This window comes from Nuphar pumila, chromosome 15 (assembly GCF_984573655.1).
Source record: "Nuphar pumila chromosome 15, dmNupPumi1.hap1.1, whole genome shotgun sequence".
Classification (NCBI taxonomy): domain Eukaryota; kingdom Viridiplantae; phylum Streptophyta; class Magnoliopsida; order Nymphaeales; family Nymphaeaceae; genus Nuphar; species Nuphar pumila.
Window position 1 is genome coordinate 8579900 of NC_143263.1, and position 53390 is coordinate 8633289.

Consider the following 53390-nt stretch of genomic DNA (forward strand, 5'->3'; position numbering starts at 1 on the left):
TGCATCTGACAATTCTCACCAAGGAGGTCTCTTTGTTTACCACTTCCATTTCACCAGGGAACTTGGAGAAGGATTACTGCCATTATAAGAGTACAATATGTTAATGTTAAAAAGGAAATATTCTTTTAGTTGTGGTAGTAGTATGTAATTAGTGAAAAGTAGAGAGACTCTTTTTGTAACCCATTATTTTCTAATTCCTTCTTAAGGAGGGATTAGGGCCAAATAACAGGATCACGAGTTTTCTCTCCTCTCTCTTCTTATTTTCCTATTCTCTACTAGGGTTTCCTGCTGCCGTGTGTGTGTGGGTGTCATCTGGTCGCTAGATCTTGATCTAGCGACCAGGATCATCTCGCCTATTTCAACATGGTATCAGAGCCGCGTCCCCGCCTGGGATACAGTTTCTGATCGTGGGTCATGTAATGCTGCTGTGGCTGACCGTGGAAAACTGCAGCAAGCTGCATCAAGTGTCGTGAAACGTGGAAAGTGGTTGATCGTGGAAGCACTCAGATCGTGGGTCGTGTGATGCTGCTGATCTGATTTGATTCTCTGTGTTGTCGACACAGATTTTTACATGATAAAAATCTGATCGTTGCAATTGATTGGATGCTGCGGGCTTCAAAACAAATGATCTTTGACATGTGGATGGTGGAGAAGTTCAGATCGAGTGAAGATCTGATGCAGAGAAGTCGTGAAATCAAATCAAGTGGGGGGTCAGTTCTGTTGAAGGCTGTGAAGAATCAGATACAGCAGAGATCTGATCCATTGAACATTGTAAGGGATCTGTTCTGTGTGTGTCAGATGCTGATCTCGAATCAGATCTGACGTCTGAATCAGGGTGTGTTGGCGTTGGTGGAGCCAGGCCTATATCAGATCTGACGAGTCTCAAAGTCAGATCTAACGTGTTTTTTTTTGCTACTGTAGTGTTGCAGATTTGATTAGTCAGGTCTGGTAACTGTTTGTGATTCAGCCAAGATGACATCTCAGCTGTCAAAAGATGGTGATCAAGAAAGAGAACTGGTTGGAGAGTATAAAGCATTTGCGAACCCTTTCTTGTATGGGTCCTCTGTCAAGCTAGATGACTCGAACTACGCGAGGTGGTCCCAGACATTTATGATGTCCGTTTCTGGTCATCGAAAAAAACATGTCCTATTAGAATCAGAACCACCCGATACAACTGGAAAATACAGCACATGGGATGAAGATAACGACAACGTTATGTCATGGATGATGAACAATATATTGCCCCATATCGCCGATGGTCTCATTTATTACAACACTGCAAAAGAAATGTGGGACAACCTTCGAGATATATATTCTCACGAGACCAATGTAAGCTGCATCTTACAAGTCGAGCAAGAAATTTATCAACTGCAACAAGGAGATCAGTCGCTAGCCCAATATTATGCATCGGTAAAATCTGCGTTTGAAAGGCTGAATGCACATAGGCCCCTCTGTTGTACTACATAAAAGTTCCATCAGGAGCAAACCATGGTTGCAAGATTCCTGACTGGACTATCATCTGATTTCACAGTTGCAAATGTTTAGATGTTGACAGGATCAGATGTCCCAACTCTTGCCGAAGCCTACAATCGCTTGAGCAGACTAGCTATCACCCTTCCGCAGACTCACAAACAACTGCTCTTGTAGTCACCCCAGGTCAGGGTAAGGGAAATTTCTTCAATACACGTGGTAGAGGTAGAGGCAGAGGTACAGGAGGAAGGGGTAGATTTTAGTGTACCTACTGTGGCAAATTAGCGCATCTTGAGGACTAGTGTTGGGATAAAAATGGTAAACCCCCTACTTCTTCTCAGACATCAAGTGTGTCCAAGGCCCAAATTGCAAAGCTTAACATAGAGATTCTCTCTGGTCCCTCCAATGACTTTTTCACTCTTAGTCATGCAGAGTATGAAGAATTGGTGTCTCACTGCCCTTCTAGTTCGGACGCTGTTACTCCTATTGCTGATATTGCGTGCTCCGCATGTGAAGGATTAAATCACCAAGGTAGTAGATGGATTATTGATTCAGGTGCCTCTAGACACCTGTGTGGGTCTTCAAATTTTTTTTCCAAGCTAGACCCCATGGGTGAACATCATAAAGTTGTCCTTGCCGATGGGAGTACATCTCCCACTATGGGACAAGGAAATGCTTCCATCTCTCCTTCCCTTTAGTTGACAGATGTGCTTCATGCTCCTTTCTTTTCTCAAAATTTATTGTCGGTTAGTCGTATTGCAAAAGAATACAATTGTAGAGTGATTTTTGATCCTTTGTGTTGTATGTTTCAGGATTTACTAGCGGGGAAGAGGATTGGTGGAGGCTATGAAGAAGGAGGAGTCTACTATATTTATCAACCACTGGGAGTCGCGCATGCCGTGTCTGAGACATTCTCCAGTTCTTATCAATGGTACCTTCGTCTTGGTCATGTGCTATTGCCAAAACTTCGTCGAATTCTTCCTCAAATTTCTCCTTCTGCCTCATTCTAGTGTGAAGCATGTCAGTTGGGTAAACACCACAAGAGTTCTTTTCCTTCAAGTCAGAGTCCATCGAGCCAAAGATTATTTGAGCTTCTTCACGTTGATGTATGGGGACCTAGTAGAGTTCCTAGTAGGTCCCAATGTCGTTATTATTTGGTCATTGTCGATGATTTTTCCAGATTGTCATGGGTATTCCTAATAAAAGACAGATCGGAAGTTCCTTCTATCCTTATGTCTCTCATTATTGAAATAAAAACTCAGTTTGATTCTCTTGTCAAGATCATTCGCACTGACAATGCTCTCGAATTTAAAACCAATGAGTTACTACTGTTTTATAAGAATCGTGGCATTCAACCTCAAACTACTTGTGCCCATACCTCTGAATAAAATGGGGTAGTTGAAAGGAAGCATAGACATCTTTTAGATGTTTCTCACAGCCTTATGCTGCAATCATGTATGCCTCCTTCATATTGGGGAGATGCCATTCTTACAGTCTGCTACCTTATCAATCACATGCCTTCATCCTCGTTGGGAGAACAAATTCCTGTGAAAATCCTATATCCCAATGCACCTCTTTTCTCGATCTCTCCCAAGGTGTTTGGGTGTGAGTGTTTTGTTCATAAACTAGGGCCTCGACGAGACAAACTATCGGCTCAAGCCATAAAATGTATCTTTGTGGGCTATCCAAAAAATCAAAAGTGGTACAAGTGTTATGATCCCATTGCTCGTAGAGAGTATGTCAGTGCAAATGTCTCCTTCTTTGAGTCCATTCCTTTCTTTTCAAGTACTGCCTCCAGATTACTATATGATCAGGGTGATGCTATGCCATTACCTATCCCCCCTCTTCCTTTGGAGTCAATTCCTACGAGCTTTCCTACCCCTCACACTCAGTCACGGTATCATGATCCTCCTCTGGTATACTCTCGTAGATCTCTTCCGGAATCAGAACCTACACTACCTTCTTCCTCAGAAGTGAGTCCTCCAGCTCCCATGAGTGAAGCATCTATTGGGGATGATAATTTGCCCATCGCTATCAGGAAAGGTAAAAGGCAATGCACTTTACATCCCATTTCTAAGTTTGTTACAGATGCAAGACTTGGGAGTCACATGAAGCAGTTCATCATAGCTCTATCTGCTGAATCTCTACCTCTTAGTCACCATCAGACAGTCGTAGACCCCAAATGGAAAGCTGCTATGCAAGATGAGATGGAGGCCTTAATTACACAGAACACTTGGGAGTTGGTCACTCCTCCGGTTGACGCTGATATTGTTGGGTGTAAGTGGGTCTATACCATTAAGTACAAATCAGATGGCTCAATTGAATGGTACAAGGCCAGGTTGGTGGCAAAAGGGTACACCCAGACGTATGGAGTAGACTTCTTTGAAATGTTTTCTCCTGTGGCACGCCTTGGTAGTATTCGACTGGTAATATCAGTGGATGTACATAATGGATGGAGCTTATGCCAGTTGGATGTAAAGAATGCATTCTTGTATGGTGATTTGTCTGAGACAGTGTATATGCAGCAACCTCCAGGGTTTGAGGTTCAAGGAGAGTGCTATAAGGTATGCAAGTTAAAGAAAGCAATATATGGTCTAAAACAAAGTCCACGTGCGTGGTTTCAAAAGTTGTCTGAGAGCATGTCAGCGTTTGGTTTTAACAGGTCAGCATCAGACCACTCATTGTTTGTTAAGAAGACTCCCACGGGTGTTGTGGTTATGGTTGTGTACGTGGATGATATTATACTCACAGGAAGCAATCAAAAAGATATCTCAGAGACCAAAGATCATCTGCAGAAGCACTTTGTTACCAAAGTTCTTGGTCCTCTTATATATTTCCTGGGTATAGAGGTGGCTCGAAACCGTGAAGGGTTAGTTCTATTACAAAGGAAGTATGTACTTGATTTGTTACAAAAAACAGGAATGTTAGGAGCAAAACCTGCAAATATTCCAATGGATCCTAAGTTGCACATGTTTGAAGAAGCAGAACCTGTTGACAGTAGAAGTTTCAGATCTCTAGTTGGCAAACTCTTGTACGTTACAGTGACAAGACCAGATATCTCCCTGGCAGTAAGCAAGATTAGCCAGTTCATGGATAAACCAACCCAAATACATTGGCAGGCAGCAATGATGATTCTTAGGTACTTGAAGTCTTCTCCAGGTAAAGGACTACTATACAAACCAAGCTCATCTCTTGACATAGTTGTCTATTCTGACGCAGACTATGCAGGAGACATTAGTGATAGAAAGTCCACCATGGGGTTTTGTGTGTTTATAGGTGGAAATTTAATAAGCTAGAGAAGTAAAAAGCAGACCGTAGTGGCCCAATCGAGTGCTGAGTCAGAATACAAAGCCATGACTCAAACTGCAGCCGAAATGATATGGGTTAGATCTGTTCTAAGAGATCTACATGTACAAACCTTAATGCCAATGGTAATGAAGTGTGATAACAGAGCAACCACCTATATTGCAAATAATCTGGAGTTTCACGAGAGGACGAAACACATTGAAGTCGATTGTCACTATATAAGAGATCTAGTAGAGGCAGGACAAATCTCTACCTGTCATGTTACTTCAGAGGATCAAGTTGCTGATGTGTTTACTAAACCACTTGCTAGTGTGGGCTTTCTCAGATGTTGTGACAAGCTGAGCATGATAGACATATATGCTCCAGCTTGAGGGAGAGTGTTAAAAAGAAAATATTCTTTTAGTTGTGGTAGTAGTATGTAATTAGTGAAAAGTAGAGAGACTCTTTTTGTAACCCATTATTTTCTAATTCCTTCTTAAAGAGGGATTAGGGCCAAATAACAGGATCACGAGTTTTCTCTCTTCTCTCTTCTTATTTTCCTCTCTTCTCTACTAGGGTTTCCTGCTGCCGTGTGTGTGTGGGTGTCATCTGGTCGCTAGATCTTGATCTCGCCTATTTCAACCGTTAACAACCACCAACATATACAACTTTGCAGAACACATAGAGCTTCATCAGTAATCTCTCCCAGCCACAACCTAAAAACCTTTAGTAGTCAAGGAACATTTGATAGATCCACTTACATAATTCCAATATATCGCCTTGCATCTCAAAATGATATAGTCTTGCACTTCACAATTTCTGGTTAAGGGTGCTTAAGGAACTTACCATACAGTTAGCAAATAGCTAATGACCTTTTATGATGGAAATAATTTATAGTCAATAACTGCTGAGTTGAAAAAGTTAAATGGTCTTTCTTTCATATGGTGGCAAAAGGCTGCTCAATTACAAATGATGACCTATGGAGAAGGCTATCCTACAGTAAGTCATTGAATACATATTTTGATAGAGGGTTAGAATATTGCAAATCCCTTTTTTGCTTCTTGCCTATTCTTTTGTTTTACTTGGAATCTGCACATTCATTCTAACAACCAGTTTCTAATTTTGGATAGAAATAATGTTCTTGACCCAGTGGCATGTATTACCTTAATGAAACATCTGAAAAGAGAGTAGTTACCACATTTTCCATTCTTTCTCTCAAGATCTTCTACATCTCTGTGCATGTGAGGGGAAGTTCCTGATTAGCTGCTTTTGGTGCATAGCAATTCTCACAGGATTTAAAAGTGATGCGACGGCGAACTGCTTACCATCTCGTGTTTTATTTTCTGTTCCTTCACTAATGCTTCATCAATATCATGATGATCAATAATTTCCTTTAAAAAACTTTACTTCTTAAAAAAGTAAGGGAAACACGTGTAGCTGCAAGAAGTTGGACACAGTTTAATGCACATGAGGAACTGTGGAGTTCAATGAAAAAACCCAGTCTGACAGGTGAAGGGTGCGTTTGTGTGTCACGGAAAGTGGGTTGTTTTCCGCAGAAATGCATCGATGGGCGTGCATTTCCTTGGGGCCCACAGTGACAACACAAACAGCCGAAACCACTGTTTCCGTGGAAAACCCATGCTGGACATTGTTTTGCCAAAATACATACTGGCCGTGGGTTTTCGGTGGAAACGGTTCCCGTGGGAGGGGGAAAGGGTCTGATTCCATTTCCATGGCAGGCGTTTCCACGGAAGAGGATGCTGCGGCACCCCCTAAAAGTAACCTAGGAAAACACCCTAATTTTGGCCATATAGATCGAGGAGTTGTGCACTGAAGTAATGCCAATGCATCGTTTGACTGCATAAAGCAACATAAGGAGCCATGTCACAAATACAGTTTTCTAGACTATGAAGAGGTTGGTTAACTAGTGAAGCAACAAAAGATTACGCCACCACAGGAAATAATTACATTCACTCTATAAGTCAATAAAACATCCATGTATTGGCTCCACCATGCAGCCATATCTATGATATGCTCACCTAAAACCTAAAATGCAGCATTTGTCTCGCAGCCTAGATTTCAGAAATATGCACCTATCAAGAGAAACACAGATTTTATACTTAAGCATTTGCAAGAGATAAACCTCATTGTGTCCTTTTGTAGTGCACAATTTCAAGCAAACAAAAACGGAACCACACGTATAGAGAAGATGCTACAGAGAAACAAGGTCATTAGTCAACTAAGAGTCATCAAAGATTATTTGAATTTCATAGCTCAGCTCCCGAGTTTGTGGTTCTCTGCAAACTGGTGCTATGGTTTCTTCTAAGCACTACATTTCTAAGATTATTTTCAAGTATCTAGCAGAAAAAATGGACAACTAATCTGTGGATCCCATAAAAATTCATGGCTTTATTGCTATTACAGATAGTAGTGTATGCAGAAGTAGAATAAAAGATCCCTCACTGACCTTGTTAAGGTAATTCATTTGCATGAGGACACATGTAACAACTACTGTCATAAAGAACCATGTCTGAGGGTAAATCAACTGATTGGAGCCTTCAAAGGTTAGCTTCAAGGAAGTTCCTAGAGCTTTGACACTCATAACCTGCAGGCAGACATAAAGTAGCAAAAGATGCAGTAGATGCATGATTTTTGTAGGCACAACTTACTAAAATATAAAAGATGTTCGTGATGAAGCATAGACAATTTAAAACCATACCGAAAGAGAGCCCATAAGAGAACAAATCCCTGTGAAGACCAACACATTTGTATTTCCGCAACGAGGTGCAAAATGGAAGATTAGCACCAGAACAAACATAATGACTGATGCAACGTAAAGCAGAAAAGCTGAACCAAGAACAGGGAGTCAGATTTAATCTTTTCTTAAGCAAGCATGATTCCAGGAATCAATAAGGTCAGAAGATATTGCAAACCAGGCTGGGTCGCCATGATCCATATTTCCTGGACAGAAGTAATCGAGCTCTCTTGTGGCACATGAATGACAATTATCACGGAACCAGCAATGCACATTACACATCCCAGCATGCCTAATGGATGCAATCTCTCTTTCAGCATAAAGTGAGCCAACACAGCGCTACTCCATCATGATGGAGCCATTACAACCATTATGGCGTTTCATTAGCAAGGGGAATCAAAAGAAGACAATCTTAAAATTAAAAGGAAAAGAACTATAAATTACCTGACAATTATACTTAGTGCACCAAGTGGAGTAACTAAAACTGCAGGAGCAAAGGCATATGCAACAAAATTTGCCACCTCCCCGACAATCACTAGATCAATTCCATTGCCCAAAAAAAAAAAACTCAGCTACCGATAGCGATGTTTACAAGGCATCGAAATCATTAAGCTTCGAACTAAATGCACCACATGAAGCACAAATACAATCATATTAATGAAGATCCCATCATTCAGTTGGTAATATGATAGTTACAGTTTCGGTTCACATACAAAACCAACTAACCAAATAAGTGAAGGTGGCGATACCAACTAAACCATCAAGTTTAATCAACCATAAAAACAAACACTTAATATAAAGAAACATAACCAACAAAATGGGCAATAACCATAAAAAATTATACCAAGAGAAGGAGCATAATTTCTCAATAAACTCCAAGGAACCCGATTTTTATGAATTTTGAATCAGAATTTCTAACAAAATTACCAAGTAATGAAACAATATCAAGAAGAAAGAAAACAAGACCAAACAAAACCATTAAACCCATCTTTCTAGTCCAAACAAAACAATGAATAGACCAACCGGCAACCGCAACTTACTTGTAATCATGCCCGCCCACCATAGAGGCTCTAAAAGATAGGAATACCCACCAACACCTGCAACAACCATGCAGAAAAGGAGAAGTACCCAACTAAGAAAAACATCAAATTCAACCCGAATTCATGATTTCCTCTGCATCAAGACCCAATTCGATAGTACCCACCTGCCCGGACCCCAGAAGCAGCTGCCCGCCTGAGACCTTTCTTCTTGATGATGAAGCTCGCACCGATGAACCCACTTGAGAGAAGGGCTAAAGTGAAGCCTTTGATATTATCTGTAGACACAGACATGTCGATCCTCTCCTCTCCTCTCCTTCTGCACACCTTCATTCCCCTCAGAAACTCTTGCTCTGAGCCTCTCTCTCTCTCAATTTTTCCTTTTTTTTGTTTATTACTGTACCGTTTTAGAACCATATAAATTCCCTTGGATTCTTCTTCTCTGATCACGTTACTGTTCTGTGTTTTAGTGTAAGATAAATACCAAAATGAGGCCCTGAGTTTTGATATTCCTTCCTGAGGGCACTTTAGGAGGGTGGTGGGAGAGTTTTTCCCGTCTCTCGTGGGAAACAATCAGGAGCCGTTTGGATATGAAAAATCCAGTTTAGGCACTTTTAATACTATTTTTTTGGTTAAAAAGTGTTTGGCTATCATTGCAGTTAGAAAATCGTTTTCAAACGTTTGTTGTGAGACTGAAAAGAAATCGACGGAAAATGATAAGGCCCCCCCGCTTGGGAACTGATGACAGAACGCAGATAAAAAGTTGCCTTTTTCATCGCTGGTGGGAGGTTTTCCCTTTTCTCTTTTTCTTAAGAATATGCTTTAATTGGCCCGCCGTATAGCGGACTTCAAAAGAGCGGACTAGCCTCACCATATTGCTCCAAACCTGTACCTGTTTCACTCTTTATTAAAAAAAATCTGACGGCCTATCAGGGTTGAGAAACCACTACCAGACGAGCAACTCACCGTTAGGTTGGGGAAGCCAAGCTAGGAGCTAGCTAGTTTAGGTATCCGAGTGGAGTACAAACAGGGGAAGCCAGCCTCAGCTTGGCTTGTATGGGCTCCATTTGATATATTATATGTAAATATGTTATAAATATATTATACATATGTTATATATATATGAGATAACATTGGCCTACAGTCATGGGTAAGGAACACTCTAGTTGGTAGGAAGCTGTTTTGATCAAAGAATGTGTTCAACATGATCAAAATAGTAGGAATCGACTCTTGAATCATAATTTTTTGATATAAAAATAGAATTTTATGTGAGTTGATTTTTTTTTTTGAAAGGCAAGCTGGGGTTAGGCAGACCCACTTGATCCCATTTCCCAAATCGAAAGACTTCATCAACATTGCTGATTTTTGGCTTATATCCCTTTACAACATCCTCTTTAAGATAATATACAAGGCGATGGTTAATCGAATGAGACCTATTTTAGCTAGAATTATTACTTGCAACCAACATGCATTCTTGCAGGGGCCAAGCATACAACAAAGTATACTCTTAACCTATGAAATCGTCCATAGTAAGGAAACACGTAACCATTGCCAACCAGGGCAGGTTTTTTACCTTCATCCTTGATCCATTCTCCATTCTCCATTTTATATCCTTCATCATCGGTTCGAACAGGACGGGTTTGTACGGATTCCTGTTTTCTTCATATCCACTCTCATCCTTAGTTTTAGCTTAGCTCACTTGGTCTAGAGTTCAGATCCTTTCACTTGCATCTCTAAAACAATATTTTCTCTAGCAAGTGAGCTAGCTTGCACTCGGCTCATTTAGCTTGTGCTCTTGGTGAGCATGAACTTGAATTGAATCACCACAAAAATAAGTAGAGTTTGAACACCTCTTGTTTAGTCCGTATGGCTAGTTTACCAAAGTCAAGCTGGTCAGAGAACAATGAGCTCACTATACTTACCTACTTGCAATGAGATGCAGTGATTGAATAGAGTGATCATGTCATCCCTCGAGCAATTTGAAAGCGTAAGCCTAGCGAAGACAAAAAATACAATAGATACACTTCAACAAAATCAACCAATTAACCACTATGAATGCCATCAAGTTGACGGGACGTCACAATTTCGAAACCCATGGGTGGCATCCTTTACTCTAAGGTCGAAGCTGCGTGTACTCCCCAGTGGGCACGAGACATGTCAAGGGTTTTACTAACTGGAGACCCACCAATGTGCGGTCAGAGTGATGAGGAGGTTTTTCCCTTGAATAATCCATCAGAAAAAACAACACTATGGATGATTAATTCCAAGTATTTCAAAGCTTTGTTTTTGGGGAAGGCAAGTATTTCAAAGCTTTTGGTTTCATCATCAGGGCACATCTTTTACAGCCTCTTTTAAATGGTGACACTAGCCTGAAGGGATCTAAAACAAACCAACTTGTCAGCTATTAGCCTACTTTATCTGATACATATTTTGTGGAAGCAGCATATGTATTTATTAGTTTTTAATGAATCTTACTTGTCAGTTTATTTTATATTTTCTTGGTGTTTCCCCCTCTTTCGTATGGTGTCAGAATCCTGCAAGTGTGGAGCTAGATCATCAGGTGAGTAAAGAGCATGTGCACACTGCCATAAACCCAACAGGTATTTAATTATAGGAAAAAATTCTCATTCAGACCCTCACTTTACCTGATCTCTCGCGTGGTATCAACCATTTTTAAATCTTAGATCCAGACTTAAGTTAACCTCCCTCAAATGCAGTCATAAAAAATCTTTAAAGTTCGGCCAAGTTTCTATTTACCGTTACTGAAAACGCAGGATCGCCATTTTAAACGCATGATGAAACAATGGAGAAAAAGAAGGGATGAACTGTACTGTCAGCATTTTAGAGCATTTAATTCTTGTTGAATGATTGAGAGTAATAATGGCTCACACCAAGTTCCTATTTGACATTTGTCAAAAAAATCTCAAGGTCCTTTGGAAGACAAGGCTAGGGTTTGAAAACCTAGCTAGGTTAGGTTTTGCTTAAATACCATGTTTTCGCTAAACTTAGTTTTTGGCTATTTTGATAACCAAAAACTCAATTATCTAAATTTTGGGTTAAAAAACTCTTAAAAAAAAGAGCTTAACTATTTTCCAGTCACCCACCTGAAAAAAAAAAGGTTAGATGACACCAACTTTGCTCAATGGCGCCATCCAAGCCATTTTCTAATCGATGGGTAGCTGAAAAATGACTGGAATAAAAAAGTTCTATAAAAAAAAGTTTATTTATGCCATTTTCTGGCCACTCACTTTCTGCAAAATGGCCAAGATAGTCCAAACAAAGACGGTACCAACCGGTGCTTCGCTTGTCTGGTATGAGCAGCTAGTGGACGTCACCTTGTGTTGGAACGCTGCATGTTCAAAACCCAATGGTATAGTTGTATAACTGGTAGGGGTCTGCCTAACCCCAGCTTGCCTTTCAAAAAAAAAAATGATGGTACTAATCCGGCAAATAGAAGGAACAAAACAGTATCGGGTTGTAAGAGAAGGGGGCGGTCAAGTGGCCTAGAGAATCCTTGGAATGGGATGCTTCTAAAGCTAGTTGAAAAATCTACTTTTAATTTTTTCAAAACCAAGTTTTAGGAGGATCTGGTTGGGGTGTAGTCCAAACTACACACAACTGGTTTTTGAGTAGAAAATTGGTTAATTCTGAAAACCAGGTTTAAAACATGGCAAGGCAAAAGTTTGTATTAAGAAATTCAGAAAATAAAAAGTAGCTTTTTAAAATTATAGTCAAAAGACACGTCCCAAAATATATTACCATTGTCTATCGAATAAAAAATATATACTACTATTGACACATCATAATATAGCAAAGTTTACTATTTTGCATTATTATCAGCTATTTTGCATAATTGGGCAGGACCAAAAGCAGATGATGTTTGTTGGATTCCTAAATCTGCCCTTTACAGTTGGGGATCATCCCTCGAACTAGATTTTTTGCTTCGACGCTACTCACTGGAATATAATTACTTAGGATCACTTGCCTGATATTCTAATGCTGATTGAACCCATCTCATGCTTCAGACAACTCATCATTTGATTCTTAATGAATTCCTTTTTCTTCTCTTTCTCATTCTCTATAAAAAAAACAATTATTTTGCATTGTTCCCTACTTTGAATCAAGGGATCTCTTAACTGACCCCTTATGATATTCATCTTTCCAAGGTGCATTTTCTGTGTTATTCATTAGTTTTTTGTCCTTCGACCTTCAATGGCAAAACCTGTTAGGAAAGTTTTAAAATATTAATAATTACTACCAAAAGTGTTTTGAAAAAATTTAGTCTTATATTTAAGAGAGAAAAGTTTTTTAAGAGGTTTAAATAGAGAGTTTGTTATCTATTCTTTACTTTGGTAAGCCTTGATTCTTTAGGCGGATTGCGGACGTTGCTGCACGATGGACGCGCCGTTCGCGCACACACGCGCGTGTGTGCACAAGGGCGCTTGAGGCGCATCGTGCAACAATGGATGCGTCGTTCGTGCACACGCGCGCGTGTGCGTGCGCAAGGGCACTTGAGGCGCATCGTGCAGCAACGGACACGCCGTTCGCGCACATGCGCGCGCGTGCGTGCACAAGGGCGCTTGAGGCGCAATGTGGCGTTTTGATGGCGCACTTCGCACGCTCGCAGCGGTGCGAGGTGCAAATATTCGTTTTGACTTTTCGGTTTTGAGTTATCTGGCCGTTTGAAAAGCTTTATGTTGCATGCATATCAAGTTAATGTTGCATTGTGATTGTTGGGCGGTTTTGGAGGCCTTTGATTGACAGTCAAAGGTGGGTGACCGTTCAGGTACTTTTTCATCCTATTTTCAAACCGTCAGATTTATGACCATTAATCTCATTTATCGCAAAACGTTTTGGCTTCTCCAAAAGTTTATAAATATCTTCTATTTTCGTCTTTTAAGAGATAAGAATTTTCTGACTCTCCAAAATCTTCTTCTTCCTTCTTCTCGATTTGGCTTGCAGAGTTCAAGTGTGGTAGAGATCATCTGTCCTTGCGAAGCAGTGACTCTCTGGAGGTTCAAGCCTAATTGTATCCTGGAAACTCAGTCACATCAAACCCCTTTTCGCATCTTCGAACTTCCCGGAGTGGGGCGATTGAAGTTCTAAAGATAGCAATCTTAAGAACGTGCCTCTAGGCTTGAGATCTCTTTTTTGAAATCCATTTTCACAAGGTTGGAATAACAAAACCATCCATTGATTTGTTTCTCTAATAAATCTGCGAGCTAGGCTTTGATAGGCTCAGATGGATACTTGTGCTCATCATAAAAATCATAAAGTTTTTCTATGAGCTGGGTGGTCGTCACAGTAGGCGGGAAAATTAAGTGACCCAGTTGCTGGTGAGGGTTTTCCTTCGTCATTAAAAACAAAAAAAACTGATCCTTTATGTCACCAAGATAATCATATGACTGCATTTTCAGTGGAGCTCATAGAATGCTTAGCCATGTGATGGGGAGTAAAATAAAAAATTAACTGTAAATATGACAAAATGAAATGTGTTATGCAAAATTTTGACAAGTTAAATGTGACACAAACTCAGTTTCAATTTTTCCTTTTACAAATTTAGCGTGTAGAATCCATTTTACATTAATGATCCTGCAATTTTCTGTTTGCTTGGTGACAAACCTGTGCACCATAGCATCTAAGCTCAACCATCCAGGCATCCACAGTGAAGTGAATTGAACTCAACAAAGGAAAAAGAACTGGATACAGACCTGACCATAAATTTGTCTAGTGTCTAGGGCTGTCAACGGGTCCTGTTTGTATCGGTTACCTGACAGACCTGAACCCAAATTCTCGGGCATGGGCATGGAAGTGCCAATCCAAATAATAATCGGGTCGATCCAAACTTGACCCGAGTAATGTCCGGTCTGGATTTGGGTCATGATTTTTCCAGGTACCCAACCTGACCTGGCTTTTTTGTTGGGTACCTGATCGGACCCTGAGTATTATATATATATATATATATATATATATATATATATATATATATATATATATATATATATATATATATATATATATATATATATATATATATATATATATATATATATATATATATATATATATATATATATATAGTTCCAGGCTTGGAATCTATTTTTGTGACTCAACAAGACCTGAACCCGAACCCAAACTTGGTTATTAATTATATGGGCTGGTTCGGGTCAACCCTGACCCGACCTGTTGACAGTAGTGTCCAATGTCAAGCTAATGTTCTAAATGGAAAGTCACAAAGAAAGTATGATGCACCTGTTATTACCTAATTACTGTAGGAATGTCAATGGGTCAGGTTTGTGTGAGATAGCCAACCCAACCTAGTCATGAACATAAAGTTTTGAAATATAAAACTGTGACCGGGATTATTTGATTTGATTCAAACCCAACCAAAAGTAACATGCAGGTCAGATTTGAGTGAAGATTTTTGTTGGATATCCAACACAACCTGGCTTGACCCAGTCATTTTGCAAGTAGTTTTGAGCAAAAATGGATATATTAGTCATTCTTTAAATTATATGGGCCATGTTTGAGATTCCATTTTCTTGATATAATCAGAATCCAGCTATTTGTTATTTGGTCGGGTTAGGGTGCACCTTTAGGGTTCGGAGACCCAACCCCTTGACAGCCCTGTCTTCCTGGGAGAGGGTCATGGATTACAAGATGAAATGCTAAGTTTTGATGGACCTGATCTTAGATCCAAAAACACAGGATATGGCGAGATGTAAGGTCTAGATGAAAGCAAGTGGGATTTGAATTTCTCCCATTTACAATGCTAAGAGCATTTAGCTCTGTTTGGAAACTGGTAGTCGAAGGGAGTTTATGCAATTGAAAAAGTGCGCTAAGGGGTGGTAGTTACCAAATCCATTCCTTAGTGCAAATACAAAGGAGGGATGGTCCAAATGTATAAACTCCCGTCTCAGCTTCCAGTTTCCAAACATCCACCACCAAGGTAGTTTAAGTTTGTACCAAATGTATAAACTTTCATCTTAGCTACCAGTTTCCATCCAAACAGTGCCTTAGTTCCATGTCTAAACTCATTGAAAAAAGATCAGGTGCAATGTGATTGCACACTTTTAGCATGTCGCCCTCCATCATTTCTTGGGATCCCAATAAATGTTGGAGGGCTATCAGGTGCAACTAAAAGTGTGCAATCACATTGCACCTGATCCTCCCACAAACTCATACAAGTTCTTATTTGGTCATAAAAGATGTTGGGCAATGGTTATACTTGGGGCTGTCAATGTTACTAACTCATATAATATCTAATAGGACCTGGCTTTGGCCTCAATGTAATGGGTTTGACAACTAATAGGGTCTGACCCACAAGATTCCATTATTATATTAACTCAAACCTGGTTTGAGGGTTTATAAACTGGCTCTCAGATCGGACCTGAGAGCCCATTAAGATCCATGATTTAATTTTTTCTATGTAAAATATTGGAGACTTTACCGGGTTTAGTTCTTGAAGTGGCCCAGATCCACCAGTTCTAGCACAAATGCAACCCATTGACAAACTGTTAACGGGTTGGCTTTTACTGATTCAATCCAATACTAAGGATGGGTGGTCTTGGGTCCCAACAAAAGGCCCAATAAGCTAATGAAATTAAGCCAGTGGATGTGATTATTAGGCATACCCGGATTAGGGGCATCCATTCATAAACCAGACCAAGAATCTGCAAATATTTGATCATTCTATCCAATCAGCCCAGATCTTTTCATACCCATTCGGTACAGGTGCAAGCCTGTTTAACCCATGGGTGATCGGACCAGAACCTGATTCAGATGCTTCAGGGTCTGATTTGGGTTTGGATCACTTGGATCAGGACTGGGTCCATGAGTTAGGACAACCTGAGCCCTAATGCCAGGGGTAAACATTGTGCCAGAATAGACCAGTTTGGGTAGGATACGATTGGGTCATTGGGTCAAGAACCAAACATGGGTTGGTCCCAAGCCAGGCGATATGGGGGCGGGCAGAAAGACCGGTTTTGATCAGGCTAGGCCTACTTTACAGATTACTTGACTAGGGTCAGGCCAGACCGGGCTGGTGAAATTTAAAGGAATGCATCCCAGGCCCAAGCCAGCACCTTTATTCACCTGTCAAGAGCTAAGTCTGAATCAGTCAAGCTAGGTCCAACGACAAGTCTAAGTCAACACTGTTCACCCAAAGTGAAAGGCCTAGGCAAAGCTTCATGTCTCCTTCTTGGCTGAACTAGTGGAAGTGGTGCAAACTCCCAACGGACCGAGCCTAGGCTCTGTAGTTGCAATTTAATTGATTTTTAAAATACAAAAGAAACGCCTTTCAACAACGACTCCATGGCCCAATGGATAAGGCGCTGGTCTACGGAACCAGAGATTCTGGGTTCGATCCCCAGTGGAGTCGTCTTTCTATTTGCAATCTTTCTGTTTTTTTTTTTTAATTTCCGACTTTTTCATATCATTTAATTGGGGTAAATTGAAAACGTCAACTTGAGGCGAATCCCAAACATGGCATTGCGGTGCTTGTCACTTGACTTTTCTTGGATTCGGTTCTGATTTTCTTGATTGGTTATTTACATCTTTGGGTAAACGTGGGTTCTCATGATCCAAAACCAAGAACTCCCTAAAAGTAGTTATTCAACAGTGGAGATCCAATTATAAATTTTTTTATGACAAGGAACCCTTGTTGAAGCAAGAAAAGCCTCGGGTGGAGCCCCATGACCACCAAGCCTTAGTGTCTTCATCTTAGCACCCTCACAACCACCCTGATGGCCACACAGGTCACCCGGCCGTGATGAGATCAAATTATAATTTTATCGAGTAACCAACCCAATCATTGTATGAGCATTCACGCATGACGTTAGTTTCTACATTTTTTGCTAGGTATGAGTTCTCACTTGCTGGACCTAAATGGCACAAATCCAAATTCAAATCCAAATCCAAACAGCACAGGCGCTTTACGTGGCAAAGGAAAATAAATTGTATTTGGAGACCTACCATTTGCCTGATACTTTTAAAAAAAAGTCCCATGTCCTGTTTTAGGATTAGGGATGTAAATAGTTCGGATTTGGAACAAATATGGTCAATACCAGATGAGACTAATCAAATGGTGCCTAAATGAATTTAGATTTGGACTTGGATGGTGAAAAGCTCATACCAAATCCATCTTTTACATGTAAGCGGATTCAGCTATCCATCAAATCTGAATATCCATAGGATTCAGTAGCAAAAAACAAAAAACAAATCCTCATCTTATTAGATATGATTTGGGTCTGACTAAACGAAGTCGGGTTTGGTTATATATCAGACAAAATCTGATCCATTGTCATCCCTAAGAATTCAACTGTCATCGAAAATATTAAATGAAAACTTGAAATCAGTTTCATCTATAAGATCCATATAAAATATCATTTTTAACCTTTCGCTTAAAAAAACAGTATGTTTTGCTTATTGTACCATGCAGTAAGTACAGTTTAATATTTACATCATACAGATTCAGGAAAAAAATAAGATTTAGAATGTCTTTGGTAGCAAAAGGTGGGTCTTTAAATTGAAATTTCCCCAAAAAAAAGAAGTCCCTAACTAATGGACGATACTCAAAAACAGTCTTACCTTATTTGATTTTTCAAAATCGCCCTTACATTTTAAAAAAGTGTCCACCTCTGTTACATGCTAAACAAGAACGGATACAGAAAAAACAAATTTTTTTGGCTCGTAGAAAGGGTGGGACAGCACATCCTGTCCTGTCCACAGACAGTACATGACATGACATGCTGTCCTGTCTAGCACTGTCTGCAAATCAAACACCCCCCCTTAATGAGGGTTTAATATGCGGGACAAATGCTGCGCAGGGACAACATGATTCCTTCATGACATCACCCAGTCTTTGATACGCTAGGACAACACAGGACAAATTGCATCCCGCACAACGCATTTTTAAGGGGGCCGTGTAGAACATGAGATGCAAGGGTCTTGGACAAACCCTGCCTGGAAGTCAGGGCAACATTTGTCCATTCAATCAAACACCCCCTCGGAAATTAACAAACAAGTGACCAAGATTTCGAAATAACATCCTTTTCATAGTCTTCCCGATCGTTGCGGGGCCTTATTTTCTCCGTGGAAAAGGATGCCGTTTTCAATGCTGGACGCCCCTTTTCCGTGGAAAGCAGAAGAAGGTGCTCTGACTTCCTCTTCCCTGACATGCAAACGGACCCTAAGAGATTAAAAAATTAGTTGTCGACCTACTACTACGTTTGGGAGCTGGTAACTGGGATAAGCTTTGAGAATTTGGGCTTATTCATGATCAAACCACTATTTATGATGGTTGAGTAGAAGAATGACATTGAGAAGGTAGTTCTTGAAAATGAGGAGGTTTGACTGCTTTCCTTTTATGTCTGCACTATAAATTGGTTTTGGTAAATACCAATTCTAAGGGGTGTCAAATACAGGATTTGATAACTTTCACTTTTCATATGCATAATGATACGCTACCCTTGATTCACTTTCAAAAAATGTCAACCCGAGCTTGGCCTATTCAAGCAGCATAGCTTTTAGACAACGCTTGTATGACACTAACATTCATTGGTATTATTTTTCATCTCTTCACCTTAGGTCATTCTGGTTTAAGTATCATCTTTGATGGATACACTAAAACATGAGTGAATGAAGGGTTGTGTAGGATATTATTCATCATTAAAAAAATAAAAATGCATGCTATGCAAATATATATGAATAATTTTTAAGGTATTTGTTGCAGTAAACTTCTAGCAGCTTGCCCTCGTATAGAATGCATACAATTGGATGTTCACATGAAATTCTACTCACCCGTCACCCATTACAAGAGCATTCTCCTTCTTAATATCAATCCTGCAAATATGACATCGATCGTGAACATCATGCCGATCTCAGTGCTAATGTATGATAACTAGACGTAGTTATGCTTTTTTTTAGTGCCTTTACATTTTCTTTTACCTCATGCACAATGTATGACATTTTTTAGTGCATATTCTTTCTTTTCTCAAATATTGTTATCAATATGATGCCTTATCAAGAAAAAATACTAGGAGCTATTCACGTATGAGGAGAATCCATGAATTGAAGTCCTTTATTATATTAGATGTTAAATACCTATATCTTTTTCTTCAAAAGTGAGATATAGCTCAAAACATTAGTTTCAAGTTAATGACAATATAATAATATGTGGCTTGATCGTGCTCCCATATTTTTTCAAGAAAATGTGTACTATTATCACGTGGCTGCTTGAGCTGCACTGCACTAAAGTGCATTGAGTGGTGCATATTTTTTTTTAACAAAGTTTGCTATCAAGTGCTTCATGCAATATCTAACATGACAATTACGCCATGTGTGGGGGACAACATACAAGACACCTTATCTATAAATGCAAATAGTACAAACAATATTTTACTAGAAAGGTCAATATTATATGTCGATAATAATATATACAAGTGTTTTTTTAAGAATGCGACATCTATTACAATAATTGGAGGGCACCCTTTTAAAAAACCGTTAATGTATGCACGAAAGGATAAAAAAAGATACTTAAATCGATATTTCTTGGGTTTGTCTTCATCAAATGATCCAAATCGGTAGGAAGCAACTTTAAGGGCTCTTCATATGTACCATATAACATTTTCTACTTGTATTCTCATCCATGTCATGCTTGTTTATAACTATTATCCATACCTTCCTTGCGACTTATATCATTAATGATTTTTCTAAAAGTTATCTTCGAGTTATCATGTAGGCGTTTATGAGTAACACCTGCAATCTACGTGGAAGATACTTTTTTGACTCAAAGGTTACCGAATGAACCACCGCACATATGCTCTCTTTTATACTTTTTCACTTGAAAAAATGATTCTCTGCACACATTTATAGGGGCAATCAACTATAGTTTACAAGTTCTTCTATAGTTTCTTTATTACTACAATTCTTCAAGAGTTTTGTTTCATAGTTTTGCCTAATCACATGATCTTTTCAAAATTCATGACAATGTTTTAGATCATTAAACCCTTAGTCGACAATAATGTATTCACTATTTGAGTATGTTGTTAGCCACCAAAAAGATTCCTAATCATTATGTTTTTTGTTACACAACTCATCAATAATTTTAGATATATGCCTCCGCTTCAATGATTTTTAAATGCTTTTCAATATATGAGAACCTAGTGAATAAGAACCTATTCAATCACATCTCATTAGTAGAAAAATCAATTCTATTAAAAAAATAAATGTATATATAGCTTACATAATATACCAAGAGTTTGACTTTTTAATTACCATTTTTGCATCATTTGCATTCACCATTCATTATCCTATGTCATCTATACCTTAGCCCTCTCCTATCGTTTGAGAGTCACACTCATCCAACACGGTATAGTCATCATCATCATTCGGTTTTTTACTAACTACATGATCGATGCTACCACTAATTTGTTTATCATATGCATAAACTAAATTATAAGGCACCATATTTATCTCTTCCTTTGATTCCATGGATGCATCATTCTTGCATTTTTAAATTTTATGAATAACTATAAAAATAATGATACCTACATCATAACACTTACATCTCAAGCAAAGATTACACAGTTTAATAACTTGTACCTCGTTATGTCATCCATCTCATTGTAGTAAACATCACTAGCACTGGTTTGTTAATGTAACTGTATATTCTCTGCACATATCCTTTGATCATGCACAACATTAATTGTTTATGCAAGTTGTTGATTACCTGCATGTACAATATTTATATCCCTAATTGGTTGAAAAAATTGCATGCCATCCACGTGCATATTACGAATATTCATATTGTCAATTGTTTGGGAGAGTTTGATGTTTGCCTCATGATTGTGATATGAACGCACATTCTTCACACATTTTCTTACATCGTTTGAAGAACTGCTTATTCAGTGGCTATTTCGTTTGTCAACTACTGCTTGAAGATCACTTTCAACTTCTTCTTGTTTAGCTTTGTTATATAGTACAATAAAAACAATTAAGTAAACATCCCTAGTACATAACGGAGTGTACATCATTATTATCTAAAATGAGTATAGTTATTTTCAAGCTTCCTATGTATGCATAATAACTATACAAGAAGCCCAGAGATGGTTTAGCATAACCAGTTTTATAAGACATCAAAGCCATAGATTTCTTAAAGCTACTATTTTTGGACACCATTATAGATCTCCAATAAAGGTCATCAATAAGATGATAGTGTACTTTAACTATTTCTGAGACCATCATTAACTGCCTACACTAATCACACAATATATCATGCATCAAATGAAGATAACATATAACAAAAAACCATCAATATAACCTTTATATATTCAATTAATACAACTCGTACACAAACCATGATTGTTATCTCATACTAAAAACCAATCAGTTCAACCATAACCACATTACCTCAATTGAATGCTTGTACACAATCAACCCTAATCCTATTACTCCAAAACAAAAAAATCATAAACGTAAAATCCTATGCCAACTATTAAACAAAAATAAGCAAACAAACATAAATAATCTAGACAACAGACAAACACAAATATTATAAGGCCAATAAATATACATATCTATAAAAAAACCTTATTCCAACAAAAAAATATATATATAACTCACTTTTTGTCCTTAATTAGTTTTTGGAAGCCGGAAGACTAAAAATGTTAACCAAAATCTTGCCACAACCTCACCAAAATGTTGCAAGAAGAAATACTCAAGAATCACAATAAGAAGAAAGAAAAAATGATTAGGGTTCTGAAAGAATAAAGGATAAGGTTCTAACGATAAACAAAAAATAAAAAAAAAAGAACCGCCAACAACTTCATATATGAATAAAAAACTATGCAAAAGTAAGAACATTCACACACTTTGTAGACACAAAAAATTTCAAGATGCCTAATAATTAATATCTTGTAAAGATAAGTGTGTAGGTACGAGAATCAGACCCCCTCTCACTGGATGAAAAAACTGGCACAAAACAAGAACGCCGTCTATTGTTTGATAGCAGAACAAGAAGTGTCGTTAGCTAGGGGACGACACGACCAGAATGCCATCCGTTGTACCAAATGCGTGGATAAGCTTTGAGGCTTATTCTTATCCGATTCCAACCATCCTACACAACTTTTAGGATGAGAAGACTCTTCTTTGGATGAGTTTTCGTATGAGAAAAATTCTTTTGGATGAGTGTGCTGAACCCCATAAATATTGGCTCACCCCTATACCCTTGAGCATTTGAAAATCACATATATGAAAATCTCATACCCTGCGAGAACACACCTACTTCAATTATGCCAACATGCTATCCAAATGCCATTGATAAATGCTTCTATCTACATGAAGGTACTAACGAACAAAGGGACAAACTTGAATGATAGAACAAACCCCCTGAGTCCAAAAATGATATATTTTTTAGATCCCTAATCTATTTATTTCAATCTTATTTAATCTTTGGATTATGTACTTATACACATTTATATCTTTTGATTGCATATTGGAATTTGCAATGGCGTGATTCGAGCTACGAAGATTGAGAAAACTTGTGCCATCTTTAACTTCCTGTCAGGAAAAGGATGGTCGGAGCTTGCAACAACGTCCCTACGATTTTAAATGAGGATTCCACGTAATCTAGGTAAGTCCTATCTTCCCAACATACAAATTTATTCATCAACATACTTTAAAATAGATTGACATTACATTTTCAAGAAATTTGTAACACATATTTGTGAATGTCAAATACACATTTGCAAATGTATATCCAAACTTTATGTGAGTTTTTAGTTAAAGGAAGTTCACATGGTATCTGCTTGAAGATCATGATGTTTGTAAATGTGTGACATGAACCTGCAATAAAAAACTTGTAAAGGTAAGAACATTGACAATACATTTGCAAATGTTACACACATTTACAGACATACGTTCAGACTTTATATGAGTTTTTAGTTAAAAAAAGTTCACATGGTATCTGCACAAAGGTCATGACTATTGCAAATATGTGACACTAACTTGTTGAGCTCAAATTAAAAACATGTGATGGTAAGGACACTCAAAACACACATTTGTGAATGTCGATTATACATTTGCAGATGCACGTCTTGACTTTAAGCGAGTTTTTAGTTAAAGGAGGTTTTGCATGACATCTGCACGAATGATAAGATTGCCGCAAATGTATGGAGTAAACTTGTTAAGCTTGGATATTTAAATTCTAGAATATGTGCATTGGGCTTGTGAATATCAGAAGATCTGCACATTTAAGATACAAATCTCATGCGTTGGGATTCAAGTTAACTATGCTTGTGAATTCTTTAGGCAAATTTTATTTGCTCTGCAAAATGTTTGTGTGAATCTCCTTTTTATTGAGATGTTTCGACTTTCAGAGGACGTGCATATCTATTGCGCTATGCAAATGATAAGATATCCTAAAAAGGTAAGAAATCATAATTTTGGACATGAGAAGAATTTCAGTAAATTGTGAGACATTTATGAATTCATCCCATTTTACAAAGATTCTGATTATTTTTTGATTTAAATACCTGTCTGAGGTACCCAACCCACTCAACAATCAACTCACAATCAAGTAACTGAATCAACCAAGTTTTGTCATTCTCGCCAACACTTGAACTTCTCTTGTTTTTTCTCATCACAGACCTCATTTATTAATGTCATCTTTCAGTGGGACACACTGATTTTGTGACTTTCTTATCTAACTTCAAAAAAATGTTAAAATAACAATTCCATGTGAAAACAAATATGGTTTCATTTGTCGTCTGAATATGAATCATGTAAGAAATCATTTTCTCTTCCCCACGTCAAACTAAAAATTCTATTTTTCTCCTCCAAACAACGGAAGACAGGGTTTACACCACGTTTGCTATCCACATTTCCTTTTTTACCTTTTCAATTTCACCTACAATGTTATGTTGTCCATCTTACATGAATAGCGTGTCAATGGATCAGGTTCGACTAGGACCCAATCCATACTAAACTCTACAGGGTCATAGTTTGGTGATAAATAAGGTCAAATTATAATCTGGGTTGGACCCAAAGGATCCTATAATAAATAGAGTTGGGTATAGTTTGTGAATTTTCATACCAGACCCATGACCGACCTGACTTCCAATTATGATTTGTGATTTTTTAATATAAAAAATAAAAAAATATCATTTTACTAGGTATGGACTGGGTCTAGATCATGTAATATTTATATAACCCAAGTATGGTTTTTCTTGTGGTCGACCCAATTGTACTCAATTCCAGACCTGATAGCAGAACCTAAAAGTGAGATCCATGTTTGGACCCACCTGGGTCCGAAACAAGATTGGACCCATTGGCACCCCTTTATAGGGAGGTAAAAGCATTATTGATTGAAGCCCATCTCAACTGTCTTAAAGCCTAAAAGGTATTAAAAAATCTTTCTTAGTTTTCCTAACAACTAAAACATTCACTATTTGATAGAAAATGCTTGTTTTGATCAAATATTCTCTATTACTAAATTCAGTGTTCAACTTGATTGGAGACTAAAAGTTATTGGGGAAGAAACAAAAATGTATATTGTAATGTTTTTGTTTTGGGATTTAATTTTACGACCAAGTTGGGGTTTTAAAGTCCAATGGATCTGGATTTTTTACTCGATCTCTTGATTTTGAAAATGAATCATCTTGGGAAGATAGTGGGAACCCGAAAACATATTTCCTCTATTACCGAGTAGGGATTAGTCTTGTCAAGCAAGCTGGTTTCGGTATTCCGCTTTATCTTAAAAGAATTTGAGCTCAATGGTGCAGGAACATCTCTGCAGCCCAAGAAACCCATGAACACAAACTAGCATGTGAATGCTAGAAAGTCATGTAATTAAAAAAAAGTATAATATATATTAAAACAAAGGGTTTGAACTCACATTAGGCTTAGGAAACCCTTCTATGTTAGTGGGTGAGTGCAGTGGATTCCGTAGTCCCTGTGGGTCTGAGGCTTTGGAGAACTGGGTCTAGCAGGTTGGACCCAACGAACTAGATGTAGAACTAAAATTGGTAGGTTGGTGAAGTGGAGTCGGGGTACCTAGGAAAAGTATATTCAACACAATGTCATCTCTTTTGCACTTTGGTTCTAGATATTTGACTTGGGGGTTAGGTATTCATTTACATATTTTAGAATAAATTTTGGGCATATGTTGGTAAAGGTGTATATCTAGATTTGATTGCCACACAGAGTAGCCCCAATCTGATTTTTATGAGGTTGAGATTTCTTGTTGGGTAAGCTGAGTAGATGAAGAAAATGAATTCGTAAGGCCAACTAGCATGAATTTGGATTTGTAGAAGATGAGTGGAGTAATATCTTCCTTTCTTCACGGTTTGTATGCCAAATAGAAAATGTTTTAAATTGATTATCTTGTTATTGTCATATCTCCAAATATATAACTCAAAATAATGTGAAATTTATTGCATTTAAGATATATCAATTTAATTCTTTGATTTTTTATGCTCAAGACCTTGATTAAAATGCCAGTTTCATGGTAAAAAATGTATCCAAAGTAGATCCTACCCCTTGGTTTGATCTGGTCTCTATGGATACCACAATTGGTGTCACTAGCAAACGTATGCCATATGGCAGGATTGTCCTTAGTCTCCCCATGACACACGCTTGTTAGCTTCTTAGAACTTCAGTTTGTGGTGAAAATTTTGTTGATTGTCATAACCCTGTTGCTGAAATTTCTCCAAAGCCGATGCCAAAATTTCTCCAAAGCCGATGCCAAAATTTCTCCTAATGGGTGCAGCTGACTTGAGTGGTACTTTCTTGTGGGCCCTTATGATATAGAATTTTTCTTGCATCAAAATGGCTTAAAAGGTGACATGCTTCCCTGTTACCCGGTCAACATAGTGCGAGAAATATGATGATTGGGACATTTTTGTTCCCGCTTCTTGTAAAATGAATTCCCATCTCTCTCACTTTGAGAGGGAGGACCACAAAACATAGGTTTTGTAGTTTTATTTGACTTAGGAATGAAACATCATAATCCATATGATAAGATGGGATCTTTTGTCAGATTGCATGGTCCAAAACATAAAATTTTACTTTTTGATTAGTTGAGCTCTTTAAATAAAGTAGGCAGTAATCTCATATTGTCATAGGTATGCTCATGCTGGTATGGATTTAGAATAGATATTCGATTTATCCAAAACTGTTTAGTTGGGTTTGGTGAAAAAGTTTACAATGGATTAGGTGAGTAGGTCAGATTTGGTCTTGTATTAGGAATTTGATTGAATTTGGAGTTGGATTTGGGTTTTGATTGTGATTAAATCAAAATCTTATAAATGTTCAAAAAGGTGCAAGTAAGGCACCAATGAGGTTTGAATTTGGGATGTGAAAATGCGCCATATCCACTTGCAGGTTAGTAATAAAGGGTTAATATTTGGGGTTAAAGGCACAAAACTATTGAGCTGGAAATCATAGTCATCTTATTTGAATTTAAAAATATAAATTTTTTGAATGGTGAAATTTTATTGCATTGTGGGCAAATGGTTTTTAAATCCCTTAAAAAAACCTACTTACATATCACAATCACATGATTCAAAACTTACTTTTTATTAAACATACATGATAGAACAACTCCATAAGGTCCAATCTTAACCAAAAATAAAAACTAAAGGGATTTATACTCAATAGCCTCGTGTCTTCAATATCACTAAATCCTAACCCATTAATAATTGTGTAGAAATGTTTTTTTTTATACTCCACAAGATAATCATGCACTAGGTTGGTAACATGCATACACTTAATCACCCTAAGTGTGGGTTTGAGGTTTTGAAAAATCCCTTATGATGCAGTGACACAAAAAAAAAACAAATAAAATTTAATATATACACATGTGACCTAATTACGGGATTCTTGGTATACCTGAAATATGATATATGTTACCATTTTTTTGGGGTTCTAGGCACACTTAAAAGATGGTGTATGTTACCGGAGCCATGGTCTACCTTGGAGAGGGTAAATGGTATAAAGCTCCGTAGGACAATTTTGTTTTTTTGTGAGAGCGATGTGTCTCATCGGGTCCCCCAGTTCTCAGAGTTAAGGGGCCCTAGACTACCAATGCGTCATAGGTCTAAGTCTTCTACAGAAGTTACCAGGGCACATCATAATTCTAGCTATCATTGGGGAGTACTCTCTCGATCACAAATTGTCGCCTTTAAGTATCTGTATGACTAGTCACATAGGGTATTAATTGAAAAATCATAACAGACCCTCATGTGGTCTCGGTTCACTATGACGTCGAATGTCTGTGTGTATGCATACGATAATTAACAAGAGATACTAAATTTTTCTTAAGTACATTCAATGCTTGTAGTTGACATTGTTATAATATAAATATGAGTCATTCATGTGGTGCGTAGTTTTGTTAATTTTTTCCATCATATTTCAATTGTTATAATATAATTGTGAATCATGTATTAGATGCATAGTTTCATTAATGCTTTCACCATGAGTTGGTTGATTAGATGAATCTTATAAAACTTACACGAATTTTATTATTTCAATAACATTTTGTGAATGTATTGCACATATACATGTACACATAACACTAAACACATTCATATGGATATAATAATTCTTACTCAGATGGGGTGTAGTTTGACCCCATCTGAATTATTATTTTGTAGGTAGCAATTAAAATTATCGGGGCAATTGTGGATGTCACTGCAGACAAAGCCATGAGATTCCATTTTTGTGATCCTACAAAATAACTCTAATAAACCTTTGATATATTGTTAATGGATTTAAAATAAATTTGGACATATCATTATTGTTAGTATTAAATGTTACTCGAGTACCCTTTGTGCTACCCTGTAACTAGCCCAACTGTTGGACCGGATAAGCTAACTGGTATTTTGTTGTATTATAAAAAAAAAAATCTAAATTTTTTGAGTTAAATGGTTGGGGCGTTACATTATTTATCATAGCATTCAATATATAATGGATGCTCTCTCTCATTTTGTTATATAATTAGTGAACTTGATATGAAACATGTAGAAGTTACTAATCCTCACTTGACAGCTCTCAAAATAAAGACTTGTAGGACTGATCCAAGGTTTCTCACCAAGATGTCCTTGAATAAATTAAAACTAATAAAAAAAATTATAAGTGTATTGTAAGTGCATGTGTTATTGCTATATCTTTTGCCTTTGTGTTATAATAAGATGTTGTAGTTAGTGTGAAACTGATTATATATATATATATATATATATTTATTTATTGAATTAAACTTGATATCATCTTGAATGTCAAAAGATGTTTTGTTAATGCTATCTTTATGCTTTTCTAGATTATCATGAAAGCAGAAAAATGCGAAAGCATTATCAAGCCTTCAATCATAATATGATTAAAACATCTGTAAGTTATTAGGCTGACTTCTCATACTTCAATCATAATGTTATTAACATTGTCATAATTATTTTTTTTTACATTTTTTTTAAATCATCAAATTGTACTCATTCTTGAAGTGTGTTTGTTGCAGGTTTGGAGAGGATGTAGGAGAGGGAATTGGCTATGATGTGTGTTTGTTTTTTGAAGTATGTTTGTTTTTTAAAGTGTATATTGATATTTGAAAGTATATTTGAAGTTAAATATTTGAGGGGGTTAGAGAGGATAAATGTTTGAAGAGGTTGGAGAAGTGTATGGTTATATTTGAATATATGTTTCAGGATGTAAAAACACTAGTGTATGTTTATATTTGAATCCATGTTTTAAGTGTATGTTTATATTTGAATGTATATATGTTTGAGGAGGTTGGAGAGGATGAATGTTTGAGGAGATTGGAGAAGTGTATGTTTATATTTGAATGTATGTTTGAAAATGTATAAACACTAGTGCATGTTTATATTTGAATTGATGTTTGAAGTGTATGTTTATATTTGAATAGATGTATGTTTGCGGATGTTCAAAGTGTACATTTGAATTGTATTTGCAGTTTTATTTAATGTAATGTAAAAAAAAATAAAACTAATAAAAAATTTATTTTTGCAGGTTTAAAACCTATAACGTCAACATTCCTGTGTCATTGTTATAGACCTTAACTCTAGGTCTCTGTTACAACCTATAACAGTCACTTAATTATCACCGTCATAACCTATAATAATGACTTACTTTTCGCAGTTATTGACTATAACAAGTTAATTCTCTCTATTACAAGCTATAAAGGACACACCGAAATGTCACTGCTATAGGGTGGGTCATCATTATTTGTGTTCCCAGTTTTGGTAAGATTCTTCATCGGTGTTGGGTCATACATTAACGACAACGGATAAATGTCACTGTTATTACTCAACTAAGGCAAAAAATTATCGTTCATTTTTTGTCGCCATTATAGACCTATAGTGGTGATAAATAAGGCAATAGCGGTATGAAAAGTCATCGCTATTGACCCTCATCCTTGTAGTGATTATAGGAGAATGCATTTTGAAGCCCTTAAAAAACCTATTTATATATTACAATCACATGATTCAAAACATATTTTTTATTAAACAAACCTTATAGAACCAATCCATAAGGTCAAATCTTAACCAAACAAAATTAAAAACTAAAGTGATTTATACTCAGTAGTCCAGAGTGTTTAGTATCACCAAATATTAACCCATTAATAAATATGTAGAAAAGCTCGTATATAACATATTTGACTCAATTTAAATATTTAAATGAATTTATATTAAGATTGAGTTACCATACACATAGTTATACTCAAATTTAATTCATTCTAAGAATGAATCAAACTTTGATTAAGGCATATACAATTAATGACTTGGCAATACTCACCTTTGAACCTACTCAATTTGTTTGTGTGCCAATTTTGATAGTAATACTTATTTCAACTAGAAAATACAATAAGATGTTCGAGGCTGTATAAATGATTAATGAGTGAAAACATAAAGAGACAAAGATCTTAACTTTGTTAAAGATGTAGATACTACAGGTATGTATAATTATATGTTGACATTTCTGTGCGTATAAGAGTATACACGATGTGTATATTTATTTATGCATAGCAGTATATGTAAGTTGTTTGCTTGTGTGAGCATAAAGGGTATGCATATATTGTATAGTTATCCATATATAATAATATGTGTGTTTCATATTTTCCTATATAATTTATGAATGATGTAAATGTTATGTAGTTATATTGTAATCATTGGGTGTTTCTGTGTTATATGTATAGGCGAGACCTGGTAAGGGTTTCTAGAATTGTGCTGAGACATGTTGTTTCTCACTCTACGTACTTTACTCTTTTCAGATCCATATGCATAGATGGATGAATGTCGCAGGACATATAGACTTCTGGGTTGTTCAGATGAACTGGACTGAACACTTTTGCTTTTTAATTTTTTGAATGATTTGATTCTAAACTTGTGAAGTGGCCAAAAGTTTTTAAGGGTAGTTTCAAAAAGTTTTCCGCTGTGCATTTAAACAATAAATAAATAAATAAAATAATATCCTATTAGGTTTAAAAGTTGGTGAGTTACAACAAGAAATCTAGAGGAGGATATACAATTTTTTTTTGTACCCAACTTGATATCTTGGAGCTCAGACAATCAATTTATTGTGTTCAAGTCGAGTAATGAAACAAAATATAGGGCACTAACTAATTCCAATGCAAAAATTACATAGATACAAAACTTGCTTCAGGAACTAGGAGTTCAATTAAGCAAGTGACCCATCATGTGGTGCAATAATATTTGAGCATCTTATTTAGCAGCTAATCCAATATATCATGATTGGAGTAAGCACATAGAGATCAACCTGCACTTTGAGAGAGATAAACTGGCCAAGAGAGAAATATAAGAAATATAAATCATCTAAAGATCAACTGCCAGATATTTTGACTAAGTCATTGCGAAGTCCAAGATTCAAAGATTTAAGTAACAATCTCAATGTTGATCAATGAACCTTGTACTTGAGGCAAGCTATTAATTGTTGCGTTCTTGTATGTTTCCGTGGGGTGTAACCTGTTCAGATTAAGTGGTCACATCAGATTTAATATTAAAATGTAAATCCAATTAAATAGACTCATAGTTAATTCATTTTTAATACAATCTTAATAGATTATTGAACATTAAAAAAGTAAGGCCCAAATAGGGCACCAACTAGTAAATACAAAAAATGCAGCCACATACTTGGGGTGTCATTCTTGAACCTTCAAGGAGTGATAACAAATGGTAGAGACAAGGGATCTTGATTTGACCTCCCTAAGCCCAAGCCAATCCTTATTGACTTAAAAAGTCACTTGAGCCAATTGTACATCTATGTCAAAATCAAGCCTCTCTTTCCATTACCTTGTAACCATTTTCTTTTCTTTCTTTTTTTCATTTTTTCCTTAAGTTGCTGTCAGTGTTACTGTCAACGTATCCCATATAGGACCCGATGGTCTGGTCAGCTTCTCCAAAGCGGATGCTGAAATTTCTCATAATGGGTACAACTCACTTGAGTGGTATTTTCTTGTGGGCCCTTATGATATAGAATTTTTCTTGCGTCAAAATGGCTTAAAAGGTGACACCCGACTTGTTACCCAGCCAACACAGTATGAGAAAGAAGATGATTGGGACATAGGTTGAGTGAGGATCACAGGTTTCACCAGCACAAATTATACGATCGATTATACTTCTATCTAAAAGGGGGGGGGGGGTCTGCATGAAGTAGGGAGTGATATGGTTTTGGCATATTCAATTGATTTAATTAGGTGGTCGAATTAGATTTAATCTTGAAATGTAAATCCAATTAAATAGATTCATAGTTGATTGGCATTCTTAACACAATCTTAACGGATTCTTGAACATTGAAAAAGTAAGAAGCAAATAGGACACAGAAAATGCAGCCATATATTTGGGGTAGCAAGAATGAACAAGGAGTGATAACAAAAAGAGACAAGGTGTCACAACTTGACCTCCCTAAGCCGAAGCGAAACCTTATTAACTTGAAAAGCCATTCGAACCAATTGTCCATCTCTGTCAAAATCATGCCTAGGTGTTGTAATCGGATGATCTAAGAGCTGATCTCCGCTAAACTAAACATGTAAATCACATCTGTAAGGTTAGCTTCATGAAAAGCAACAAAAAAAAAACAAATAAATGAAAAAAGAAAACACATTTGTAGGTAATGTCTACATGAGCAAATGTTAACCCTATATATATATATATATATATATATATATATATATATATAGAGAGAGAGAGAGAGAGAGAGAGAGAGAGAGAGAGAGAGAGAGAATGTACATGAAGAATATTAAGAATGTACATGACGAATATTAAGAACATGCATCAAGCATCTTGTTAAATTTTGAAAAACCTTACTTCTTTACTATCATTTTCATAACTAATAAGAATTAATAAATTTATTTTTTTATAAAATACAATATTACATTGATTATAACTATAAAACTACTATAAAGTTGGTTATATTTTATATAAATGAGTGCATAATCAGATATTAAGTATCGTCAATATAGTATTTAAATTCAGGATATGTTTATATATGGAGAACCAATGAATAAGAAAAAATAATGTGGTTAGATGAAATTTCTAAGTTTGATCCAATATGAAATATGTACAAAATTCAGCTTTTTAAAATAAAAAATTCAAATTTTGAATAAAATTGGTGTTTTAACTTTTATTAAAAAAGAAAATTCTTATTTAAGAAAACATACAAAAAATGTACAGAAAACATGTTTCATAGATAAGGGAAATGAGTTTCCCATATATAAAGTAAGTAGCTAGGTTTTCCATGTGAAGTTAAATGGGTTTCTCACTCAAAGAGAAGTTGGTTTTCCATGCATTTTTAGAAGTTTTCCACAAGTTTCGGTAACTCTTGGTTTCAGGTTTTAGAAACGAGTTTCCCACAAGTTTCGGTAACTCTTGATTTCAGGTTTTAGAAACGAGTTTCCCACATGTAAATAGAGTTGTCGGTAACGTTGGGATGGCATGTCATTTTTAGTGTGACAAGTCAGACACAATTATATGGTGAGACAATTTTAATAGGTATATACCAACAATACTTTCATATTTTTAATTAATTAATAAAAAATATTCTTAAACTTCAAGATATAAAAAATTTAATAGTTTTTATTGTTTAAAAGATTAGAAAGATATGAATCCTCGTGTCTTATTTTTCACATGTAGAACTCCAGTTGTTTATTACATTGCATCCACGTTAATTACTATGACATAAATTTTAAGTGTTAATAGTGCAGTTGATGGTGGTTGAGCTCCTTTAAAAGTCATATTCAATGGTTTGGCTTGGTCTGGGTCAAGGTCTGGTTCTTTGTGCAAAGTCTTTTAACAACTAGAAAGTTGTAAGCCACAAGTTCACGTATGGACCCAAATTAATAAAGTACAAGATGGACTGACTTGAGCCCGTAATCTACTCAGTAAAAGTTTAAAAACATGACAGCTGAGTGGCTCATACAGACCCACGTCACGGTCCAATTGGATCTGCACCACCTACCAATGAATTGACTCCCTTGCTTCCCCAACTATTTAAACTCTCACTCACAGAGCGAGGGAGAAGGGGTTCTTTCACTGCTGAGTGGCTCAGTCATGGGGAGAGTGAAATTGTTCTTTCTTGTAGTTTTCTTTATGCAATATTGGACTCTCTTGCTGTCCAAAGACGTGGGTCGTCCACAACAACTGCGAGCCCAAGCTGAAGCACTTATCAATTTCAGGGACAGTCTCAAGTCTCACCATCCCAACCTGAATTCATGGTCCCTGCACATCAACTCTACCAATAGTGGCCCATGTGGTAATTGGTTCGGTATAGTCTGTGATGATAATGGAAGGAGCGTCGTCCGGATCGATCTTCCAAACACAACTCTAACGGGTACGCTCCATTCCATTAACTTCTCAGCCTTCTTGACTCTCACAGCCTTCAATCTCAGCAGCAACAACCTTTCCGGATCGATTCCAGAGGGGATTGGCAGCCTCTCCAGTCTCTCCTACCTCGACTTGTCTAATAACAACTTCTCTGGTGTCCTGCCACATTCTCTTGCCAACCTCACCCACATTTCTATTCTCCTAATGGCTCACAACATGATCGGTGGAGAGTTGCTTCCCAACTTTTTCACCAGCTGGAAAAATATCACTGTCCTTCAACTAAATGGCAATCAAATCACTGGAACAATCCCTACTTTGATTGGAGAACTTTCAAATCTCACCATTCTATACCTTTTCAGAAACAAGTTGACCGGGTTCATCCCACCTATAATAGGAAACCTCAAGACCCTCACTGATTTAGAATTGTCTTATAACCTTTTTACCGGTACAATACCCACTTCTATAGGAAACTTATCCAATCTTCAGATATTATACCTTTCTCACAACCAATTGACTGGACCCATCCCTCCAGAAATAGGAAACTTGAAGCGTCTCACTGATTTAGGGTTATATAGTAACTCTCTTACTGGTGTAATACCTGCCTCTATAGGAAACTTATCCAATCTTGTGACTTTGTACTTTTATGAAAACAATTTGACTGGACCCATCCCTCCAAAAATAGGAAACTTGAAGCGTCTCACTAATTTAGACTTATCTAGTAACTCTCTTAGTGGTCTAATACCTGTCTCTATAGGATCCTTGTCCAATCTTGTGACTTTGTACTTTCATCACAACAATTTGACTGGACCCATCCCTCTAGAAATAGGAAACTTGAAGCGTCTCACTGATTTAGCATTATCTAGTAATTCTCTTACAGGTCTAATATCTGCCTCTATAGGAAACTTGTCCAATCTTGAGCGTTTGTACTTCTTTCAAAACAATTTGACCGGACCCATCCCTCGAGAAATAGAAAACTTGAAGCGTCTCACTGTTTTAGCGTTATATAGTAATTCTCTTACTGGTGTAATACCTGCCTCTATAGGAAACTTATCCAATCTTGTGACTTTGTACTTTTATGCCAACAATTTGACTGGACCCATCCCTCCAGAAATAGGAAACTTGAAGCGTCTCACTAATTTAATCTTATATAGTAATTCTCTTACTGGTCTAATACCTGCCTCTATAGGAAACTTGTCCAATCTTGAGAATTTGCTTCTCTATGAAAACAATTTGACTGGACCCATCCCTCCAGAAATAGGAAGCTTGAAGCCTCTCACTGATTTAGAGTTATCTGATAATTCTCTTACTGGTCTAATACCTCCTTCTATAGGAAACCTTTTGAACCTTCAAATTTTTGAATTAAGCAATAATCATCTATCGGGATCCATACCATCAGAAATCTGCAATGGTGGGCGGCTATCTATGTTTGGTGCTATGAACAACAAGTTTTTGGGGCTTGGACCGAGAGGTTTAACAAATTGTACAAGCTTAGGGAGGCTGAGATTGAATGGGAACCAAATCAGGTACAACATAACAGAAGCTTTTGGGGTGCTTCCAAGCCTAGCATATGTTGATTTGTATGACAACCAATTCTTTGGTGAGCTGTCAGCAGATTGGGGAGGATGTCACAATCTCACACACTTGGATATCTCTAGCAATCATTTAACTGGTACCATTCCATCATCAATTGTGCATATGGCTCAGCTACAGGAGCTACAACTTTCTTCCAATTTTTTGAATGCTGAAATTCCTGCAGAAATAGGCGCATTGAAATCGCTTTATAAGCTGAACTTGAGCAACAACCGACTCTCTGGGACAATACCACTTGAGATAGGAAGGCTAGTCATGCTACAATGGCTTGATTTGTCCATGAATAATCTTAGTGGAGACATACCACAACAACTTGGAAGTTGTGCCAACTTAATCAGTGTGAATCTGAGTCACAATGAGTTAAGTGGAACAATTCCATTTCAAATTGGGAATCTAGCATCTCTACAAATTTCATTAGACCTTAGCGGGAATGCACTTAGTGGACAAATACCCGCACAACTCGGGAAACTAAGAAACCTGATGAACTTCAACCTCTCTCATAATAGACTCTCAGGTGTAATTCCCTCATCTTTGGATGGGATGGTCAGTTTGACGTCAGTTGATCTCTCGTACAATGATCTCGAAGGTCCTCTACCAAGCAACACAGCGTTCTTGAAGGCTCCACCAGAGGCATTTGAAGGAAACCATGGTCTATGTGGAGAAGCCAAACAAGGCTTACCCCCTTGCAAGTCTTTCATAGACACGAATGATCGAAAGAAAGCAAGATTTCTTAGAGTGCTCAAGATAGTTCTTTTTTCTGTTGCAAGTGTACTTGTGCTTGTTTGCATTGGGATTTATGCCAAATGTTGTAGAACTCATGTTAAGAAAGAAGAAGGAAGCTACCCAAGAGAGATTAATGGTGGGGACTTGTTTTCCATATGGAGTTATGATGGAAGACTTGTTTATGACGATATCATAAAGGCCACAAAGAATTTCGAGGACAAGTATATCATTGGAAGAGGAGGGTTTGGGACGGTTTACAGGGCAAACCTTGAAACAGGTCAAACTTTGGCGATTAAGAAAATTGATCAATCTGAAGGAGATGATATGATCAATCATGAAAGTTTCATAAATGAGATCCGAACATTATTGGAAATTCGTCATCGGAATATAGTAAAGTTACATGGATTCTGTTGGCATGTTAGAAACATGTTTTTGGTGTACGAGTACGTTGAAAGGGGAAGTTTGACAAGCATGTTATGTTGTGGTGAACGAGCTGTGGAATTAGACTGGGCTAAGAGAGTGAATATTATAAAAAGTGTCGCCCATGCCTTAGCCTACATGCACCATGATCACTTGGAACCAATCGTTCATCGTGACATCTCCAGCAACAACATTCTGCTCCACTCAGATTTTGAACCTTGCATATCTGATTTTGGAATTGCAAGGCTGTTGAAGACTGACACATCTCACAGGACCAGGCCTGCAGGAACCTATGGTTACATTGCTCCAGGTATGTGTGTTAATTTTATTTATTTACTTCAGCAAGGATGATTAAAAAACACCTATCACCGATTACACATACGGTGAACTTGGTTGGTGTATACCCAGAATGTCCCTTGCCCACTCAGGTGTACACCTAGTTTGACCTTGCAGCAAGGGACACCCCTTAATTATGGATTTCAATCTCATGATTTGGTACATAGAGTTATTTGAAACTTTAAAACTTTAGACTAAGAGTGACCAAGGATCATCTTGTGAAGGGTTATTCCACTTAACTTGGTAATTAAAAACATTAAAGAGTACAACAACACACGTGGATGCGCCAATGACACACCATGACCAGTAAAGACAATACCACATTCTTTTTTAATTTGGTAATTAAAAACTTCTCGCTTCTTGTGTCCTATTTTTCAGAAAATCTGTAATTTCTTTTTTTTTAAGAAAAATAAGATATTTATATTGATTGAATCACTCTTCATAAGAACAAGCTAAATTTGAACAGAACATTTATAAAGGATCATACAATTACAGAGAAAGTAACCCCCGACTTTGAAAAAAATAGACAATTTCAACGCGAAGGGCACTTTAAACTCAACGTGCTTTCAGTTCTCCTATAATGCGATGTTCAACCCACATGACTGAATGAAAATCTTTCGTGAAGACCCTATTGTTCCTTTCAATCCAAAATGCTTCACCATGTAATGAACAACTAACATCTCTAACCAAAGCTCCATTTCTTACCTTTTTTTCTTTATATGTTAAGCAATAAGTAACTGCCTTAAACTTTAGCTCATTGGATGGAAGATGTCACATACCATTGCATAAACTGCACTCCCAAAATAGATGCACAATATTCTCCTCACTACACATATATAAGATACATCTACTTGAAGGTGAAATCCTCTTTTCTTTAATTTTTGATATGTCTGTGAGTGAGCGTTTTATCGGAAGAGCGTTATCCCAAGGAACCTTATCACGTTAATTACTAATGGGGGATCGAGCATATTGTAACACGAAGCCATCGTAAATTCAACCATTGATTTAGAACATCCGTAGAAAGGTTTCTTCTCAGCTGCATAGGTCTTTTCAAAAAGATGTATGCTCTCCATTGCCTTTTTTAAGCTGGATTGCCTGTAGGAAATCATCGAGTAATTTATTCCAACCCTACCAGATTCCCAAACTGTTACTGTTTTTGTTGTTGGGCCCCACAACTGACAGGGTATATGTAGGGGTGTCAACGGATCGGGTTTGGTTCAGACCCCAGTGGAACCAAACTTTGACTAGATTTTCGGTTATGGTATCGGGTCCAAACTTGACAGGTCTAGTCAGGTCTACTATAAGGGAAACCATACTCGAACCCGATATGAACTAAATAATATTTGTTATCATTTTTACAATGAAAAATTGTGGGTCTTAATCAAAATTCAGGTCAGGCCCGGGTCTGGTATAAAATTTCATAAACTATACCTGGGTCCATGTATTAATTGGACCTTCAGGTCTAGACCCGGATCCTAATCAGGTTATTTGTCACCATACCCGAACCCTATAGGGTTTGATCCAGTTTGGATCATGGTAAACCTGTCCCGTTAACACTCCTAGGTATATGGGAAAGATGGAGGGTGGTAAGGTGCAGTGGCACATCACAAATGTGCAATGCCCCCAACTCTCTTTATGGAGAGGGGCAGCCACTACATCGCTCCCCACGGTATGTCAGAACACTTTATAAGTGTTCTGCTCCAAACACTGGATCTGCTCACACAGACTAAGACAGGGAACAGATCCAGTGATTGGGCCCGAGTATTTTATATAGAAAATCTATTTGCATGTAGCATTTTTTTTGTGTTTTGTGTTTTACACAGAAAATCGCTAACGCTGGTAGCAACTTTCTGTGTTTGAATTTTACACAGAAAATTGATTCCACATTAGTGATTTTCTGTATTTTGTGTGTCGGGCCTGATCACCTAACCACGCCTTGACTAACATGGTTCTAACCATTTAGCATTTCCATGTAGCATTTAGTATTTTGTGTTTGCATTTTAAACCTGTGTTTCCATACTGATAGCCGGTGTACGTACTTTTACCACTGCACCAAACATCCGCCATCATCAAATTGTGTTTGAAGCACAAGTAATCTGAGAAGAATGTATTGATTTATTAATCAATGATGATGTTTGCTTTCGCAGAGATCGCATATACCATGCGCGTAACGGAGAAATGTGATGTCTACAGCTTTGGGGTGGTGGCACTTGAGGTCTTAATGGGACAACATCCAGGGGAACTCATATCATACATATTAAATCAACAAGAATTAAGGCTTGAAAATGTTTTGGATCAGCGCATTTTGCCCCCAGTGGGTGAAGTTGCAGAGAAAGTGACCCATGCAGCAACACTCGCACTCATGTGCACACAAGTGAATCCAAAGACTCGGCCCACTATGCGTGATGTTTCACAGCAACTTTCTGCAAAAAGTCCGCCACTACTACATGCTTGAGAGCCTTCATTTTCAATAAACTTGTGAACCAACCGTCCCAATTCATGCCCATGTAGTTCCATTCTATTCCACTTTGAGAAACACTACTGCACAATACCATTGGGGTAGCCTGTTTTGTAGCCAGTGTTGAACATTGATCTTGCACTGTCCATATGTATCTATGGTAGATCTTTCTTTTGGAGTACTTCGCACTTTTCAAATACTATTATAGCAATCAACTCATACATCGATCAATTTATTGGATGTTTCTTTATAGTGTCGGTCACCAATACCTTTCTAAAGAAAGCTGATTGTGCCGCTCAAATTTGGCAATCAATAGTTTTAAATGTCCTATTTCTTTGATAATTACTGAAAGAACCATTTCTCTTCTCATCACCAGAAACACACCGGCTCTATATAGGTCATGTGCATGCGGGACGACCAAGATTAGACTCTAAGCAAAGAAAACCTTAATTTGCATAGCCCCATATAGGTCATGTGCAACTGGACCCCATATCGCTTGATTTTGAAAATGGATCATTTTGGGAAGATAGTGGCAACCCGGAAACATCTTTCCTCCTTTGCCAAGCAGGGTTCAATCTTGTCAAGAATGCTAGTTTTGGCATTTGGCTTTATCCTAAAAGAATTTGACATCAATGGTGCAGAGACATCTCTGCAGCTTGAGAAACCCATGAACACAAACAAGCACGTGAATCCTAGAAAGTCATGTAATAAAAAAAAAGTAAAATATATATTAAAACAAAGTTCTGAACTCACATTGGGCTTAGAAAGCACTTCTATGTTAGTGGGTGAGTGCAGTGGATTCCGTAGTCCCTGTGGGTCTGAGGCTTTGGAGAGCTGGGTCTAGCAGGTTGGACCCAATGAACTAGATGTAGAACTAAAATTGGTAGGTTGGTTAAGCAGAGTCGGGGTACCTAGGAAATGTATATTCATCACAGTGTCATCCCTTTTGTACTCTGGTTTTAGATATTTGACTTGGGGGTTAAGTATTCATTTACATATTTTAGAATGAATTTTGGACATATGTTGGTAAATGTGTATATCTAGATTTGATTGCCACAGAGAATAGCCTCAGTCTGATTGGATGATGAAATGTGGAGGCAAAATCTAACTGGGTAGGGTGATTTTTATGAGGTTGAGATTTCTTGTTGGGTAAGCTGAGTAGATGACGAAAATGAATTTGTAAGGCCAACCAGCATGAATTTGGATTTGTAGAAGGTGAGTGGAGTAATATCTTCCTTGCTGCATGGTTTGTAGGCCAAATAAAATATGTTCTAAATTGCTTATCTTGTTATTGTCATATCTCCAAATATAAAACTCAAAATAATGTGAAATTTATAGCATTTAAAATATATCAATTTAATTCTTTGATTTTTTATGCTCAAGACCTTAATTAAAATGCAATTTTCATGGTAAAAAATGTATCCAAACTAGACCCTGCCCCTTGGCTTGATCTGGTCTCTATGGATACCATAGTTGGTGTCACCAGCAAACGTATGCCATATGGCAGAGTTGTTCTCAGTCTCCCCATAACACACGCTTGTTAGCTTCTTAGAACTTTTTGTGGTGAAAATTTTGTTGATGGTCATAAACCCTGTTGCCATGCATTTTCACTCGCAGTCCCACTACATAAAAATGCTCTATGATGAAAATGAATTAAAAAATAGTGACAACCAGTCCCCATCACTATGACTTTTGTTGCTCCCACTTTACGAGGGAGGACCACAAACTATATGATAGGATCTGGTGCACTTCTATCTAAAAGAGGGGGGGGGGGGGGCATGGAGTTGGGAGCGATATGAAAATCGGTTTGGATCAGATATTCATTTGAATGAAATCGGTTCAAATTAAGTGGTTGCATCTAATTTAATCTTGAAATGTAAATCCAATTGAATAGACTCATAGTTGATTCACTTTTAATACAATCTTAACGGATTTTTGAAAATTAAAAGAGCAAGAAGCAAATAGGGCACCAACTAGGAAATACAAAAATGCAACCACATATTTTGGGTGGCATAACTGATGAAGGTGTGATAACAAATCGCAGAGACAAGCGATCCTCACTTGAGTCAATTGTCCATCTCTGTCAAAATTAAGAGTCTTTCCATTATCTTGTGATCATTTTGGTTTTTTCTTTTCTCCCTTGAGTTGGTGTCAGTGTTTGGTCAGCTTCTCCAAAGCGGATGCTAGAATTTCTCCTACTGGCTGCAACTCTCTTGAGTGGTATTTTCTTGTAGACCCTTAGGATATAGAAATTTTCTTGCATCAAAATGGCTTAAAAGGTGACATGCTTCCCTATTACCCGGCCAACATAAGGTGAGAAAGAGGATAATTGGACATTTTTGTTCTCCCTTCTTGTAAAATGACTTCCCATCTCTCTCACTTTGAGAGGGAGGACCACAAAACACAAGTTTCATAGTTTTATTTGGCTTAGGAATGAAGCATCATAATCCATATTATAAGATGGGATCAACTGTCAGATTGCATGGTCCGAAACATAAAATTTTACTTTTGGATTAAAAGAGCTCTCTAAATGAATTAGGCTAATCATGTCATAGGAATGCCCATGCTGGTATGGATTTGGATTATATATTCGATTTATCCTAAACTGCTTAGTTGGATTTGGTGAAAAAGTTTGCATTGTATTAGGTGAGTAGGTCAGATTTGGTCTTGTATTAGGAATTTGATTGAATTTGGAGTTGGATTTGGGTTCTTATTATGATTAATTCCAAATATTATAAATGTTCAAAAAATTGCAAGGCACCAATGAGGTTTGAATTTGGGATGTGAAAATGCGCCTTTCAAGCTGGGCATAATGACCATCCACTTGCAAGTTAGTAATAAAGGGTTAATATTTGGGGTTGAAGGCACATAATTGTTGAGCTGGAAATCAGTCATCTTATTTTAATTTAAAAATATTTTTTTTTGAATGGTGAAATTTTATTGCAATGTGGGCGAATGATTTTTGGATCTCTTAAAAAACCTACTTATATATCACAATCACATGATTCAAAACTTATTTTTATTAAACATACCTAATAGAACAACTTCCTAAGGTCCAATCTTAACCAAAAATAAAAAATAAAAACTAAAGCGATTATACTCAATAGCCCTGAGTCTTCAATATCACAAAATCCTAACCCATTAATAAATGTGTAGAAATGTTTTTTTTTTATGTAATGGATTTGACTCAAATTGAATATTTAAAAGAATTTCAATTAAGATTGAATTATACACACAGTTAACCTCAAATTTAATTTATTTTGAGAATGAATCTAACTCAATTAAGGCATATTCCATTAATGACTTGACAATACTCACCTTCGAGCAAACTCCATTTGTTTGTGTGCCAGTTTTGATAGTAATATTTATTTCAACTAGAAAATACAATCAGATGTTTGGCGCTGTAGAAATGATCAACGAGTGATAACCTAAAGAAACAAAGATCTTAACTTTGTTAAAGACAGAGATGCTAAACAATACAAATCTGAAGTGGAGATCCAACACTCAGATTCTCAAGAAAATCCAAATCCATAGATCAATATCCTTGCCAACAAATGCAAGTGCAACAAAATAAAGAATCTATCTCTTTGTGATTTTGTTTCCTAAAATGCTTCTATAATTGTAGGCTGATTATATGAAATATGATCTTCACAAAATATGCAAATAATTCACATTACAAATAGTAGAAACACACCCAGGTATATTGATTTAAACCTGGGAATAGATCTACATAGAAATCTACCCAACTATGATTTTATCTAAGAATATCTAATAATATCTAAAAGAAATTGAAAATTGAAAGTAAAATGCAAGAAATTAACAAAAAGCTGAAATCAGAAAATCATGTCATAACTTAACTTTGATGATGGACTCTTACTCCTTTGTAGATGCAAAATTCAACAAAGGATTATATTGATTTTTGAAAGTTTTTACAAAGATTTTTTTTTATGAAACTTGCCTTTATTACCAAAAGTCATGGGCCCACTCATTGGTATGAGTTAAAACTGTTAATCCTTAAATGATAAGGTGTACGTAACTCCACAAAGGTTGAGATTCCTCCTCAAGAATTTCCTTTTCAATGGTAAGAGTAGAGGTACTAGTAATAGTACGTGAAGGCTTAAAAATTTACATGTACAATTTTATTTGAAATACATATTGATACGATTTCAAAAATATTGATATGCATTTCTAATAAACATTCATATGATTTCTAAAACAATTGGTATGAGTTTCTAAAAGATCGACATGTAGTTTATACCTTCATAAAGATATCTACAAATTATGATAGTCAAACATGCATACGTAATCAATCATTGTTGAGCGTAAGGGGAGTTGGCGCAGTGGGGTGGGGCCTTGGCTGCTAGATGAGTAGTCAAGGTTCGATTTTCATGGGCATCGCCCTCTGCGCAAGTCAACATGTAGCATAGGCCTAGAGGGAAAGGATCCTAGCCTCGAAGTTTTACACTGTCAGCACGACGACCGTAGGTATGTCAGGCAGAGCCAATGTGACCAGGTCTTCATGCTGGGTGCAGTTTCTTCGGGTTATAAATCAAAAAAAGAAACCAGTCATTGGTGTGTGTATATATATATATATATATATATATATTTATTTATTTATTTATAAACTATAATATTTAAAATTCTTGATAAAAATAATGTCTTATAAAGTGAAATTTTGTTTATATGCAAAAATTTTTAATAGAAACCATATTGATACTCATTTATAATATAATAGAACCTAGTTTCTATAGAGGACAATACACATTTCTCAAGTAATCAGGATGAGTTTCTCAAAAGTTTAATACTTTTTTTATGGTTTTCGAGATGAATTTATTACTAGTATCTGGTACTGGTATGCTTGTTGAACTTATATGGTTGGGTATATCGAGTACCAATGCAACTATAGTTTTGGAGATAATGACTTGACAATGTGATATGGTCCAGGTAGTGTGGTAAAATAACAAACCTATCTATTTGTAATTTTGCTTCTTAAAGTGCTCCCTTAATTGTATGATATTAGATGATGATTAAACCAATATGATCGCCTCAAAATATGTAAATGATTCATAATTCAAACTCACCCAAAGATATAGAGATTTTCCCGAGTGAATTATCATCATGATTATAGGTAGGACTAGTAAATGAATTGAGCATCTCATGGCTCAACTCGGTTTGTCTTGTTGATGACTTGCTCATGATTAGGTCACATAGATGGTGAGCCAAGCCACAAGCTGCTCATAAACTATAAATGAGTCTAGCCCGAACAATAGGTGTTTGGCTCATGTGGGCTCGTGATTCAATAATATATAATATTTAGATGCATCATGTATCACAAAAAACATGTTTGTCTAGTTGATTGTAGTGCATGGCAAGCAAGTTGAAGGTTTGTTGTTTGAAATGCACCATTTGGCTCATTTAACAACCGTAAATATAGATTATCATCACTGAACCATGTTAAAATATTGATGAGACCCAAAAAGTTTTTGGGTTCCTCGAACCAACTTTGATTGTTGATCTTCGACACCATGTCATGCCATGACTCATCTTAAATCAAGAATACGAAGTATTCAGGAAAAAAATGAGCCTTTTACCATCCCAAATCAACACTAAGCACACTCAATCATTTCTAAAGGGTGTTTTAAAATTTCATTTGATAAAATATATTCTAAAGAATATTTCTAAAAGGTTTTTGGCATTTTCGAGCCTTCTTTTAATGAAATATGGTTTTACCAAACCTTGACTCATGAAATAACCTCTTCAACCAATTCCAACCAAATATAAATATTTCTAGCTTTCTAACAAGCTAAAAATCACTTATATCTGATATCAGAGTGAAGAGTTCTAGCAAAAACATATTTTTGGCCTAAAAAATAACATATTTAGAAAGTAAATCCCAATTTGAGGGTAATTCGACAATTCAATTGGTTGAATTTAGTTATCAATCTAAAAGAACGATTACAAACAAGGATGTTATCTTTTAAAAAATGACTGTACTGTATGAAAAAATGATGCATTTTTAAAAATACCTTACAATTTACCAAATTCGTTGAATGAACAATTTTAGTTCCCAATTTTTTCTTGACAGCTTAACCCCTCACTGATGCAAAATTTTTATTTTTGCACATCCTAACACTAAAATAATACACCCATGAAACTCGTCAATAAAATCACATATGAGGTTGTGATATTCCAAAAAAGATTACGAAATTCTAATAAATTTATGAAACTTGTGACAAGGTTCACATGATCACTTGCGAAAGTTAGAAAATTTACAGAAGTTCAATAATTGCAAAATTGTAAAGTATCGCAAGGCACATTGCAAAAATCCTTTCAAGTGTTCCAAAAGTTTGTACCTTAAAATTTTTTGAATGAGTCACACATTGCAAAATTTTGAAATATTTATGAAAGTTCGATATCATAAAATTTCATATTTGAATCAACCGTATTGTGAAATTACTTTTGCTTGCAAAATTATATCCCATGTAAATGATGATTCACTTCTCAATCCCTTTTGTTTGCATTCAGATGCCCTATTGTGGCGTATTTGTTGATAAGAGTCCTACCAAAGATAGAATATCAACTGATATGGTCCATCTAACCTCAAACTGGTTTTTAGATAGGAAGTTATGACCAAAACAAGTTAACTTGTTGGACTTATTTTTATCCAATTTTAATAATGATAAATCATTTATTATTATTATTTTCATGAATTGTCATTATTACTCTTGGGTAAAGATATACCAACAAATCATTTGTCGTTAACTCTTTTGTTGTGTTGTTAACTCTAGTATCTTTAACTCAGTTCTCATTAACTCATTTATCGTAACTCAATTGTCAGTAACTCTTTTTGCAATAATTCATGTTGACAACTTCAAGATTGGCTTGTCCCACCCATTTTTGTTTATTTTATTAACAACCCAAGTTGTCTTCTCTCTTAATGACATTTATTAAAACCAAATCCTATCCCTTAATCTTCTCTTTGAGATTAAATCTTAGTCCTAGTTTTGAATTCTTTTGATTTTAGCCCTAGATCTTGTCCCAGATCTCGATATGTAGGAACATATCTAGATTCATTTTAAAACCTATAAATAAGGGAGTCATTGTCCCTATTGATAGGATCTAAAATCAAACTTTTAAGCAACACCACTTTGTGAAAATTCTTTTATGGCCTAGCCTAGGGTTTAGATCACTTGACTTACCCTTTTTTGGAGCTTGAACCTAGCCAAAGTGATGTTCATGCTCCCCCACACTCAATTATCGTAGAAATGACTACCTAAGCTTGTGGTAAGTTTGATTTGGTTATTTTAATGCTTATTTACATTATTTTTTGCATTTTAAAAGTTTGAGTTATTTTAATTTCTGCATATTTATTGTTTTCTTTATCATTTTTTTTGAGTTTTGTTGGTTTCTGCCATCAAACTTGTTTTTCTTAGGAATTCATGATCAAAGTAACTCTTCTTCTTCGCAACACAACTCCAACGACAACAATCTGACATCCTTGATTCTAGCTGATCTCTGTTTAACAGAGGAAAAAAGACTCGAGATCTTCAAGAACGGTTTTCCACACTCTTCTCAAATTCGGATCCACTTTCTAAATAAATTTTCAATGAAAAACTTACATTTTGCTTTCAAAAATCAAAAATCCACACCAACATCAAAACTTGTTCTACATAAAATTTTGTCTAGAAACAAACCTGAATCAAGCTCTTGTCATGATTTTGCCTATTTTTAATTTTCAAAACATACCAACCTAGACTCTCAAATTTTAGCAAGACCTTCTCTAACCTGTCCCTAGCTTAACCACATTTTATTTGATTTTTCTAAATTTTATTCTAAGAGAAATTACTCTTTCTTTATGAGAGACTGAAAATCTGAACAAACCCGGATAAACCCAAAACTTCTCGTAATTTTATTTCTGCAATCTTGCATCCCCTGAACCTAAAATTTTAATCCAAGCTTCCCTTACATGCAGAGCCGGACCTATAAAGAGGCCAATGAGGCTTGGGCCTCAGGGCCCCTGGGCCCAAAAAAATTTTAGGGGCCTATTTTTAAGGCCCGAGTTCCCCCATTTTTATTTAATATAATATAAATATTTAGAATATTAAATTTTTTTAATGTGAATGCAAATTTTATTGTTATTTTGATTCTTTAAAAAAAAATCGGAGGCGTTGCCCCTGAACTCCTACTATTAATAGGGGGCCCATTTTTTCCCTCCGCCTCAGGCCCCATAAAACACAGGTACGACTCTGCTTACATGTCCTAAGCCATTTCTTATTTTTTAACATTTATTGTGTTGTATTTTAAAAGAATTTGATTTTTTTTAACCTTGTGAGACCTTACCCGAATCGGTTTAATAACCTTGACTTTAACTTGACCAAACATAACCCAAACCCATCCAAACCATAAAACCTGAACCTTGGGCAACCAGAATGCATCATGCACTGAGGTATTATAGGGGGTGTTCATTAAAGCCTGTTGTTAGTCTGTTGAAAGAGACATTGCACATCAAGAGTGGAGTGGATGACTGGTTTTGAAGAATAGAAGGCTGTATCTCATCAACAACCTAAAAAGAATTTAGTTGTAAGAGCTGTAACGTACGAACACTTTCAGATTTTTTTTTATAATTTGGTAAAGTCCCAGGATCATAAAAACAATATGACCAAAGACCCAACTGTTTTGGTCAGATCGGGAGTGAAAAAAATCTTGGAAGGACCACCTCACCTTCCCGACTGGCATCCTCAGGTAGGGAGGCATTTTTTGATGTATTATTGTAATTTGTAAATTTGGACTGCTGGGGTGGGCCTAAGTTAACCCCAGCTTGCTTATAAAAAAAAAAAATAACCCTTCTAGTTAAAACGTGCCATTATAATGAAACAATTCCTTAGTTTTTACACAAATGGTTGGGAAGACGTGATAACAAAATGTATAACTATCTACCATAACTAGTTTATTTGACCAAAAAGGAACTATACTAATACACAGATCATCATTGTTGCGAGTAGCTTGAATTCCCTTAACTCATATAATATCATGATATTTACTTGAATGACAAGATAATCCGAGTGTGTACGCCATCCTGCAGATATATACGATTTGATCATTTTTTTTATTTTGCAGTCAACTCCAACGTGTTGTAAAGATGTTGATTGTTGAAAAGAATAAAAGGCAGAGCCTCTTGTGTGGGCTTACACCCCTTTAATGATTAGATAAGAAAAGTATATATATAGAGACAGAGAGTGTGTCGTCATAATTATTAAAATTCTCATTTCCAATGAAAATGCAGAGTGTGAAGAGAGGGTTCAAGGAAGAAGAGCATCCAATTGGTTGCATGTATGATGCAAATTGCCTACTTGTTTATGACTGACAACTAATAATGATTTTGACATTAACTAAGAGGAATTATTATCTGAATACACACATAAATTTTGTTAAAAAATAGTGGTTGAAAATTGAAGCAGCCAAATTCATTCAACACGCTGAACGTTCTGCATGTCAAAAACCGTGCATGGTGCCCCCTAAAACATGTATTAGATTACGAAAATACCCTCCTTACCTGGGAATAAAGCATGATATTTCACACACCACCCTATTGTAGTTTATTTAGTAAATTCCATGAAACAGCCCCTGATTGACCCATAAGTGGGAATTAAAAATCTCAAGAAACTCTCTCTCTCTCTCTCTAAGTACTCAAAAACTGAATTGGTTGGGAGTTTGCTTTCCGTATTGGTCATGTATGAGCAGATTGTCCATGAGTCTTCTTTGGGCTTACATGTCAACCTTTGCATAGTATATATTCCAGGCTTTATCTTCCTTCCCCCTTACTGTTGTAGGAATGGTTCATTTGGGGAGAATTCTTCCGAGAGAATGGAAGAAGTCAAAGGTCATCCCACCATCCTTTCACAAAGGCAAACTGCACAGAGCTGCTCGTTCCATCTTCATTCTCCTCATCCTATCTTGTGCTGCCTTCTCAATCCTGCAACTCTTCACCCTTCCCCGTGCAGACTTGGGTATTCTTCTCTCTATATACTGCCATACTTTTTCTTCTTTTTTCGTTTATTACACCGGAAAGCCGGCGGCAACTGGTCGAAAAACTAGCCATGCTGGATGTCCTGCCGAGCAACTCTTCACCCTTCCCCATGTAAACTAAGAGTTTATGTTATCCTGAATTCTATTCACTAAATCAGCACCTGTTTTCCCATTAATTTGTTTTCTTCCATACCATTGCAGGAAGAAGGGAGCCGATGGGTTCCCTCAAGACCCACATGCCTGTCAAAGAAAAACCCATGAAGTCTAGCTCAGAGGCCAAACTTCCTCAGCCCACATATTGTTCTTCTCTCATAGATGGTGAGTGATAATAGAAAATATTTTGAGAATTAAACCACCTGAAATTGAATTAGAATTCCAGGAACTCTCTCTCTCTCTCTCTCTCTCTCTCTCTCTCTATATATATATATATATATATATATATATATATATATATATATATATATATATATATATATATACGTGTGTGTGCGGTGGTTTTGACTCTGGTAGCTTTGGTACACTTGTTTGCATAGATCTATGGTAAATCTAACCGTACAGATGTGTTTAGCATAGTTTATTTGGTATATTAGAAGGTTTTACCATATTTAATACACCATATGATTTTAGTTTTGACAGTTCACAATTCTTAAAAACAAGGGTGGTTTAAAAAACGGTATATAACATCATATTTGAGTCAACTTTTAACACATAAAAATAATAAATAAAATATGCTAAACATAATCCAATGGTTAGATTTTACTTTTGAAGCTTATATATAAGAAAATTCTAGGAATTTTTTCATTGCTAGGAAACCCCACAGGGAATTGAAGTGTTTAGAAACTTATAACACATCATCTCTATGGGGATGACTGCGTTCTTTAGATTCAAAACCACTCCACATTACTAAAAGGGTATTCTAAGATTGGCATGCAATAACTCTTCAGAGCTCAGCTGAGATCATTTAGAATTGTATGACAAAAACTTTTTACATCACCGTTAGCATCATTATTATTATTGTTATTATTTTTATTATCAAAATGCTCTATAATGCTTATGGTTTGGGTTGCCAGGAATTCAATATGGTATACAGGCTCTAATGCGCCCATCTAAAATAAATAAATAAATAATTAATACAGGCTCTAATGCCCGGTAGCATCCTAGCTGTTTTGGGCCATTTGATGTCTGATGGTAGAATTCTAGTATGTCAAGAACAGATCAGGACATATTGTATATAGTCCTTTTGCCTCTAATTCCAAAATGGGCCTCACATTTTTGAATTTCCTGATATGTGCTTCAGATTTTTCAGAAACTGCCAAACAGAGACCTACTGTTATCATGTCACAAAATTCAGAAACATCAATTTACACGATGAACATGGATTTGAGGTTCCCTATTTGAAAGTTTTCAGGAAACCTACGGCCCATATAAGGAAATTCATAAAAGTGAGTCTTAGTTTCGAAATTAGGTGCAAAAGGTTGGCCACTAAATAAAATTTTCTCAAACACTTTATATTTATTTGTATTGTCATCATTTGTGTCACATATTTACATGCTTCCATCCAAAAAAAAATTTAGGTACTCAAGATTCAAAAAAGGATGGTTTTCTCTGCTGCGATCGTTCGGATTACAGAAGTGATGTTTGTTACATGAAGGGTGACATCCGTACATCTCCTCAATCATCTACCGTTCATCTCTATCACTCCGGAAGCACGAAACTCAATGAGGAGAAAATAAGGCCTTACACTAGAAAATGGGAGAAAAAATTAACTGAAACCATTGATGAGATCAAGTTAAGCCCGGTCCCAATTACGGGCAATCGCCACCGTTCTTGCCATGTCAAGCACAAAATCCCAGCCGTTGTCTTCTCAACCGGTGGGTACACTGGAAATGTGTACCATGAATTCAATGATGGGTTGATCCCTCTGTACATAACCAGTGAGAGGTTCAAAGGCAATGTAGTTTTTGTAATTCTTGAGTACCATGATTGGTGGATGACGAAATACAGCCCCGTGATCCAACGGCTCACAAAGCACCAGATCATCAATTTCAGTAAAGATAAACAAACACATTGCTTCCGCGAATTGATCTTAGGGCTGAGAATTCACGATGAATTGACCATAAACCCAGGCTTGATCAAGTCAAGGAAGAGCATACATGACTTCCAAGCAGTCCTGGCACAGGCATTTAGCCCGTACAGGAAAAAACCGGGACAGAGCGTGTCTCGGCCGAGACTCACAATACTGACTCGGAAAAAATCTAGGGTCTTGTTGAACCTGAAGGAAATCATGAGCATCGCTGAGAAAGATGTGGGATTCGATGTCGAGATTCTGTGTCCGAAGAAGAACTCAGACTTAGGTGAGGTTTACAGGGTCTTGCATTCTTCCCAGGTGTTGGTGGGGGTTCATGGTGCAGCGTTGACCCATTTCTTATTCATGCAACCCGGTTCGGTTTTCATACAGATTGTGCCATTGGGTTTGGACTGGGCTGCAGAGACATACTATGGTGAGCCTGCTAGGAAAATGGGTCTGAAGTATTTTGAGTACCGAGTTGGTGTCGAGGAGACTTCTTTGTCTAATGAGTACAATCGCAGTGATCCGGTTCTGGTTCGACCCGAGTCGGTCACTAGTAAAGGATGGTTGGAGACTAAGAGAGTCTATATGGACAAGCAAAATGTTAAGGTTGATCCCATAAGATTCACAGAAGTTCTCACTAGAGCTCGGCTGCATGTTGCAACATTGAGTAAAATCTTATGAACACCAACATATCAGGAAGTAGAAACCAGGGAATTCATGAAGCAAAGGTCATGAAATTGGTCATGATTAAGAACATACCAAACATGCCCTTAAGAGTCCAATAGATTTTGCATTATTTGGTTGATTAGGTTTCTTGTAACATATTGTTAATAGCTTAGTATTGTAGTCATAATCACCATCACCACCATCGTCATTATTTTGTAACAATATTTAGCTTTTATTGGGCTGGTATTCAGAATCAAGCCCTTGCATAGTTAATGTTGGAATTAATATAATTACAGTTGGTTTCCTGGAAAAGATTTTGGTTGACAGTTTTGTGTTAAAGCATTATGTCTTTTGAATAGGGATGGGAGTCTACCGGGGTGGAGATGGGGGGACAAGGTCTCAAAATTCTAAACACAAAACAGTTTGTCGATTTAAGCCTGTTTTTCCCAAAATAGAGTGCAAAGGTTGCATTCAAAGTGTAACGGACTTGTAAATCTCCATATATAGGCGTTTTCCAGCGATGTGTCAGAACGGGAACAAAATCAATATGGGTCTTTTACCTGAATCGGATCCAGATCCAATGGATTGTCACCAATTGGCCTAAGTGGAGTTGCTTGAAAATAGACTGGGTCTGAATTGGATCCAAATTGAATCAAACTGGATTCAGATATAGTAGATCATTGCCAGTTGGCCCAATTGGCGATGGCCT

The 53390-nt window shown here is 36.7% G+C and overlaps 3 protein-coding genes and 1 non-coding gene across 4 annotated transcripts in view; 3 read left to right on the forward strand and 1 right to left on the reverse strand.

Moving 5' to 3' along the window:
- Positions 1-8937, reverse strand: part of LOC149814383 (putative magnesium transporter NIPA6) — a 13186-nt gene extending 4249 nt beyond the window's left edge. Inside the window, exons 1-6 of the mRNA XM_089988282.1 lie at positions 8715-8937; positions 8551-8607; positions 7955-8045; positions 7689-7849; positions 7475-7602; positions 7223-7360 (exon numbers count right to left, since the gene is read on the reverse strand). Of these exons, the coding sequence (XP_089844408.1) occupies positions 7223-7360; positions 7475-7602; positions 7689-7849; positions 7955-8045; positions 8551-8607; positions 8715-8880 (741 nt within the window). The 5' untranslated portion in view covers positions 8881-8937. The remainder of the gene's footprint in view (positions 1-7222; positions 7361-7474; positions 7603-7688; positions 7850-7954; positions 8046-8550; positions 8608-8714) is intronic.
- A 7917-nt stretch (positions 8938-16854) lies between these two features.
- On the forward strand, positions 16855-16927 carry TRNAR-ACG (transfer RNA arginine (anticodon ACG)). Its single transcript has one exon. It is a non-coding gene; the product is annotated as a tRNA-Arg (tRNA).
- A 19074-nt stretch (positions 16928-36001) lies between these two features.
- Positions 36002-40030, forward strand: LOC149814385 (MDIS1-interacting receptor like kinase 2-like). Its single transcript, XM_089988445.1, has 2 exons — positions 36002-37434; positions 39608-40030. Exons 1-2 carry the CDS (start codon positions 36087-36089, stop codon positions 39913-39915), a joined length of 1656 nt encoding a protein of 551 aa, XP_089844571.1. The 5' UTR covers positions 36002-36086; the 3' UTR covers positions 39916-40030.
- Positions 40031-49747: 9717 nt separating this feature from the next.
- LOC149814386 (xylan glycosyltransferase MUCI21-like) lies at positions 49748-52993 on the forward strand. Its single transcript, XM_089989914.1, has 3 exons — positions 49748-49925; positions 50146-50262; positions 51519-52993. Exons 1-3 carry the CDS (start codon positions 49751-49753, stop codon positions 52694-52696), a joined length of 1470 nt encoding a protein of 489 aa, XP_089846040.1. The 5' UTR covers positions 49748-49750; the 3' UTR covers positions 52697-52993.
- The last annotated feature ends 397 nt before the right edge of the window (positions 52994-53390 follow it).

Excerpts from the sequence above, each read along its gene's own strand:
- LOC149814386 (XM_089989914.1), top strand. The coding sequence starts at position 49,751 with ATGGTTCATTTGGGGAGAATTCTTCCGAGAGAATGGAAGAAGTCAAAG. Across the intron at positions 49,926-50,145 it reads CCTTCCCCGTGCAGACTTGG|GAAGAAGGGAGCCGATGGGT; the intron begins GTATTCTTCTCT and ends ATACCATTGCAG. Across the intron at positions 50,263-51,518 it reads TTGTTCTTCTCTCATAGATG|GTACTCAAGATTCAAAAAAG; the intron begins GTGAGTGATAAT and ends AAAAAAATTTAG.
- LOC149814385 (XM_089988445.1), top strand. The coding sequence starts at position 36,087 with ATGGCTCAGCTACAGGAGCTACAACTTTCTTCCAATTTTTTGAATGCT. Across the intron at positions 37,435-39,607 it reads CTATGGTTACATTGCTCCAG|AGATCGCATATACCATGCGC; the intron begins GTATGTGTGTTA and ends TTGCTTTCGCAG.